The sequence below is a fragment of the Babylonia areolata genome, chromosome 9, assembly GCF_041734735.1.
Source record: "Babylonia areolata isolate BAREFJ2019XMU chromosome 9, ASM4173473v1, whole genome shotgun sequence".
NCBI classification, from domain to species: domain Eukaryota; kingdom Metazoa; phylum Mollusca; class Gastropoda; order Neogastropoda; family Buccinidae; genus Babylonia; species Babylonia areolata.
The window spans coordinates 31878505-31950593 of record NC_134884.1 but is presented as its reverse complement, the minus strand read 5'-3'; the positions used below and the strand labels follow the sequence as shown (position 1 = coordinate 31950593).

Here is a 72089-nt window from a genome sequence, read left to right as displayed (position 1 = left end):
GTCTGGGTTTCCTTTAATCCCGAAGGCTTAGGAGGTGGAACTGAGAAGCACAAGAAAACCGAGGAGAAAGCTGGGTGGAGAATTGGGACAGAAACACTGAAAAGCCAAACAGATGCTGCTTCTTTCTTTCTTTTTTTTTTCTTTTCTTTACCCATGAAGGGAAAGAAATGTCTACCTAGGAAATCCAGATGTATCTAAACTTCTTAGAGAATTTTATTTGTGCCAGATGCCATCTGTTATGTGAGCTTTCTTTTTTCATTGAATACACCCTTTCAAGGTCTGTTTTCTTGTTTTTCTGATGTACTTTTCTCAAAACTTTTCAAATGAATTTTCTACCATCCCCTTCCCCTACCCCTTACACTTCCTCAATCTGCCCCCCACCCCCACCCCTAACCAAAAATAATGACCAAATCAAAACAAATGAATAAAAAATTACAAGTCAATAAATAGTAATCAGTCAGATGAAAGAAAAAAAAGAAAGAGAAGATCAGAAATTTTCTTTTTTTTTCTTTTTAAATCAATATTAAAAATAAAAATAAAGAAAAACAGAAAAGAAAAATAAAGCTATATGAACACTTTGCCGTCTCCGTAAGTTCTCCAAGCACTCTTTGATCCCAGAAAATAGGAGCACAGCTGCCTAAAAAAAAGCAAGGGGGTAAAAACGAGCATGCACGTAAAAGCAGCCACACGTACATGTACGTGAGTAAACATGGAAACTGCAGCTCACAAACGCATAAGACGATGAGGAAGAAGAAATACGCTCTTCTCAGGTTGATCACTGTCAGCCTGAAAACAACCATGTCCACCCCTGCTAAAGTTCATGCCATGAGGACAAATTCTCTCTGACCAATCACTGTAGTGGACAATCTGGCCAGTGGCTAGAGCTGTTTGGCACTTTACCATTTTGGGGATATACCAGACAGGGCCATCTCCAAGAACTGCTAAAGATTATCTGCCACATTGTGAATGTCCTACCACAGACGCAAATACACGTCTATGAACAGTGACACATCCGTCTGATTTCAGTAACACTACCTTACAACAACAAAAGTTTAATATATAACAAAGAAATAAAATAACGAAGTACAACTAATAATAATGATAACAAAGAATGCCAAAGAGAGATAACAAAGAGACAAATGTGTTTCTGTGGGAATGTTCACTAAATGAGTTCAGTTAAATCAGGATTAACTTTATCATGCTGGTGAACTTTCTCTAACAATGACCAGAAAAAAAAGGGAAGGAAATATAACTGAACAGAAGCATTTTTCCTACATCCAATGACCTATTCCGTTAGCACACAAACAGTTTCGTCACACTTCAATCTATTACGGGATAAATGTGACTACACAATCAAGATATATAATTCATGTCTAATTATCTCCAACTATCAACCTGATCATATGGATATTCGTGCACAACTAAACAGTTTGATACACACATTATTAGTGACATTCCCCTAGTACAAGTGGGAACCCAATAGCATCTTCAAGGTTATCAGTTTTAAAATGCATTTAATCAAGATAAAATTTATGGTTTACTTGTTTTACATGATTCTCTTATTGAAGATGTATGCCAAGACAGTCTTGCACCGCAAGGTCCTTAAAAAAAAAAAGAAGAAAAAAAAAAGAGAAAGAGCCTCTCCAGAAATGAGTGTGTATTCCAAAGGAGACTAGGAAAAAATATGTTCATAGATACACAAAGTACATAACGAAGGATAATTAGCATGCAAAAAAGAAAAACAAAACAAAACAAACAGGGTGTGAGGAGACTGGGGGAAAGGTCAACAAAGAAAGAATGGATGGGACAAATGATTTGCTTGTGTGATACTTGCTTCAAATAAATATAATCATCTTGAATGTTGCAACAGTTATTGATCTGTGGCATTACTGTGACAGTACAGTAAACAGAATTGATTTATGTTGAAACGAAAAAGAAAAAAAAAACCCAACACAACCGAACAGATATATATAACAAACAATAAATCTACACAGATGGACGACAACAAGTATACATACATATATACAAGTACAGGGTGCTGCGATACTGCCACTAACTTTTCACAGTCACTTATACCTTCCTCAGGCCACAGTTAAGCCAAGGCATACGTAAAACTGGTTTGTGGGCAGAAACAGGAACACAAAACTGAGATTAAAAAAAAAAGTTAAAAAAAAAAGAGAAAAGATTAATCAATCCTTCAAATCTAAACCACGGAAAGGTGGCTTCTATACCACATTAAACTACATTTCTGTCAAAGAAGACCACCACCAAACCAACAGTCCATTTGCCATATACAGACTGATTATTGTTTTTGATCTCCCTTTCTCAACAATGGAAATGAAACAAAAGATTAAAAATTTTTTTTTTAAAGGTGTGATATCTGTATGCTTGTGTGTGAGAGCACATGTTTCCACTTCAGCTGTTCTTTTAATTTGGCACTGATATCAATGGTAACTACCAACCTGAACAGGCAAATTTTCAATCTATTTTCAAAAACCACAGCCTCAAATTTCTAGTCAACGTAGATTCGGGTTTTATGTGCAATAAAAGATACATACTAAAAACTCAGTTCAGTTGGTTCCTTGGAAGAAAAAAACAAAACAGTGGGAGGGGGCGTGCTGCAAATACAGTCAGGAGAAAGTACATTTGTTCTGAGTATTTTCCTTTCTCTCTCTCTCTCTATTTAAATTATTTTTTTTTTTTTTTAATTCCAAATTGATGTATTTTTCATGTTACCATTTTTGTTACCATTTTTATAAATATCATGGTTAAGATTTTCCTGACACCAACAAGCATTCTGGATCGATTTTTAAGATGTCACTTTAATGATTTTTTAGTTTGAAATTCTGTTGATGAAATAATCTACGACTTTACGCATCATTTGCATATCTAGTCATAGACCATCTTCTATCAATGTGTACAAGTATGTCCACTTAGTGCTGTGAAATGATGCAAAAACAAAACAACAAAAAACCCCAAAAAACAACAAAATGGCACATCAATTCAGAAGCCCGCAATAAACAAAAAGGTCAAGCAACAAAATGCGGTCGAATATCTCCACGATCTGCTATGCCGCTCACTGGACGACAACAGACACTGCTGAAATCATTTAAAATTATTCTGGTCATGTGGGTTTTTTTTTTTTATATCACTGTAATATGATCTTTATCATCACAAATATATGTGTTTAGGGAGCGTTCAGTTTCAATGAATCTGCAATCAAATAACTCACTATCTGTGGAAAGAACATTCTGGAATCTTAAATTTGTGTGTGTGTGTGTGTGTGTGTACGTGTATGTGTGTGTGTATGCGTATGTGAGTGTACTTCATTGTTGCTGCTTTTTTTTTTTTTTTAAACCATTCCCAAACTGATAAGTGCAAAGTTTTGTTTATTTTTCTTTTGTACTGAGTATAGTTCAAGCAATGTTACAAAATACAGATTCAAGTAAAATAAAAAAATAAAAAATTCTAAAGTACAATAATGTAACTTCTGTACAGAAACACATCAAAAAGTATCTGACAATGAAACCTGATTAAATCAAAACCATGGCATGAGCAAGCATTGGTGGTGCAAACACACAGCAATGACTAACGTCAAGACAGTTTCACACACTGTGCTATATAATAATTATACAGAAAGCACTTTTTTTTTTTAAGAGATAAGCTGCCTCCACCACCACACTACATCTCTCAAAACTGTACAACTTCAAACATACAACTAAGTGCCTATGACTTTTTTTTCTTTTTTTTTTGGTTGGCGAGTGCTATATTTATTTCTTCTTCTTTTTTTTCTTTTTGTACACAATAATGACAGGACTGTGTTGCAAAGAACCCGTAAAACACAACCAGATCATGCATGGTCCTACAGCAAGGATAAGCAGGATCATGGCCAGAGGAGGGAGGAGGAGGAGGAGAAGGAAGACGACAACTGTACAAGACATGACACACGCTTATGGCTTAACTCAATATGCAAAACATGAGACAGAGTACTACTGCTGATCTTTTTCTTTGCTCCCCCCTCCCCTCCTCATTTTACGCATGGTTCGAACTTAACGGAAAAATTATTCCTGGCAAGATTTCACTTTGCCAACATGATAGGCAAGATGTATCATCAATTAGTAAGTAATAAAATGATGGGGAAAGATGCTGAATCTTAATTAATAGCACCTAAAAAAATATATATCTAAATTAATATGCATGACAGGGCGATTAAAAAAAAAAGAAAAAAAAAAAGTGGAAAATATGAAAAGACCAACCAAAGTGTTATGCCGTGTTTCAACACAAGCACATCATCATCACATGCCAACAACCATCATCTGTGAACAAAGGCAACTTTTCTCTGTGCCTACTTCCTGTTGTAAATGTAAAGCTGACATCACCTGTGAATCTGTTCTTTGCACATCATGTGGAGAATCTTTTTTTTTTTTCCAGATCACTAGATTTTATGTTCTAAGCTTTATTTGTTAACCTTTCGTGTGTGTGTATTTTCCAGAACATAGCAATAATCCCTTTGTTTTGACCCAGGGCCAAGTTGATGTTGTGTCACCATAAGAAAGTGGAAAGATCTCATGTTTCTTTTTTCTTTTTTTTTCCTTTTTTTTTTTTTTGCAGTCATATATCCAAATTTTCTTCTCAGCCCATTATCTTTCTTCAATGCTGATATCTCTTGTTGTTGTTTTTAAGAATTTTCTTCCCCTCAATTAAAAATCCATGCAATGTACTCTGACTCCGCCTCTCTCTTTGGAGAGAGATAATTACTGAGCTCCTCGATTGTTGTCTTTTTTCTCAGTAGGCTTTATAGATCCCACGGTGTAAGGAACACATTTCCAATTAAGATTATCATAGATACTTACAACATCAAATCTTGAAGATGAAAGAACAAAACATGTTACAGATATCAATGAAACAACATATTACAAAGAAAGGGAAGAAGTACACATACAACAAAGAAAAAAACAGACAAACAAGACGTGGGAACACACATGTGAATAAAGAAAAGGCACAAAAGATGTCAAGAGGACACATATGTATACAAAAGGCTGAAGAGCATATCGACTATGGTCAGTGGTGACTCATCACCGATTCCAACAAGTGTCAGAGAATGATTGTGAATATGTGTCAACAGGTGTGTTTATCACCTGAATTTGTGACAACAGGTGTGCTTACCGGTAAACATGTTTGTCACAGACAAAAAAAAAAAAAAAAGAAAAAAAAAGGAGGGCACCCAAAATTGACAAACATATATTGCCATCTGCAGCCTCATCTCTCAGATCTACTTTTCAGTGTGTTCAAATAGTCTTTTTCATGAATGTTGTTCTTGTTCTTGTTGCTTTTCCATGGATCACTCTGAATAATCTGGACAAGGAGTCAATTAATCATCGTACTAAAAGTCTTGAACAATGTGTCCAGAAAGAATTCCAGTGATTCTCCGAGTTATTTCACCTGGATTTTAAACATCACCATACCAGTGCTGACTTCAAATGTCAAGCTGGTCAAGTGAGTTATGCAAGCATTTTCTTTCCCCCAACTATGTTTTACAGTCATGATTTCCAAACTCACTAACATCCCATGTGTACTAATTTCCATGTCCCTTATCCAGATTTTTTTTTTTCTATTTTGTACACATCTTTTGAAATGTTTAAAAAAAAAAATTATACACAAACAGCTGGAATAAAAGCTATGCCAGATGTATTAAATTAAAATCTGGCTTCTGAATTAAAACTTGGCTTCCTATAAAATAACGCGGCATCTGGACTGCGTTAGTTCATCTCTCCATGGTGTGACTAAAGTCATAAATCCATACTGTAAGCAACATAAATAACAATGAAAATGGTTACAGTGGATCTGGTATGTGTTGTAATTACTGCTGAAAATGAAGAAGGGAATATGCAATAAATCTCGGGGTATTCAAACACAGTAGATATAGAAATGGAAAATTAGCATGTAGACAGAACAAAATATCTGGACATTATGACCATTGCCCAAAACTGTAGTGAGAGTCTCCAAGATTAAAACATTTTTTTTAACAGAATTTACAAGGAGTTTGTACTTTGAAAATTAGTGATTACTGATTGAAAACACATAGATCCAATTACATCAAGCTTAAGCAACTTTTGCATAATAATTATTTTGTGAACTGTGGTTATTTCCTGTAAAAAAAACAATGTCCAATATGTGTGTTTGTAAATGCATTTGTAGATGCCTTTAATTCATTTTATTCCTTCAAACAAGCAGCATGTCTGCAAAATTTTCATGTGAATTCATGCACATACACATGCAGTATAATGTATGCATGTGTGTCTGTGTGCTTTTGAATACAAGCAAATTCATGTATGCATCTCAGTTCTCTCACATTATCAATATTGGATGGACAAGTGTGAATCTTTGCCGTTTGGGCACACTAATGTATCGTGTTCATGTGATCATTCCTGCGCACCCACGTGAAGTCATTGTATTTCTATGTGCAAACACAATGCTCCACCTTTTTACAATTACATAGCAGCTATATACATAAATGAGCAGACTGTTCGCGACCAAACCAAGATGAGTAATTCTCATTATCTGCAAAAAAACCCAAACAAACATGAAAAATGAAAAAACAAAAGAAATGAAAAAAAGTCACCAGTTACATGGAATAGATTCATGAAAACAAGGAATATATATCTGAACACATACACACTGAAAAACAAGAGTTATGCCCCCCTGTGACATACCACAAAAACGCAAGTCTGAACCATCTGTTTCAATGCAAACCAGGTTTCAATAAAGCGTTTCATTATGTACATGGTACCAGCAAAGCATGAGGAGCAACACCAGACAAGAGTTTTGCAGATTCCAAGTGTAGCTAAAAGGAAGGAAGGAAGAGACCCAGGAGGCACCTTGTAGAATCTATTAAGACTACGCACACTCAAAACTAGGCTCCAACGCCTGTATACAACTGAAGGAAACCAAAGCGTTGGAATGGGCCAAGAGATAATTTCAGTCAGTACAGGCAGGTATAACTGTTTCAATTTTCTTGGTTGCACTCTGCCACACTTTGGATTAAAAAAAAAAAAAAGAATATATTCATATCAACTTTTTATTTCCCAATGCTGATACATCCATATGCGTCTGTTTAAAAAATAAATTTTTGTCTGAAGAAAAACATAAAAAGGGAGTTAAAAAAAGGGCTAAAAATAAAATATTGAACAGTCACAAATTTGACACTTCTGTTTATTTCCAATATGTACACTGCAGACACACACACATTACGTAGAAGAAATGATGTATTAAGGTCTACATCATCTTCCCTGTCTTCTCTTATTGCTAAGGCTTACATAAAGTATTTTGAACAGAAAAAGATTATGACTATCTAATACATTTTTTCCCTTTCATAATCATATATATATATATATATGTATATATATCAATGACTATTTTGTATTTAATCAAGTAAAAAGTAAAAAATGTATATACATCTCACCTTCATAGTAACAGCATTATCTTCAAATGCCTTTTTCTCTTTTAAATAGGATATTTGCCCTCTGTGGTTTTTCCTTTCCCCCCTCATCTCACAAGTTCCGATTCAAATAAATTTTAAAACATATGATAATGTATACAACTGTGGATACATCCCACATCTTCCCCTATAATACAAAACAATGTTAGAAAAATATCAAACTAAAAAACCTTCTGAAACACTTCTGTCTGAAAAAGATTATGATCAAAGGTGTTCCAGCACGCGATTACATAAACAATTTAAAATCCTTTCGCACTTTCAGTCTGGTCACAATCTGGAAAATAGACACAGTTACAATGACACGATTTTTACAATGATGATGGAAAAATGACTCGGTGTTCAGGAAATGACTCGAAACATTTTCTTTTTTTTTGTAAGTGGGTCACGCTTGATTAATTGCATGAGCCACACTTCATCAAATCACATGCTCTGCACATTAGGAATTCATCAATATTTTGGAGTTTGAAAAGGGATGGGACAATCTTAAAAGGTTTAGAACTCACAAGCAGGTAAGAAAAGTCAATTAGCATGGTCTGATGATCTGAATCTTTTTTTTTTTTTTTCCCTATTATGTTCTTTTTCTTCTAAAAAAGCAATGTAAAAACACAAGGCATTTCTGTATGGAACAAAGCAACTGAAGTAGTCTATGCACCGTTTACTAAAAACAATCATAAAATCTTTCCTCGTCAATGAGTAAGTCATCACATACGGAATTACAGAAAAAGAAAAAAAGAAAAATTTAGAGAGCAATTAGACACTGGAGAGGTAAGGGGTAAAGGGACAGGGGGGAAGTTGGGGGGTGGGAGGGATGGTGGGCAGGGAGGAAGCAAAAAAAAAAAAAAAAAAAAAAAAAAAAAAAAAAAAAAAATCAGCGTCTTCCTTCTGTTTAATCAACCATTGGCGATCCCAATCAGCGGGTCTAACTGGTGACATGGAAGAGGATCACTCTCAGGTTGATGGTCTTCATGGCCAGAATCTTGTTGCACTCGGTGGAGTCGATGAGTGGCAGCTCCTTGAACCCTGAGTCGGGCTCCTTGCCGCTGAACTCGTGCTCGTAGATGATGGGATTGATGCGCATCTCCCCGTACGGGCCCTTCAGGATGAGGAAGTGCAGGCGGATGGGGTTGGCCGGTGCGTTGCTCTTCAGGCTCAGCTGGTACTGCATGGACCGGCGGATCGAGTGGGAGGGGTTCTTGCTCTCGCCTGAGTTGAGCGTCGCCCGAACGGACCATTGGTAGCCGAAGGTGGTGAAACGGGAGGACTCGTAGAACAGCTGAGTGATGAAGTCGTCTGTGCGGTACGGCTTTAGTTGGAGATCTGTGATGGGGAGGGAGGAGAAATTGATTGATATGTTGTTTTTTATATATATTTTGAGACTGCAGTTTTTAAGACATTACAGTGGGTTAATAATTGTCTGGCAAAATCTGCTGAGTTTTAACTAAGTGGGTTGTGAACAGCTGCGGATGTGAATTGGCATTATTGTGAAATTCATATTGATGATTTGATCAGTTTTTTGTTTGCTAGTTTTATTCTGTGACTTTTCCTTTCTTATTTGACAGGAGGGATGTATTCTGCACATTTTGACAACTATATGCATGCTCTGATTTGAACATCCATTGTTACAGTAAGCAATGACTTACTTCAGAAATTAATTACAGCTTTGGCCCGTAAATTAGATAAATCAGACCCTGTCTGATGATGAATCACCTACCATTGAACGTGATTTTCTCAAAGGAGAGGAGCGAGAAGATTGTCTTGTATAGTTTCTGTTCCTCCGCTTGCCTCATGTCTAAGGCTTCCAGGGCATCCATAATTTCAACGCCATTTTTGCTGGGAAGTATGCAGGAGGACTCGTGCTCTGCCAGAGCCTGGTGAGGGCCTTTCCATCGACAGCCAATGCGAGCATATCGACAAGCCATCGGTCTGCAAAACAGCCGGCAGTTTCTGCTTAAAAAGCCATCTACCTGTGCTTTCTCTGTCGTTTCTTTTCTGGGTTGTTCCTTTTGTGTTTGGATGTGGGTGGATGCAGATGCTGGTGTTGTCTTTTTTTTTTCTTTTTTTTTTGCGGTGGTACCATACTTACAAGACCCCAAGTCAGGTGCTGTCGGTAGGGTACAATCCACGCTGCTTAACAACTTTATTTGCTTTTACATGGGGGGGCATCTGCAAAAGAAGCTGATTAATACTGTGACACAGGTGAAGTGAAAGCAAAGCATGGGTCAGTGGTTTGATTTGTTTAAATGGCAATACCAATCCGTTCTCACTGTGTAGAAGTTCAAAATATTACTTGGAATAAGTTAACTTTCAAAACAAAGCATTCTTCTTAAAGTCTTATGCATCATTCTTAACTCTGCCTCTAAAATAAACATTTCATACACAGGATTATTCAATAAAACTCAATACCGTAAAGATATATTCAATTATAAACAACAGCATCGTAATGTTGATTTTAGTGACCATATACCATATTTTCGTCATTTCCAATTTTCTAAATAATAAACCATTTTTTTTCTTTATCGGTGAGGACTATAATTGTGTTTGTTTTGTTTTGTTTTTGTTTTTGTTCGCAGCCTAGACTCTGGTGGAAGCTTAAATATACCGCTACAAGGAAAAAAACAGAACCATTTTGAACCTGCATGTCATCTTCACAAACTTCACTGCAAGTGCAAGACATCAAAACATTCAGTCTGCATCATGAAAATACATTTTTACAACACATATTTGTTCACACCTGGGTACCCCATAATGCATCAAAAAATCAATAATGACTCATGTGCAGCTTGCGTTTGCAAAAGATGAAACATACAGATAGAAAATAAGTTCCATATCAGTGAGCCCCAAAATGCTCTTTTTGTACAAATTCTCAAATCACAGTTGATTTCATCAACATTTCATTATCCTGTTTTAAAAATAATAATATCCAGAGTCTTGTTCATGATAGCATTATGCTTTTACCCTATGCTGACTGGTGCTGTTTAATTTTTTCTCCCTTCATAATGACATGACAAAACAAAGTTATCTTTTGAAAGTCTGCAGACAAGGCAGTTTAGCAATGACCAAGCTCTGAATGATAGATCTATACAGGGGAGCCACCCCATCCTTACTTAAAAAGGATCTGATACCTTTTATTTCACAAAGAAAGAAAGAAAAAATACTTAAATTTATAAAATCAGCAATTCACTGATATTACTTCAAAAAGATTCCATAAATAAAGGGATTTTTTTTTTTTTTTCAAGATTGTGGCTCACCTGTATAGTTCACAGCTTTATGACGCCTTTAAATGGGAATATATCTGGTCTGAGTTATTCAAAGCAAACAGCAGATTAACAGCCAGAAACATCTGAGAGAAGGAACTGATCATAAACTTGAGTAATACTTAAAAACAAATTTTAAAAAAGGACAATCAGTAACTTAAGACACCACAAAGTATTGAACAATCACAGACATAAGACACCACAGAAAAGACATCTGACATTGACACACATATATAAGTGCACAAATAAACAATGTACAAAGGACAAGAAACACAATCCAAACATGACTTTACAACTGACAAAAAGAGCAAAAGTTTAAAGCACAGACAGACAGGACGTTTATCTGCATGTATGCTTGCTTGCTTGATCAAGTTCTATTCTTCTTTTTTCTTTTCTTTTTCTTTTCTTTGAGCTGTCAATGCAAAGAACAAAATGCAACGAAATGCAGAGCATCAAAGACAGAAGATACTTGCCCACTTACACAACTATTCTTTGAGTGTCGCTTCTTAGTTATCGCTGGTCTGTAGAATTTCTTCTCCTGCCACCTTAGGATTTCACCATCGCTGGATCAGCCGCTTTGCCTGTCAACAAGACCAGTGGCTCTCCTGTCCGATGACAGAGAGAAAACATAAAGAAAGTGCAATATTGTTACGGGAAGGTTAAAAGAAGTGGGTGGGGGGTGTGGAAAAACAGTTAATCGGAGAGAAAAGGTCTCGTTGACAAGGGGCGACGTGGAGTGCGCGAGAAAGGACAGTCCTGTCCTGCCCTGTCCAGTCCTGGCAGCCGTCTTTTCCTTTCCCGCCTCTTCTCTCTTCCGGTACCTGTGTGTGTTTATTGCCTGGCAGAGCGAGCGCCCTGTGGGGTGGCCATGCTGTCACAGAGAAGCCAACAAGATGCAGGCACCCACATGACACCACTGGGGCATTGCCCTACCACCTTACCTACCACATGAACTAAAAAAAACCAATGCCCAATGGGAATGCGGGCACGTGCATGAATGCTGAACTCCCCTGTGAGCAGCAAGCCTCCACCACTTCGTTTTGTCCCACTCCGTTGCAGCAGGAACTGGTTAGCTTTTTGTGGAGGCCGTGTGGAGATGACCACACACACACACACGCCACTGGCCAATGCACATTTTTTTTCACAACACCTGAAAAAGATCAGGTGGGTTACTGAGGGGAAAAAATGCAACAACGTGACAGACAGCGTTGACCGGTGAAAAAGACCCCTGGAGTGGGGTGTACCAAGTCAGCGCTGCTCTTACCTCTCTGGGCACAAGTGCCTCTGGTGATTGCTCATCTGGTGGCGTGGCAGGCGAAGACTGCACAGGTGACAGTCGACAGGCATCTCAGTGGCGGCTTTCTCCACTGCCAAGTTGCGTACACAGTTGTTCTTGTTGATTTCACAGCGGCAGTTGGGGCAAGTGGCCGTTTCATCTCGGATGCGAGCATCAGCCAGCAAGTGGTTGAAGCAGGATGCACACATGAGATGTCCATTGGTGCACTGAAACAAACGCATCTATCAAAGAAAAAATGTCATTATATATATATAATAAACATACATATTTCATGACGAGTATTGGTAAATGATTCGATGTATGAAGCTATTTGATTCATGAAACTCAATCTCAGAATGATTTCTTGGTATATATCACAAAGATAAGTGGATCAAACCAGACAATTACATCAATGTGAAAGTGTTCAATGAAGAAGTGTGCAATTATTGTTCTGCTTTTACTTCAAAGTTTTCTATGGAATAATAACAAAAATGACAATGTCTACCCAGACTCAAAATCCCAATTTAGAAGAAGGCAAAAGAAAAAGTCTGACCAGAAGAACTGCCTATGTATACCATATTACTGAGTGGTCATGACAATACAACCTGCTGATACATTCACACTGGACGAACACATGACTGTGAGACACTGACAGGTCACAACCATAAAGCAGTGAAAAGATCATGTAACACAGAATACAGACAATACCAAAAATGTACTGTATGAAAAATCAATATTCATGTTAGTTCTTTTGGCAAAGCAATAGCACACGACTCTTGTTTTCTGATGATCACATGATTCTCTATATGACTATGAGAAAAAAGAACACTGAAAACTTTTTTTTTTTAATCTCTATTTTACTTTTACCAGCCTACAATCTTTTGTCTCAAACTGTTACATTACCAACTCCATTCTTTTATTTCATGTCAGGGATATATATCCTTATGTTTAATCATTTTAATGTGTGACCCTCTATCTTGTTGTTGGAAGATCAAGGGCATTTCTATACAGACTGATTTGCATGTGATTGCTCTTACTCCATCATGTACATCACGTACATGAGAGCTGCCTCTCCTTTTGAAACCAAATTGGACAGTTTGGACAGACACAACAGCCAAGTGGCTTGAATACTGGACTTCAGCCTCTGGGTCTGTGTAAAACTGTAATCCTTGGTGTGAATCTCAACATGGCCAATCCAATGGGGTGATGGTGGTGACTTTTTTTTAACCCCTCAGCACTGACAGATGAGACTGGAGAGGAAATTTTTATATATGCTGGAGATCAGAATACCTGTAGGTGGTTGTACATGAAATTACTGTGCTCATGCAGAACATCAAATATGCCATGTTATTGTTAACATCCCACAACCCATGTCTGATATAGCAACCGAAACAGGTTCAAACACGGGATAAAAACAATACACATTATTATGATTGTAAAGTTACACAAACATGGAATCCAGCACCTTCATAACACAACCTTTAAAAAAAAACATGTATACATATATGTATCTAAACAACTAAAACTTAAGTCTGTTGTTCTAGAGTATGGCTCCAAACACCTCTACATTAATAAAGTAGTCCTGAGAGAACAAGTCATGATGGCTTTTATTAGTTAAGTAAAGCAGAGTGGGGGTAGAGTGGAGGTGCATTGAATTCACATTGTCTGGAGGCTACTTTTATTAGTACAAGCGGAATATTATAGATCCCCATGGTGTCTGGACCTTTGAAGCCCCCAACCAGTAAAGTGACACTTATGCAGCAGAGCTCCATACAGGTCTTGCTCTTGCTTTGTATGTGAATGCATGCCACTCCTTTGTCTGCTGACTTCACTCCCCACCTCCGCCACCACCACCCTTGTGACCTCAGCTGTAACTGCTGTTGCCATTCCGTGATGCATTGAGTGATTGGTGCTTCCAAAGCACTTAAACACGAAGGCACTGCCAAGGGTATTCGTGATGAATTATTTATTCAGCTTTCATTAGATGATTAGCCCTCTCGTTGGTTTGTTAATGGTCTTTGTACATGAATGCACACACACACATACTGTCAGAGCTAGGTTGGGAAAATGGAAGACCCCCTTAAAAAGACCTGCGAAGCCCGTTCACGTTTCAGACTGTTTAACGTTTTGCTTTCTTTTTTCCTTGATCGTGCACTGGAATCATCTTATTTTGCATGAGAAACACAATCCTCAATAATAGTGAACACTGTTTTAAAACGACTGCAAGCCAAAGTACATACAACCGCGTGGACACATGACAAAAAAACACTGTAATCTGCGGAACCCAAGCAAAGGTCAAACTGGACTGCGAACCGCCATCATACCTGATAGCACGTCTGTGGGAGATCTAAACACACTGCACAGCAGAGAATCCCGTTCAGGCGATCTTCCAGTCTGTTTGCGTAGTCGCAGGATAGATCGGACAACTTCGCCTTTTTCTGACACGGCTCATAGCTGCCCAAATTTTCTTTGTCAGCACAGGATACTCGTAGAACTTGCGAGGACTCCCCTTCTGTTTCTGCCATCTTGTTTGTTTGTAAATTTCTGTTTGACGTAGCACACCGTCAGGACCACTGCTGACATCACCATCGACCAATCGTATTTTTGTTGTGACGAACTCGGCTGTTATCGGCGAGACCGAAGACAAATTCGGTTTCCCAATTCACTGTCCGGAGATTACCGAAATCGCCGAGAGGGGCGTTTCCGAAGTGGCTGAGAATTGTTCAGCTGACAAAATCGCTGCAAGTGATGCAACAGTTGTACCTCAATTTGGCTAGCATTGATGACAATCGCCGTTCATATTGTTTATTAGAATTGACTTACTTAATCATTGCTTAACTTGCTACTCTGTACTTTTTAGTCAGCCAGTAAAAATCGAAAAATTCCCGAAGCAGACCAATGAATACTTGACCTAATTTCTGATTGACCTCAGGCAGAGCTTCGGAAGGTCGCTGAAACACACAAATGGCTTCGAAATATGAACGGAATGTGTTCGCATATTTAGCTAAGCATTTGGGTGCTGTCGACAAAAAGGAACTGGCGCATTAATAAAATTTAAAGAATCCTTATCATTATCTATTATCAAGAAGCATACGAATTTAGCCAGTTGTATTTGCTTTCTTTTGGAGAAGACATAAGTGAGAATTAATGCCGTTGATGAGAACATGATAATTATTGACATGCATGTGTGCTGACCGATTTTTTCCACAGCTTAAACTGGGTCAGACGTATCTGTTCTCTTCCTTTTGGGACCATCTTTAGTTGTGACCTTCCCCGGTGGAAGATAACATCAATTCGCTACTTAAAAAAATAAAATAAAATAAAAACTTAAAAAGCCAACAAGTAAACTGTGCCTTTGTTCCATTTCGACACCATAGTGAAAGCACACACACACACACACACACACACACACACACACACTGTCCCATTTGTTTCAACTCACTGCATGATTTTGATGCGTCAGTAAATGTACATGAAGCTAATTGTTTATTGTGGCTTTTTGCGTTAGACGATCACCTTAATTTTCATGACCCGATGAGGGATGTGGGTGGATGGAGTGATCGGTGTCGGTCAGTGTCAGGGGTAACGTTGTGATAAGCAAGAGTATACATTGCAGATAATCTCTCTCTCTCTCTCTCTCTCTCTCTCTCTCTCTATATATATATATATATATATATATATATTCTTTTTGCTCTGACATGATACTTAAGGGGGGGGGGGGGGTTAAAACAGGAAAGGGGATGATATAGATGTTGTTTAGAGAGAGGTATGTTGTATCGGTCCATAGACACTAATATCTCGGAATTCTGGTGTCTATGATCAGTTGAAATCATGATTAGAAAATATATGGTGCTTTGTTTTATGTTTCTTTTGTTTACATATAGGCTATAGCTTTCTTTCGTTTCAGTTTTAGTCCTTCTTCAAGTTTGGGCGAAGTCTGGGTGTTGAAAAGTGTTTTGGCCTTCTTGCTAATCACATAACCTCCGTTGATAAACTGAAGAATTTGTGTTTGTCTTTTTGTCTCTCTCTCTCACAGAGGTGGGGGAGGGAGGGAGATAGGTTTTTCAGCTCAAGGAAGATCACCCATAGGCCTAGAATATGTCTGTTCCACCAACGCACGCAATGGTCACGTGGAGGAACAGTGTTTATTCTGTAAAACAACTCATGACTAATACATAAGCAATTTGTTCCTTACACGAGTTTAAAGGTAACGGTAGGGAAATCAAAAGATATCAGATAACTAAACATGCTTCTTGTTTTTCTCTTCTTTTTCTTGCCTCAGTTGCATGCAAGTCCACGGATCACATATGCATCATTATCATTCTTTCTCTTTTTTTCTTTCCCCTTTTTAAGTTCTCTGCATTTTTCACTGGCCGAAAAAAAAATCTACCAAAAGAAAGAAACACCACATTCATTTAACTTTTTATCTGTGTGCTTTTCTAGTGATGGACAATCACCATGGCTGTGAACTTTTAATGTAAGTCCCCGGAGCACATCATTATCATTCCTACACAGGTCTGGGTTTTTATTTGCACCGATATATGTATGTTGTATATTGCATTGTATGTCCCATCCACACACTCCTGCTCCATTAAGTCGCCCACTGTATGTGCGTATGTTCACGCACACGACTGCGTGTATGTGTGTGCGTGCGTGCGTGCGTGCGTGTGTGTGTGTGTGTGTGTGTGTGTGTGTGTGTGTAAAATTTGATAGTGGGTACACATTGACATAACGATGTTGATAGTTTGGTTGGGTTTCGATCCCGTAAACAAGGATGAAGGACACAAACAATCAAGGTCGAGTGGTGGCACAGCGGTGGATGAGCGCCTGACCAGAAAGCGGCGATTGAGTGTCCTGGGTTCGGAGCTAAGCAAGAACCGCGATTTTTACACTCCCTGGAGTAGACCTTGTGTGGGGGTGATCTGGGCACTATTCAGTTTTCTTCCGTCGGATAAGACGATTTACCGAGGTGTCTTGTATGTGCAGTATGCACTGATCACGTTAAAAAACCAACAGCCATAGGAGATCGAGTTGTTTCTGGCAGAATTATGCAGAGAAAACACACATTGATGAATGGAACGAATATGCTGGCTGTGTGCGTGCTGAGAGAAAAGAAAGACAGAAAGAAAGAAAGAAGAAAAAAAAGGAGAAAAGGTTTCATCTGATTATGGCGACGCTTTCCATATGGAAAATCAATCCGAATTTCACGCAGAAAAAAATCTCATGTTGTGACAATACAATATAATACAACACAACACGATACAACACAACAGAATGCAATACAATACAATGCAGTGCAATACAATACAATATAATGCAGTGCAACACAATACAACACAATACAATACAATACAGGAAACTGGTTTTGCAAGTTGAACGAAGTGTATTGCTGGGAAGGAGTCTATGGTACGTACATACTCGTATGTCAGTGAAAATGTTCACCGAGTGACATTGATTTGTCAGAAGGCCTCCTGAATGTGGTCTGTACAGGGTGTACAATGTCACTCACCACAACCGACTGCCTGATGAGGTCGTCTGGAGTTGCTTTTCTTCAACCTATTGGAGTTTAACGACCTATTGGAGTTGCTTTTCTTCAGCCATGTGCGGGAAATGAGCGAGCTGACAGACTTGCTGGTAACGCAACACCAACGAACGTGCGGGTGTGTATTGTATATATGTGTGTGGGGTTGGGGGTGGGGGATATGGGCGTATGTGTGTGTGCTTGTACAAGTAAGTGTTCATCTGTGTGTGTGTGTGTGTGTGTGTGTGTGTGCCGTGGAAGCTGCGATACGTAGCCTAGAAATGAGTGTGTGGAGGAGGGGGGTAGTGGAGGTGCAGGGTACTGTGTGTGTGTGTGTGTGTGTGTGTGTGTGTTGGGGCTCATGTACGTTTATGTTTATTTGACTGTGCTTTCATATCTGTGAAACTGCATGTTTGGTGCATATCTGTTATACATGTGTGGGTGTATGTCTGAATGTGTGTCTTCATGTTTTACATTTATTTGCTTATTTATCATCATTGTTGTCTTATTTATTTATTATTATTATTAATATTATTATTATTACTACTACCTTTTAAAATTATAATTTATTTATTTATTTACTTATTTATGTACGCTTATTGTTGACTTCATCAAGTTTTTGCGCCTTATACATATTATTAGTAGTGGTAGTAGTTTTTTTTATGTATTCATCTATTATTTATTCACCTTTTCTCAAGAACTGACTAAGCGCGTTGGGTTACGCTGCTGGTCAGGCATCTGCTTGGCAGATATGATGTTGCGTATATGGATTTGTCCGAACACAGTGACGCCTCCTTGAGCTACTGAAACTGAAACTGATTGGTTGGGTGGCACTGTGGTGGGAAAATGTTGCCAAAATTTAGCTGCCCCTGAGTGAGAAGAAGGGAGAGAAGCCATTCTGACATCATTTCGAGGAGCCATTCTCCCACACAGATGTGCGTGTCCCTGGGGGTTGAGTTCTCTGCCGGGACCAGCGTAGCCAAAGTGCGTACTTAAGAAGAGGGCGCGTGCGAACCTGGCCCAGGGGGATAATGGGTTCCAGTGATTGTATCATGCCCAAGAAGGAAGATAGGGAGCTCACTGTTGGCCGGAAGGAACGGCGCAAGATGTGCCAACCAGTGCAAGCAAACTTGTGTCAGCTAGACTGTCATAGACCGTGTGTCAAGTGTCATCCCTAAGAAGTCAGAAGACTGATTTGGGGATATATTGCATTTCTCCTTGTTTTGGGCACACGGATCCAGAATTCTGCATTTGTGATTTGGACATCAGGCCTGCGACTGGGCCAAGATTAATCAGTCATGCAGGTACATATAGAGAGGAAATGACTCCAATCTGACCCATGGATACGAATTCCGGCCCCACCTTGAAGAAGGGGAAAGGGGCAGGGGAAAGATGAAAGGGGAGGGCAGAGAACTGGAACACCCTGTCCCTCCACACGGACAACAGGCTCGGGAGGGGTGCAGGATGAATGAAGATCTGGAAACACACATCCTTCAGGTCGATAGCGGTAGCCCAATACGCCCTGTTGAATGGTCTCTCGAGTGTGTGCCTGTGTGTCCCTCTTGAATTCGACCCTGGGACAGGAACTGTTGAGGAAAACAAATCCAGGTTTGGTTGCCACCCTCCAGAGACCTCTTGAAACATAAACAGGCAGCCATAAAACCTGGGTTCAAGAGTTGTGATATTGCACCATTGAGAAGCAGTTGTTATATCTCCATCTCCAATATGCTCTCCTGCTCCTGTGAGTGGAGTACATAAGGAGAAGGAGTGGTTCGATCGTCCGCCCAAAGGAACATGCTGCAGGGTGGTGGGGGGTGGGGGTGGGTGGTGGGGGCTCGGGGGTGGGGGGGGGGGGGGGGGGGGGGTTGACCCCAAGGGCCAACAAGGACTCCATACTCTGAGGGAGGATAGAAGTACACCTGACCATGCAGGAAGGCTTATTCAGCCACTCCTGCACTGTCTCTCAAGGAGAAAATGGACTCACCTGTCACCAAGATAGAGGGGTGGAATCACCAACTGTATTCTCATCCTCTTCAGCAGTTCGAAATTATCCTCCCAGTCCATCCTGGGCAGGGTCCCTTCACAAGGGGACACACCCAGGGAGTCTCCTGATTTTTTAGCGTGACCCAGTGGGCAGATGAATGGGTCAATACAATTGCTGGTAATGTGCCGGCTGATTATTACCCCTCACACCTGCTGTGGGTCTAGAACATCTGGACTGTAGGTCCAGCCACACCTTGGAATGTGGGTGCCAGACCTTCTCACTTTGCACTTCCTGAGATGAGAAAGCGACCCATGTTTACTTCGGGAGCAAGAACACTCATTAATCTCCCAGCAAAACTAACAGATGAGAGGGGAAAACTGTTGGCTTTCCTGACCTGGGTGGGGTGACAAAGAGGATGGTACTAGTGACCATGGACACCGCATATAGGGATCCAAAGGGAAATGGTCCTGAAAGGGAGGTGTGGGTGACTGTGGAGGTCACCCGGACTGTTAATTGGTTGATCACACCCACCCTATTGATACACACCGCCCAGTAAGAGGTGCCTGGCAGAGTCCAGGAGGACGAAGATGAGGGTTTCAGGCCCAGGCCTCCTGGCAGCCCAGTATGCAGCATGGGTGCATCCCAGTACAGGTGGAAAAGGGGGAATCCACCCATGGGTGCAGTCAGCCTGTGAGGCCATCCCCAAGAGTCCCTGGCAGTTAATCCTCCAGCAAGGGAGAAGATAGACAAGTCAGTGTGGGGGTTCAGTCCGACTTGGGTGTCAGGATTGCCAACAAACCGACGAGCCAACAGGCCAGAGCCACCTAACTCGCATGGGTGCTGTCACATTACACACAGGTGAAGATCATGTGTGCAGTATCCACTCCCATGAAGATACAGGGGACTGTAAGAGAGGTGCTTGCAGCAGCGGAGGTTGTCCTGACTAACAAGTGCTTGGTCCCTCCACCCTTGGCAGCACCAGTCCCAGGAGGGATTCTAAATACTAGGGTCAAAGCCATGCTGGGCTGAGAGCAGGCGTGGAGGGCTGGGGAGGGGGGGTGGGGGTGAGGGGGGAATGGGGGAGCTGGTCCCCCACTAGGCCCAGTGTGTCCCAGGGCCAAAGCACTATGTCATCACCCAAAGAGCAGCAGAAACTTCTGGCTTCCATGCATTGATAGTGGCCTTGGAGGTGCCAAGGATGAAATATTCAAATGATGTTCTCCCAGACACAACTAGAAAAGTAGAATGCACCTTTGGGGCAGTACCATTGGAATGGAAAGATTTTTATTTCACCTTTTTTATCTTTAAATTTTAACTTTTTTCATACTCCTAGAGTGGGTTGCATGAGCAATGTTAGCAGCAGTAAGTTTGCTTAACATTGAATTTTCCTGAGTGTACACTGATTCCTTCTTCAGCCTTGGGAAAAGCAAACTTACTGCTGCTAAGATCGTTCATGCAAACCATCCCAGCATATTAATCATTCATGCCACATGCCTTGTTATAAATGCTTAGAGCTGCAGCATAAGACTATCAATTTGTATAAATGTACTGTATCATTATCATTATTGTATGTTCTATCATTGTGCAATATGTGATGCCTGTTTTCATGCTTTGTTGAATATTACTGGTACTGGTAGTCTGAATATGATGCATATGAACATTTTAAGAGTGTACCATTCAATAAGACATGAATTTTGAAGTCCTAAAACTTGAATGGCTGTGTGTGTGTGTTTCTTCCTTAATCTTTTCTTAAATCTTTAAAAATTTTTTTACCGTATTGAGGTACACATGCTATTGTACAGTGTGAGCATTCATATAATATGCACTAATTTGGAAGCAACTTCCTTTGAATAGTCTACATGTATTTAGTAAATCAAAGAATCTCAAACATGTTGCAAGATTTAATGCTGTGTTTAAAAATATCTTTTTGTAAATACTTGTGTCAAAATTGTGCACTTGTGCAACTCTCTCTTTTCCTTTCTCACAACTCAGGAAAATATAATCACACAGACCAACATTTGCATCTCGCCTTCATTCAAAAACACAGCCAAACTCTGTTCTTTTGCTCAGTTTGTCTTTAGTGATTTTTTAAAAATTTTATACTTGTCACAATGTCAGAAGACTGCCAGTTTCACACATCACTGCAAGAATTGATACAACAATAAGACAAATTATGTGGGTGGGGGAATAACACTGACTTAAAACAAGAAAAACTAAAATGTGAACAGGGAATAATTTGTGTCCTCCCTGCAAATTTACTTGAAGTTGAACACGTCTTAGTTATTCCTCATACATGTGGGTCCACAAACACATTGAGAACATGCAAATAAGTACTAATTTCTGTAAAAATCACATACACAAACTGTACACGAACACACACACACACATATGCACACACACACACACTTACACACAAGCAAACACTTTTTTCTTCTGCCAATAAAATGAAACAGAAAATCAAAATGTCACAAATCCATCTGAGTACAAATACGAACACCCATGGATGTATGCAAGTAAAATGATTCATATCAGTATGAATTAAAATAATATACAGAAAATAGCAACAAGAAAAAACAACAACAAATCTCCAAAACTAGACAAATGGCAACACTGTGTATACATCAAAATGAGACATGAAAATAAGAAATTTAACTGAACACAAAAATGGTCAACAGCCTACCATTTCACAATAGAAAAGCAGCAGAATCTGCAATATCTCTCTCCATAATTTACAAGGCATATATTCAATACCTGAACAAAACAGGGGAATGAAATTTAATACCTCACAAAACAAAAAGGAAACCTTATTCATTGGTCTCTAGCTGATCAGCTTAATTTTCTTTTGTTTCCATTCTTCTGCTGAACAGCCTTAGAAAGAAGTTCAATATGCTGAGGCCAAAAATTAAGTATCTTGCAAAGTTGTTTTTGTTTTATTTGAAGTTATAAAGAAATAAAGAAAAAAGGAGAGTATTTATATTACAAATCATAAGGACACAACCTTGTATTGTAATATCTTTATAAATGTCTGAAAATGATGGACTGGATCCTATGTGGAGAAAATTTGAGGATGGAACTACCAAACCAAACAAGCTCTTTTTCTTCCCAACACCATCACTAACAGTTTGAGCAGACCAAACAGTCACCCACAAGAAACCTCCACGCAAAATGATAAGCATTTACAGAGTAATTGTTTACTTGTATCTTCAAACAGAAAAATAAACCTAATTAATGAATGGTTTCAGTTTACTTTACACTCCAGACACACACATGAAATCAAACCAAATCGCCAGCAATAAATTAAGACTCTTTCACACTTCCTCTTGAACAAGAGTTAAAAAATCCCAAACCTATTTGAACGATTGAACAGAACTGAAAACTGAAATATTGAACTGAAGTAAACAAGACTGTGAACATAAGATTTTTAATTTTTTGTTTCTTTTTTATTTGCTGACTTACTGTATGCTGACAACTACTTGAAATAAAAGAATAATTGAGAGGTGTGAAAGGAAGTTCTACAGTCACACTTAATAAAACATGAGAATAACTGCTACAAACAACCAAGTTTGTCAAGAGGATTTCACATCTGTGGGAGACAAGCCTCTCAAAAATAAATTTGTAAATTTTCATCATCCATGCAATGGACATACATAGATGTCACACTTGATGACAAGATTTCTCAATAAATTGATGGATCTCTGACTGCGTCTGATTGTTCTAGAAGTTAAAAGAAAAATGGTGTATTGTGTCACACTCTGGGATGGAGAGGGGCAAGGGAGAAACAAGGACATAACCTTCTGAAAGGGGATGGATATGATGAGCTGCCGATTCCTGATTTTTTCCCCCCAAACAGACTTTCTTTCACTACTGTGGATTTGTTGCCCTTCTTTGTCTTTTTCAAAAACTTCAGCACAACTGGTGCAAATGGGTCATAATGAATGCAGACACATGTCTGCATACATGTAAGTGTGTTAGTGTAGGTAAACATTTGTGATTGTGTCACACTGTATGTGTGTGTGTGCGCGCTTATGTTTGTGTGATTGCGTGTGCATGAGAGAGAGAGAGAACTTTGTGATCCTGTTGCCTCTGACTGAGGGTGGCAATGACAATGTACGAAGTTTCTGCCTGTAAACCGTGCGTTGGAATAATGATGAATCACAAAGTACGCAGACTCCGTCAGTCCATGCTTGAGAATCCTGAAGCCAGTGAAAGCATCCGACCGAGGACTGTGCGTGTGCTTCTAGCAGCTTGGTGGGGAGAGACAGTGGCAGTGATCACTGTAATCCAGTCACACACACACTAACCTGCAACATCCACAGTGGAGGCATTTTAGATAATCATCCCCTCACTGAACTGGCATTTAAATTTCAGAACATAAGCTCAGTTGCTCATTCACACTTGGCTCACATACACACACATGCATGTAAACAAGTAAGTATGTGCACAATGTGCTTGTGTGTGTATGCACAGATGCCAATACACGAACACACAAACCTCCACCCTCCGAAAAAAAATCAACTGAGTAAAATATGATTTTAATATCTCAGGCTGTTTGTATCAGTGAGTGAGTGCATGTACTATTTGTATTTGTGTGTTTGTATACATATGTGTATGCTTGCTTGTGTGTGTGTTTTGTGTGTGTTTGTGTGTGTTTGTGTGTGTGTGTGTGTGTGTGTGTGTGTGTGTGTGTGTGTGTGTGTGTGTGTGAGAGTACATCATAGAGTTAATCTGACAAATATATTGTGATTGTACTGTGTCTGTATGTGTGTGGGGCAAGCAACATTAGATTGTCATGGCAAAGTTCTGTGAGTGTATTCCATCAGAATGTGTCACGCTCATGGGAAATAATTCAGTTCAGTCAGGAAGTGAAATGAAATGTGTCTGTGTGAGTCTGTGTGTGTGTGTGTGTGTGTGTGTGTGTGTGTGTGTGTGTGTGTGTGTGTGTGAGAGAGAGAGAGAGAGAGCGAGAGACAAACAGAGAAGAGCACGCGCACGCGAGAGAGAGACAGACAGACAGACAAACAGACAGAGACAGAAAGACAAAGACAGACTGTGTGCATGCAAACAACTGAATGAATGTGTTTATATCACTGATAAAAAACGTTAACACAAAAGAATAATATGCTTGCATGCACAGATGATTTATTTTCTGCATATGTGTTTGCATGAATTTTCACACAAGTGTGCACATGCACATACATGCATCTGTTTAACAGAGTGTGAATGCTTGAAAATTTCCCTGTTAACATGTACTTCAGACTGCCTGATACTCATCTGCAAAAATCGCAAGCAGTTTACCAGCATCAACAATGAACACACCCACAAAAAGTACAATGTCATGATTACAATGTCACCTCAAGTGTTCTCATCTCAATTGATATGAAAAAAACAACCACCAAATGTGGCATACCGATCACCACCAGATAATCAGTCAGTCAGTTGGTAACTGTTACAACAATTGTTCTCATCATATTTGACAAAAAAAAAAAAAAAAAAAAAAAAAAAAAAAAAAAATCATGAATGACTGGATACCCATCCTAGTCAAATAATAATTCATTCAGTCAGTAACTGTTATATCAGCTGTTCTCATCCAAAAAATAATAATAAATAAATAAAAAGGATGATAAAAATATGCTGGATGCCTGTCACAAGCAGACAATCAGTTAGTTGTCATGACCAGACAACCAGTCAGTCGGTTTGGTAAGACAAATCCTCCAACTACAAAATGATGATCCATAAGTCAGTCAATGAAATGAAGCTGTCACTACAACCAGCTGCTCCAAGACTCACCCTGTCACTTGATGGGCTGCAGGATGACCATGCTCTGTCCAAACAGCATCCCATTCATGTCCTCCAGAGCCATCTCAGCATCCTCCATGGAGAAGAAGGCCACCACAGCATTGCCCGTGGACGTGCCATCGTCAGCGTACAACTGGCGGATGGATTCTGGGATGGGGTTGTAGTCGTGGAAGAAGTCCACAATGTCTGGGACGGCCACGCCTGGAGGGAAGTTCTGGCAGGAGATGTAGAACCAGCGGGGGTTTAGCAGGTGGGGTGGTATGGCCATGAAGGGGCCTGGGCCTTCAGGGGGTCTCCTGGGAGGGAAAGGCGGCCCAGAAGGGTCGTGAGGAGGGCCGATGCTGGACAGCCGGGCATTGCGTAAACGCTCAATCATGTCGCCTTTGGCAATTGATTTCACAGCCACGATTTGACTACCCAGAGACGTTTTGTCCTTCTTCAGGGCTTTGTCCTTGTCTTCTTGCGAGACAAATTCCACAAAACCTTCTCCAGTGGGTTTGCCATTACCGTCGTGAGCGATCTGGACCCCCCTGCGCTCAGCAATGTTCAGCCCGCTGAAAAACGCACGGATGTCATCATAAGTGGCCAGCATAGGCAGACCCTGAATCTGAACACAAAAACCTGGTCCATGAATCACCGGGGGCCTGCGCATTGGCGGCGGCAGTCTGGGAAGATGAGGGTCAGTGGCTGGGCCATTTCTTGGAGTATCAGGGCCCATGTTCATAAGAGGTTTCTGGGCATAAAGTGGGGGCCGTCTAGGTGGAGCCACCCCCATAAGAGGAGGTCGTGCACCCATGACACCTGGACCAGCGGGTGGCTTTTCCTCCTGTGGAACAGTTGGCTGTTCAGCAATACTCTTGATGTCCTCCTGCTTTGCAATGCAAGCATCCATCTCAATTTCTTGGCCAGCTGATAGCTGCAGTGCTTTGGAGCCCAGAATGTGCCCGTCATAGCTCATGGCTGAATCAAAGTCTTTCTGAGAGGCAGCCATGATGTATGCAGTGCCTGTTGCCTGTTTTTTGTCGTCATATTCTATGACAAGAGATTTCCCACCACTGGCAAGCTTAACAGATGAGAAAAAGTTTACAAGATCCTCTCGCTTGATGTTTGGCGGAAGCCCATTTATCTTTACAATTTGTGTGCCTTTGGTATCATTTTGTTGTGAAGAATTTGAAGATTTATCTTTTTCTTTGGCTGTATTTGTCTTTTCATCAAACTCTTGTTTTGTAGTGAAGGCCAGGGATATTGGGGTGCCAAAAATCGTCTCTCCATTCTTTGCAATGGCTTTCTTGGCTTGATCTTCAGTTGGAAATTCCAAGTAGGCTTCTCCAGTGTTTTGGCCATGAGCATTTTTGACAACATTTATGCCAGTAAACAATAAGTCGCAGCCAAAGAAAAACCTTTGTATTTCCATTGTAGTATAGGCAGCCGGAAAACCTTTTGCATGAATGAATTTGCTGTTGGGCATTTCTTTCCTTGGCTCATCTGACTTTTTGTCACCCCTACCAGATCTCTCTGCTCCTCTGTTTCCTGGGTCTTTAGAGTCTCTGTTTGATGAGCGATCCCTGTGTTCACTTCGGTCTCGATCTCTGTCACTTCTACGTTGCTCTCTGCCTGGGCTTCGGTCACGGGCTTGACGATGGTCTGACCGCCTGCTTGGCCGGTCCTCTCTTCCTGCATCCCTGTCCTCTCTCCAATGCTGGTGCCTGTCTTGGTCTCTCTGGAAGTCATCGTGCAGGTGCTCTGGGACATCTGGCCTTGTGACAGGTGGCGTTGGGAGAAGACCACCTGGAGCGTCGCCCAGAAGACCTTTTCCTCGAGGTTCATCAGGAACTGGTTCTCTTCGCCTGTTTCTGTCCATAGCTTCTCTGCCTCGTCCCATCTGCCTTCTGTCCATGGGCATCTCTGGACTGCCATCTGGTCTGCCTCTCATTGGTCTGCCTGGATGCCTGGGTCCGCCCTCTCCCCAACCAAACTGCGGCCCATGCTCCATGTCCCCAGGATGTGGAAATGGGCCTCCTCGGTGCATTTCTTCCATGGCCACATCTTCAAAATGGCCCTCTTCATACCTGTCTGGATACTGACCAAACGACTCTGGTTCATCAAATGGACGACGACCCCGACCACGTCCACGATGACCGTCCCTGTTAAATCCTCTCCCCCCTCTGGGTCCTTCATTCCTCCGGTCATGACCTCTCCCACCATGGTCTCTCCTGTCCCGACCCTGGTCATCAAAGTCTCTGCCTCCCCGGAATCCTCTCCCTGGGCGACCACTCATCCCTGGATCACCAAGGCCTTCAGGATCAAACTCCATGTCAGCATGAGCAAATCTGTCCCCAGGAGGTCCATCAAATCTGCCAGGAGGTCCTTCAAATTGCCTTCCAGGTTCAGATCTGCCTTTGTCAAAATGTTCTCCGTGTTCCCCGCCTGGATGTCCCTCTGGACCTCCAAGGGGTGGCCTTCTGTCAGGAGCTCTACCAAGTAGCCCTCCTTCCTTTGGCCTTCCATCCGGGCCTCTTTTGAAAGGTCTTCTCTGTGGGTCTCTTCCCAGGGAATCTCTGTTTTCATTTCTGTCAAATACTATTCCAGGGTGATCTCTATCTGCTGGGGGGCCTCCAGGACCTCTCTCCAGGGGCCTTTTTTCTGAGGCTCTGTCAAACGGTCTGCCATCTGATTCCCCTCCAAATGACCTACCCTGGTTTCTCCTGTCTGAGCCTGACCAGTCATCACGCTCTCTTTCATGGGACTGACCATCATGCCCTCGTCGAGGTCTTCTATCAGAACCTCTCTCTGAAGCAGGCTCTCTTTCTGACCTTCTGTCTGGACGTCTGTCCATCGATCGGTCATTACGGTGGTCGTCCCCAGGTCTACCACCAAAACCTCTTTCCTGCGGCCTCCCATCTGGACCTGTCTCCATGGGTTTTTCGTCCACCTGGTCAAATCGGCTTCTTCTGGGTCGATCACGAGGCCTTTTGCTGTCTGGACCATCAAAAGATCTTCCTCTTCCCATGGAAGCATCTCTGCCATCTGGCTCTCTTCTAGGAGGGAACTGTCCGCGACCTCTTCCTGGCTCATACCCTTGTCGTTCTTCCTCACCACGGTTTGCCCAATGTCCTTGCTCCACCGTTTCTGGGCTATAAAAACTGTCATTGTTGTAGTCTTTTGGCTGGTCAGGATTGGCCATGTCTGGAGTGGGAAGTATACCAGATTTCGCATCTGGAAACATCGCCTGTCGGGGTCCTCTGGCTGGACCTCCTTCTCTTCTGTTGGGTGGGAACCTCTGTTCCTCCGCTGTGTAGCTTTCACCAGGTTGTCCTCCAGCTCTTCCCTGGCCTTTCTTCATGTCAGCCACGTGCTCCATGTCAGGTCTTCCCGGGACAGAGAAACGCATATGGTCTTCAGGTCCCGGCATGAATTCGGCATTAGGCACTCCAGTTGGTTCACTGCCTTGGCCTCCTGGATGCGGCAGAATGCCACCTCTCTGTGGGCCAGGTTGTTCACCCATTCTTGGGAAAGAATCCCTGTTGCCAGTGCCATAGTCCTCCTGCCAGAAACTTTCAGGGTTGTACGGCTGGTCTCTCCTCTGCTGCTGGGGGAACTGGGCATCCTGCTCTGCAGCGCTGGAATTGTACTGCTCAGGGGCATGGTCTCTTCGAAAGCCTGGGCCGTGCCCTTGAGGAGGCTTATCACCACCCCCAAAGCCTGGGCCCTGTCCCTGGGGTGGCTGATTACCACCATAATAAGGCTGCTTGGCTCCAAAGTCCGGGCCTTGATGGTACCACTGGTTCCCACCCTCCTGACCTTCAAAACTGCTGTTGTCAAAGCCTCCAGTGTTCCACTGGCCCTGCTGACTGCCCTTGCCAGCATTTCTGTCAGGGGGATATCCCTGGTAGCCTTGGGCCCAGGGGTCTTGGCCTTCATTGTCCATTCTCTGCTTGCCTGCCGGAACATTCTGCTGCTGCTGCCATAGGTCTTGGTGTCGTCCCTCTTGGAAACCAAACTGGTTCCCCCTGTCTGGTCCTTGCTGTCCATGCTGCATTGGGTTCTGCATCTGATTATGGTGACCTTGGGCCATGCTTGGCATCCCGGGGAACTGTCCCTGACTGGGGTCAGGTTTGGGATAGCCGGGTTGGTGTGGGGTGCGCTGGTTGGTCATGTCTTGAGAGACAGGGTAAAGCTGGTTCTGGTAGTCCTGTCCTGTCCCTGTACACACAAACACACACACAACATTTGTTACAACGTCTGGACAACATTAACTTGCACAGTTATTGTAGTGAATGGCACCTGTCCATGATGGAAACATTGCTTAATGAGTAAATGAATAGTGTGCAGTGAGTGAGTGAGTGAGTGAGTGTGTGTGTGTGTGTGTGTGTGTGTGTGTGTGTGTGTAAGAGAGAGAGAGCAACTCTATTTATCAATGATAACAACTCAAACTTGGATGCGAGAATGCGCAGGCTCTTTGTACTGCAGCCTTGGGGTCTAATTGGCCTTTGGGGACCATCCCAACACTGACTGTCCTAAAACCCTCTTCACCGAGAGAGTGGGGATGTAACTTAGGCAAGACACTCTCCACTATAATCAAATTCTAGCCCAGACAGTCAGGACAGCAGTTGATTCCTGTGCTGTTCTAATGGTCATATAGTTGGAAACAACTGACAATCATACATCAATCTGGCAAGATACTCCTGCTCCTGTCTGTCTTGGGCTCAAACTGACAAATGTTTTTTTCTTCTTTAAACCATACTTGTTTTGATTTTTTTTTTTTTTTTTTTTAATAATTTTTTTTAAGGACATCTTTTCCATTTGTCACAACATACATCATTTCTGTTAAAAAAAAAATCAAAAAAATCTAAGTAATATTGAAAATTAAGACTGCTGAGAGCCTTCATGGCCTTTACCCCATGTCTTTCATCCCACTCATTTGGTTCCTGCAGTAGTTGAGACAATGAAAAAGATTACAATCAATTTGATTACAGCTTGGTATGCACACACATGCACAGTGTGATTAAACAATAACAGTACATTGATTTATATAGTATTTTAAACATCTCAAAACACTTTACAATAAATATGATAATGCAAAGATGCAGACAGACTCTGCAGACACACATGTTAACAAACTGTGTGACTGTGTTCATGTCAGCATCTGACAAAACTTGTGTAGTATTGTTTGATAACAGATGTTTTGGGACAAATATCTCTCTGGTATATATTATTGGACAAATCTCTCTCTCTGGTACACATTATGGGACAAATATCTCTCTCTGTACACATTATGAGAGAAATCTCTCTGTGGTACATGGTATGGGACAAATCTCTCTGTGGTACACGGTATGGGACAAATTTCTCTCTCTGGTACACAATATGGAGAAACCTCTCTCTGGTACACATTATGGGACAAATCTCTCTCTCTCTCTGATACTAGTTATGGGACACACCTCTCTCTGGTACACATTATGGGACACACCTCTCTCTAGTACTCATTATGGGGGAAATCTGGTATAGGTTATGAGACAAATATCTCTGGAACACGTTATGGGACAAATATCTCTCTCTGCACATGTTATAAGCGAAGTCTCTCTGTGGTACATGGTATGGGGTAAATCTCTCTCTGGCAAATGTTTCAGGACAAATTTCTCTCTGGTACACAATATGGAGAAACCTCTCTCTGTGGTGCATGTCATGGGATAAACTTCTCTCTCCTGTACTTGTTATGGGACACACCTCTCTCTGGTACATGCTACACACCTCTCTCTGGTACATGATATGGGACTCACCTCTTTCTGATACACATCATGGGACAAATCTCTCTCTTTGGTACACATTATGTGACAAACCTCTCTCCTGGTACACATTATGGGACAAATCTCTCTCTCTCTCTGTGGTACACATTATCATGCTCATGGGACAAACCTCTCTCTGAGGTACACATTATGGGACAAATCTCTCTCTGGTACATGTTATGGGACAAAACTCTCTCTCTCTGTGGCACACATTGTGGGACAAATCTCTCTCTCTGGTACATGTTATGGGACAAAACTCTGGTACATATTATGGGACAAACCTCTCTGTCTCTGATACACATTAAGGGACAAACCTCTCTCTCTGGTACACGTTTTAGAAAAATATCTCTGGCAAAAGTTATGAGACAAATCCCTCTCTCTGGTACACACTATGGGACAAACCTCCCCTTCTGGCACACATAATGGGACTTCCTCTTCGTTTGTGGGCTGCAACTCCCACGTTCACTTGTATGTACAAGAGTGGGCTTTCACGTGTATGACTGTTTTCACCCCGCCGTGTAGGCAGCCATACTCCATTTTCAGGGGTGTGCATGCTGGGTATGTTCTTGTTTCCATAACCCACCGAACGCTGACATGGATTACAGGATCTTTAACGTGCGTATTTGATCTTCTGCTTGCGTACACACACAAAGGAAGTTCAGGCAGAAGCAGGTCTGCACATATGTTGATCTGGGAGATCAGAAAAATCTCCACCCTTTACCCACCAGATGCCGTTATCGTGATTCAAACCTGGGACCCTCAGACTGAAAGTCCAACACTTTAACCACTCGGTTATTGAGCCCGTTGTAATGGGACAAGTCTCTCTCAGTCTACGTTATGGGACAAATCCCTCTCTCTTTGGTACTCGTTACGGGACAAACCTCTCTCTGATGCATATTATAGGACCAACCTCTCTCTATGGTACACATGACGGGGACAAATCTCTCTCTCTCTCTCATTTTCCAACCCGGACTCACCACTGTTCGGCACAGGAGGAGGCACTGCCGCCGCCATTCGCGCCGGCACCACTGCCACACTGGACACGTCCCGGTTCCTGGCCTCATCAATCACGCACTGCATCTCCGACTTGCTGCTCAGGAACAGCTGGACAGAGATGCCATTGAGGGGGGCGTTGTTCCTCATCATGGCCTGCCGGGCATCCTCGTCGGAGCTGAAGGCGATGAAGGCGTCGCCCTTCTCCCCGCCGATGATGTGCACCCCACCCTGGGGGATGATCAGGCCCCGGAAAAAGTTGCGGATGTCCAGGGCACTGGCTGACCAGGGCAGGCCCTGGAGCCGGATGATAACCGACATCTTCTTCTTCGCTCACTTCGGCTCTGCAAGAAGATTGTGTTGTATTGTATTGTGTTGTGTTGAACTGTGCTGTGTTGTACTGTATTTTATTTTGTTGTGTTGTATTGTATTTTGTTTTGTTGTGTTGTATTGCAAAGTAATGAAATGTAATGTGTTGTACTGTATTGTATTGTATTAATTGTACTGCACTGCATTTATTGTATTTCTCACTCTCAAACCACATTTCTCAGAGTGAAAGTTGGCCTGCTCTCCTCATAGTCAGCTTGTATTGCATTGCATTTATTGTATTTCTCTATCGTCAAAACAGATCTTTCTGACTGAAATTTGGCCTGCTCTCCTTAGGGACAGTGGTCACTACAGTGCAGCACCACCCTTTCTTCTTCTTCTTTTTTCTGTCTGCAAGTAAGGGTGAGACTGTGCTGCAGTTGATCACCAGTGTGCTGTGTGTCTGTTAAGAATGGGAGAAAGAGATGTCTGGTTCAGAGGAATATTTATTAAGTTAGGCGTTCTGCCGTTCCCGCATATTTTGTTTTATAATATTTGAAAAATAATGCAATTTGAAATGGACTAACACCAAGTTCTCACATACCTATATATACTGTCTACAGTTATATAACGTCTGAAAAAATAATGTAATTTGAAATAAAGACTGATACCACATAAATATTGATTACCTTCATCAATGTTTGATTTATGCAACTTGTTTTGTGGTGGTAAGGAAACAAAACTTATGTAAATTCATTATACTTGAGAAGGCAGTGTAACCTGTCCTTTCATCAGGAATGTTAATACGATAAAGTTTCCATAGGAAAAATGTTCATCTGTTTGTTGTTGCTTTTATGCATTTGTTTCATGTTGCTGGACTAATTTTGATTCACCATGATACAAATTACTGTTGTATTCTCCACCTCCCAAAAGGCCCCCCCCACCCCCACCCCCCCTTTCAAAAAACAACAACAAAAACCCCAACAACTCTGAATCTAATATGTTTGCTTGAATTTCAAACTGGTGATGCATTTCTTCTTTTTGGTTTCTGCATGTAGTTAAGAAATAATGTCTGGTTTCATGTTCATCTTCAACAGCTACTTAATTGTCACCAACATTATTTCGTTCATTACTCGATCTTTACTGCACAGCAAAACACATGTTGGTGTGGTTTGGGAAGGAATACAACCAAATTCAGTCTTTATTCATTATTGAATTCAGTCTTTATTCATTATTGCCCCCCCCCCCCCTCCAAAACCCCATCTCCCCCCTTCCCACCACTTCCCCTAAGCCCCCTTGACTCCCAAAAGATCCTTTCTTTTCTTTTTCCCCTATTTTCAAATCCTGCATTGCATTTTTACCTCATTGTCATACAATGTGTGGAGTAGCATACACACAACACAGGCTAATCCCTATGCCATGGTATCTTTTAAAAACTGGAAGAAGAAAAAAACAAACAAACCCCACCTGATATTGCCTCATAATTTCATTAGACGACAGCTGCCTTTAAACCCACCTGATATTGCCTCATAATTTCATTAGACGACAGCTGCCTTTAAACCCACCTGATATTGCCTCATAATTTCATTAGACGACAGCTGCCTTTAAAATGTTAATTGAATTTCTAGAATGTAAACTGACACATTGTAATTTTTATTTAAAAAAAAGAAAAAAAAGAAGAAAAATAATCTCAATCACTGTTATTTTGTCAATATAGCCTGGAATGATTGTGCTGCTGGGGGAATGCCATTGAACCAATAACACGAAAGAGAGAGAGAGAGAGAGAAGTAATGCCTTTAAGACTCAAATCCATTTTACCCATCACAAGAACTTCAAATATCTTTTTAATGACACAGTGAAGCAGATTATCTTGCTGTAGAACATTGAAAATGTCACATTATTGTGATATTGACCTTTGACCCCTGACTTCTAATGAAGTTTTTGCTCTGTTCTGACCATTACTGAACCAACTTTTAGGTTGATAAGGATTGCATGCAACTTTATTTTTCCTGTACCTCAAGCTTTTCCTATTAACATGCCAGGTTGTGACAATGACCTTTAATCTCTGACCCCAAATTTCAAAAGAGATTGTGTTATCAACATGGCCATCCAGTCACTTTGCGGAAGTTTATGAAAACTGAATAGGGTGAGTGTATAAGCTCTGTCAAAATTTCTTCTTCTTCTGAAATTTTTGTTTTCAAATAGATTACATAAAACTTTGAATCCTTACTTTTTATCATGTCATCATTATGATGATGCATGGAAAGATCATCAGTTAATCAGTATGTTAGTTATGCATTGTTATTTTTTGAGCGCATTGGGTTACGCTGCTGGTCAAGCATCTGCTTAGCAAATGTGGTATTGCGTACATGGGTTTTTCCTAATGCAGTTACGCCTCCTTGAGTTACTGATATGCATACTATGAGCACACACACACAACCGAAACAGGGTTATTATTATGTAAGACGTTCACCGGCAACCACAAAGACTAAAAAAAACATCACTTACTCTCATCTGAAACTGACTTTGCAAGCAATGAATTGTGTTTTCTGGAGAGGGTTATGGACTTCGAGAATGGCACAGGCTCGGTCTCATATTTTAGGTACTGCACGACTTGCTAAATTTGTGACCGTCGGTGTTAAAACACGGAACTCAATGTATACCGTGCCTGTCGTCAGGGAGAGGCTGACAAGTAGGGCACAGAGAGTGTTAATTGACAGGCCAAGGACCCTTCCACAGAGCTCTCTCTCCAGCGTTATTATGAGTATTGTCTAGGCTACTGTGTCGTGTTTCGACAACATTTATGGGGTATTTTTTGTTGTTGTTTTTTTCCCCCCATAGCTCTGTGTGTGTGTGTGTGTGTGTGTGTGTGCGCGCGCGCTGGCACATCAACTTCGGACGTTTTCTTGAACGAAGCCAACTTTGGGTTTACGCCAGTTAGTTGAAACTAAGAAAAAACATTTTAAATGACATGTTTTCAGCAAGATCAATTCTGAGTCAGAAAACCAAACAGACAAGATGGACCCGTTCGTATTATTTGCCCAGAAAAGCGGGGTACAATAACAAGGCGTGATCATGACAATACTGCTGAGCTCGGCGATAAATGACGGTAAGCCAAGACTGCGACAATATAACAAGACAACTCTCTCTCTTTTTCTCTCTCTCTGTGCGCGCGCGCGCGCTCGGGTGTGCCCGTGTGTGTGTGTGTGCCGGCGGCGCCGGCGCGTGCGTGTGTGTGCCGTGTGTGTGCGTGCGGCGCGCGCTGGAAGCTTAATTGCCGGAATGTCTACATCAGTTCTTCAAGCATCGGTCCACCTAACTGCTAGGATAAGCGAGCCCATGAAACTCAACTGGTTTTCTAACTGCCAGCATAAGTGAGCCTATTATACTAAATTGCCGCGGCGGCTTCAGTTGCCATACGATCCGTCAGAATCATCCCCCCCCCACCCCCCCGCCCTGAATTCTTTCTCTCGTTCTCTTTCAGCTAATAGTTTTGCAGGAATCTTTTCGTGAAAGCAGTCGATCAGTGGCTGCACGAATCACATAATGCTTCATCCGTCTCAACCAAAGTATACCCAAACTTCCATTAAAAGCAAAAACAAAACAACAAAAAACCGCCAAAAGCAACCCAACCGTCCAGTGATTGGAGAATGTGCAATAGAATTCGCAGAAGAGCCAGTGATACATCTGTATTCCTTTAAAAAAAAAAAGAAAAAAGTCTAGTCTCTTACATTGTTCAGGTCATTTGCAATCTTCCAAAAATCCTGTGTTGAAACAGACTGATCTAATTTACGACTGATGGATTAAGGCCAGACACTCGACTGCTCCAGAACGATCTCCGGCTCGGTGCCCCAACTGGACGAAGTCAAGTTTATCCGCAGCACGTGAAAAAGACTTATTTATATGCTGAACCTAAGACTTGCCCCAGTTTGAAACTGTAAATATACTCATCAAAAGAAGTATGCGGTCGGTAACATCCCCCTCCCCCTTGTGATAGATCTACATGGACAAACCCAGTAAACTGGCAGAACGTGACAAACTGATGATGCTGCGGAAGGTACGGTAAAGGTTTTAATTCACCACAAAACTAGAAATGTGGTCGAGAAAAACAAGAAAAAAGGTGGGTTCTGTTTTAAAATCGACAAGAAAATATTAATTTGACATAAACAATTATTAAAAGGAAAAAAGAAAAGAAAAGAAACTGAGATAAAAAGCAGCTTTCTCCTAGGAATCACGTTAGCATTTCTCTTGCGTTAAACTTCAAATCTACACGTAGATTCTGCGTCAGTGAACGATGCCTGCAGCGTTCAACCCCACAAGAAACAGACAAGACCGTTTTCAGTTATTCATTCATTGTGCGTGTCACTGAGACGTGTGTGTGTGTGTGTGTGTTCGAATGGCTTTCGTTTTGCAACAAAGAATGGCTAGGCCGAGAGAAACAGGTCGTTGGCGTGTGACATCGAGAACAATAGACAGTGCGACATGGGGTAACTGGTCAATGACATCTTTGGAAGGGAGGAGTTGCGATGTGTGGGGGGCGGGAAGCGGACTGTGGAAAGACAGGGGTGGGATCAATCTGCGAGATGAGCACCGGGTCCAGACTAAATGTTTGTTTCCTGAAAAAGGATGGTGTGGCAGCTGATATTTACTCCACAACTGACCGCGGAGGTCGAAGATAAGTTTATCCACAAGATAAATAACGATTCAGAAAGCATTCAATGTTACAGGATGTGGACTCGAAGTACTAATAGGTCAGTTTTAATTTGTAAACGGTTCCTTTTTTTGTTAATGGGTTGTGTAGCGGACTGTTAGGAAGCTGCAAAGAGTATCACCGTATTGCACAGCGGCAAAACTTGTGGCAATAATTTATGTCTGAGTAAAGTTCAGGATCGTGGTTCAGAACTGTGAGATGACTTGATCCGCAGTGTGATCGCACAGCAATCTTAAAGACTGAAGGTAGAGGCACTGCGGCATCGTTCGGCTCAGTGGTTCATGCCGTTCTGTTTTGTTTTCCCGCAGAGACCCTGTCGTTTCCACAGGATGTCAGCATGCGCGGTTTCGGAGCGGTCGATGTTACTGTTGTCAGTGTTCATATGGTCACATCAAGTGTCAGGGCCTTTAGGCCTTTTGCCCGATCAATTAGGGCTTAACTAAAAAAACAACAAACAAAAAACAAAACACACACCTTATATAAGAGTGCGCAATTACTAATGTTATGGCTAGCTTCCTATGGAGAAATTAACTTGGAATCCATAATACTTCCAGTGCTCATGGGCGTTCGGTGTTTTAAGCTTATGGCAACACACTAGACTACTTGGTAACCTAAATTAAGTTGCCGGTTGAGGCTTTGTGCTTCTGTTTTCAGTTTCGTCTGTTTACAAACGGTCCTGATTTAGCTGAGGCCTGCATGGTGTCCTGTTGAATGCATGGTGCGAAGCATCAGTGCGGGGCCCGTGTTCACCATCAAAACATTTACCTAACTCCTGTTTGCGTGGCAGGTCTAGGTCTAATAGTACTGCCTATCAAGATGGCAAACTAGGTTGTATTTTGGTGATAAATCTGTTGGCCCAGTGGGCATCGAGTCTGGACTTAAAACAAGTCACAGTGTTATGTCAGAGCGGTAATTTGAAGTTATGAAAGGCAGTGTTATGCTCAGGTTTAAAATGTTTTGGTCGTGTAAAAAGTCGAGAGTTCACGCAGAAGTCGGCGAAGATATTTGCGCGTGTTCTGATTCTTGAAGATTGTTGTTGCAATGTCATAAATAGCGAGAACTGAACGGCGCCGACAGTTTACAGTGATTGTTCCCCATAGCTAAACTGAAAAGTTTGTAACGTTTCCAAGATTCCATTGTGTGGTTCTCCTTTCGGATCAAAATGATGTAACGGTGAGTACTGTCGAAGTGTGCAAGTGCACTTACGCCTCTCTGTGAATCGCTGTTTGAAATGGCAGTTTTACACGGCTTGCTAGTTTCCATAACTATTCAGTCCAGCAGCTGCATTAGTATACCTTTTCGTGCTTGCTTTTGTTGATCAGTTAATGAAGTTGTTGGCTTTAAAAAAAAATATTTTAAAAATAATTATTGACAAATCATTATTTCAGAATGAAACTGACTACGAGACAATATTCCACAACACGGACATCTGCACATTTAGTAATTTAACAGTTTGTTCAACACACACACACTTCATTGACTGTCTTAAGGTGGGGGCTCAAAGAGAGGTAAAGTTGGTTATATACCGACATGAATGAAACAGCTCATTACTGATAGGTTCTCGAGCCTCCTGTTATCCCTTATTTTCTTGTTTATCCTTACATACACACTTCTCACGAAATGAGTTTTTCTTAAGTCTTCTATATTATGCTCAGTGGTAATAAGACCACAAACTTCGTCACACCTATGCACACCCACGTTGCCCAGCTTATGACATAACACTTAACAGTGACATAAACACCATGTTTTTCCCCATCCCAGTCACCTACAAAACAGTCATCGCCACTAATTAAAGAAAACAAACAAAAACCAAACACAAAACACAGTGCTTATCTTGCCAGGACCAATGCATTGGTACAGAAATTATTCACCAAGACCACATCTTCTGCAACCAACTTATTCCGTTTCTCTGATGGGGTATCTAGATCTGCTTTATGATCACTTCCTTGACATTTCTCCAACCCTAAGCAATGTTTGTTATTTAGAAGAAAAAAAAAAGGACAAGGCATCTGAGAAGTTTGGAACCTTGTTCTGGGTAAAAAAACAACAAAAAAACAAATAATATGGCATGTAAGCAATGTCAGTTTGTTGTGAATTAAAATATTACATAAAAAACCAACAACAAAAACAACCTAGTTCTGATCATGCTACATATAGTTTTATGCATAGCCTCATGCCTTCACAATACTGGGTGCAAAAACTGAATGATTTGCTTAAAGTTTTATTTTGTGCTTACACCCCCCGAAACGGAGTATGGCTGTCTACATGACTGGGTAAAAACGGTCATACACATAAATGCCCACTCGTGTACATGGGTGCTGCAGTCCACGAACAAAGAATAATAATTTTGTGCTTACAATTTAACAAAGTTATTTGATCTTCTTTGACAAGTTACACCATTTTTCATGTCATAACAGAAAGTGTCTGCACTTATGTTTTCCAGTATAAGCCGAGAAAAACTCAGCATCCTGTTAAGTCTTTTTTCACACACACACACACACACACCATGACTCACACACATACACTACACTCTACAGTCATACACATAATGGACATACTGTACAGACAAAAGAGGTACTAAGTGATTCAGATCATTTGGTTAACCTGAGTGATTCAGATCATTTGGTTACTTATTAACTATCAGTTTATATTTTGGAGAGAAACAAAATGTGTTTGCAATTACTTGTCAAGTGTTCATGAACTATTCAACTGACTGTGAATTTAGACAAAAGAAAAAGAACACTTTGTCAGATATCAGAATTAACTTCCTGCTTGTATTGACTGATGAATTAAAAGTAGTGTTTGCCGACACTGGTCACAGCAGTGAAATGTAACTGCTGAAATAATAATTTGTTTCACTGACAGTTGACAAATAATTGCTCTCAGCAATCCATGTTTACGATCAAGCCAACTGCAATGGACTCTCTGGGTCAATAATGTTTTTTGTTTTGTTTTACGGGGTAGTGGCATGGGGCAAGGAAGGACTGATTTTCTTTTGTCTTATTTCCAATTTCTTTCAGTTGGAAGTGTACCTGTAATGTTGTGGCCAGATAACGCATCCCGATATTATAATTATGTTGACCTTGGTGAAAATAGTGTTGGTGAATGAGTTTTAACCACTGGCCATAAATGTTTGCAGCATTTATCTATGTCGTTGTATGTAGTTTTGTGTCTTAAAAAAAAAGAAGAAAGTTTTTTACAACTATGAAAATAAGAGTTGATTGCTTGGCTCTTTAAAAACATGTTTGTGAAATTCACAACTGTTCGGCATGTAGGGAGGGCCTAAAAGGTGGTCAAATCTCTCTCTCTCTCTCTAAGTAGTAGCACCTTTTCTATTCAATACAAATATTAACAGTAAGGGCTGTCATGAACAACAATTTTGTGTCCTAAATAATCTACCAATTTAAGATTACCTGGCTGACTTAGTCAATGGTCTCTGTGAGATCACCTTCATTAGAAATTAATTTTTATCTTCCTACCAGGATGGATCTTCTTAAACAGAAAAGAAACATCACAATTAGCTTGGATGTGATTAAAAATGACACATAAAATACTTAATGTTCTTGGAATTGCTGGTACTGCAAAGCTGTTCTTTTTTGGTCATATTCCATATTTCCATCTTTTGGGTCACATTAGTTCTGTAGTGTGAATCAGATTACTCCATCGTCAAAAATATGTGAATACCCTTTTCTCTATTTTTTTTTCTGGAGGGAGGGTGAGCGCGCAGGTTACAGTTCTGATAGTTCTTCATGACAGATTCTGTAGATTATTAAAAATTTATTTTTTATGTATAATGTTGTCTACTTCCTTCCATTTTTGCAGCCACAATCAAAAATCATTTCTTTGGTTTTTCTGAATCTTTAGCATTCTCATTCTGGCAGGTATGAGCATATTTGTAACTTAATTTATTCCGTTTTAAGCACATCAGTATCCATGTTAACTATGTATTTGCAACTTTGTTTTGTGCTTTTGTTATGTCATGTTCAAATGACATTCAGATCTTTCCACAGATGTTCACTCATATGTCATTCTTCTTTAAAAGTTATTATGTCCAGTCATCAGAACTGTACATTCATGCTGGAAGAGGCTATGAGAAGTGTGTGGGAGGGGTATTGCTGACACTGATCTTGGGAAATGGAGTGGAGAAATAAATATTTCACTCACTATAGGTCAATGTAAAGCTAGCAAACCAACAGTCTTCATTTCAAAATGGTTTACATCAAAATTTTCCCTTGCACTTCACCCATGTTGAATCACTGAGAACACACAAAAATTGACATGGTCAAACAATGACAGGTTTCAGTACACAGATTAATCACAAGTTTTTACATTGCATTTAACATACAAAAGGGTATTGTTCAAATGTCCATAGTTCAGTAAATGCCAAAAAAGGAAAGGCACAATCTGGAAATCAGTTTGGATGTTTAATTCAATGCTGGTTGTTTGTGTGTGCTTTACTATTGTGTTTATATACATTTTAAATTACTTTTAATTATTGTGTCTGCATGAATTACAACAGAAATCATTATCAAAATACTTTTTCACAATTCTTCCGTGTCTCTGAGTAAGGCAAAGCAAGCCTTCAGTTTAGTATTTTCCACAATTTTCCTAATTTCAGTAGATGGTTAACACTGAAAATGTAAAATTTGAAAATGTATATTAGTAGTAGTACAGAAACGTGTTTTGACAAGTTTAACATTTTTGTGGCCTGTTTCAGTGACAGTCATCCTACCACTGATGCCTTCTTTCCAAGTTACTGCATCACTTAAAAAGAAAACAAAACTGAAAAAAAAAAAAAAAAAAAAACTGAGGTGGAGGATGGATGTAGATGAAAATGTGGGTGTTTACATTTGTCTGCATAGTGTGTGCATGTGAGTGTATGCTGGCCCTAGCAGGTGTACATTTTGCATGTGTCAGAACATTAACCTATGTAGAAAACATTTACAAATGTTTTACACTTTTATCAGCAAACTGGAGTCCCATCTCCTCTGATAATTCAGGCTCCAATTAAAATACATCATGGACTCTTTAGTTCTGAACATGCTTGTACTTGGTAATAAAATCATAAACATTAGACATAAAAAAATAATGATAATCTAACAGACGAGACTGAGAATGGATTTTCAATCCAGCAACTAATGAACATGATTTAATTTCCTGTGGTGAACAAGGATAGCACCCTCCTCCAGCTTTTGAATGGATCGTGACATGTCAGTTAGTAGTCTGTATGATCTGAAGCACGCAAATTAGAGTTAACTGAAGAGATGATGGAAGCAAGTGTTTTCTTCAAAAGAAATAATCTGTCAGAGAAAGAGGTGTAAAATACTTCTGTTCTTCAGTCACAAATTTGTACTCATCATGAATACATATGTTCTTTATTCACATTGTATTTGTTAACTTGAATAAAAACTTTGCTCAGACGTAAGCCCTCACAAACATGGTCTCATGGTGAGGCAGTTAAAATGTATAAAACAAACAAGAACCTGAAGAATAGCTCTTTGTTGTTCTGAATGCAACTGTCCAGGAATGGTGCAGTCACCTTGTCACAGATCAGATCTACCACTATCGTGGTTAAGACTAAGAGTAAATATAATTTCTGTTCACAGCCATAGTAGAAATGGTTATGTGATCCTCCATGTCCATATCAGAAGTTAAAGATGTGGAGATTGTAACAAGAGTAAGTGATTATGACAGGTTCAGAAATAGCTCTTTATGATAGTATACTGTCAGAAGATCATTCTCAGTGTTTGCATTTCAGTGGTGGTAGATGTGATGGCAGTGTTTGGTAGCGAAGGTGGAGTTCCACTTTCAGTGTACACTGCCTTATCGCTGTTGGAGATGGTGATGGTAGCTGTTGCTTCTTGGTTTCAGGACAAATATTCTACAGTGCTGGCTTCCAAAATCACAGCCTTTGAGGACCACAGGAATGCTATCCCCTTTAACACATTGCAGTTGGTGGCAAAAATGTAAAAGTGAAAGACTGCTTCACTTTGCAGTGGTAATAAGTTGCGCACCTTTCTTGTCCCTTGCATGGCAAGATGGAAACATGGTCCAGAAAAAGATGGAATGAAATGCAAGACTGTTTTCAGTGATAATTTCGGTGTCATTTGGACAAAGAATGTGAACTGAAAGGATAAATAAATCATCCATATCTGATAGTGGTATTTGTAACCGACTCTTATATTCTGCAGATTTAATTTGGCAGATGAAGTGAGCACAGCTTCCATCATTTCAGATACTAAGACAGTGTGGACAATGCAGCAACATTTCCATGTCATAAATGAGACACTTAGCTTTTAACTAAGTCATGTTATGGGTGTGAAAGTTAATTCCAATAGCTTAATTAAAAAACAACAACAACAAAAACCCAACCCCAAACATACTAGTGCCCCACCCATCCTATGTTAATCCACCCCTTTATTTTTCCATGACCCCAATAAATCTTTTTCGAGTACTAGTAGCAAAGTAGTAGTAGAGTGTGCGAGTGGTTTTATCATTTTGAAATGGGCAGCCGTCTTTTGCCTAAAAATATGATCACCTTCACTCCCCCAAAACAAGAAAGTTATTAAAGCTTTGACTTTAATCTTAAAGCAGTATGGCAAAACCAAGAAGTGAATTACTATATTCATATGGTGAACATTATATTACCCTGTCTACAGACTATTTGGCAGTCTTGAAATACACCTCAGCGCAAAGATCCTGACACTTCTGACTGACATGAACAGTGTGGTTGGGATACAAACAGGCTGTATAACTAAGTACTGGTGTGAAGAACCATCTTTTTATTATATATATATATATATATATATATTAAAAACAACAACCCCAAATTCATTTCACTTTACCCTTCCCAAATATGTAATAAACTGAAGAACCAAGTACTTCACCCAGTCATTTATATCTGGAAAAAAAAAAAAAAAAAAAAAAAAAGTATTTCAAATTCAATAATTCAGTTAGTCTATTTCAGAACAGTAGGTCACCAGATGACAATGTGTACCCTGTGTGTGTGTGTGTGTGTGTGTGTGTGTGTGTGTGCGTGTGTGCTAGAAATTGTTAAGTCTTGGACTTGCATCCTGCTGCTCACTGAAGGTCTATCAATCTATGGTTCAAATCCTGGCAATGCCTGGTGGTTAAAAGGTGTGTAGAATTTCCCGCTTAAGTCAACAAATGAACACAGCTGGTGCCTAAATCCTCTGCATTTGTGTATTATAGTATATATCATAATATGCATGCATATTACATACACACATTAAAGATGACATGAGCAATTATCTTTGGAGGTTTATGGAAACACAAATGTACTCAGCATGTACCCATAGCTGAAAATGGAGAATGGTTGCCTACGAGTTAAAAACTGTCATGCAGAGAAAAAAACCCTTCTTGTGAATGTGGATGTTTCTGTCCAACAACGAATGCAGACAGGAAATTCTTCAAATCGGATGATTTCATAAATTCAGGCAATGGGATTGAACAGAGATTAAATAAACACACCAAAAAACGTCAAATCAGTGAATCGATAAGATATTTGTACTGATTTTATTGTATGGTAGTTACGAAATATGAAACTTCAAAATGCTAACAAAGAAGTATTTGGAATCTGGAATCACAGTAGAAAATATATATTCAAATGGAATTGTCTTATGAATATGATTATATTTACTGATCCAAAATAGTACTTGCTTTCAGGCAGGGTGACACTGTTTTATATTATACACACATTACCTGGTCATAATACTTTGTTCCAAAGGATCAATTTTTATTGAACCATTTTTAAATGAAATAAGATATAGCATGATTGTGTTGCAGACTCACACTCAAATGAGAAGGATCAATTTTACTGAAAGATTTTTAACAGAAATCAGCTCAAATGAGGAGGATCAATTTTACTGAAAGATTTTTAACTGAAATCAGATGTATTGTATGATTGTGTTGCAGACATGCGCTTAAATGAGTGAATTATCCTTCACGGGCTTTGAAAAGTCAAAGCTGCTAAATAATTAAGCAGAGGCATCCCTCATGGACGACATATCTGCAAAGAATGCAGATGTCGCATGATCAGGGGTACAATTAATTTTCACTTTCAATCTTTGTTCCTCTACTTGAGCTGGCAAAATAGTCTGGGATGGAATCAGCATGCTGCCCGGTGATGTACAATTAATGGAGACAGCAGATATATGTTTTCATGTTGGAGTTTGGCATAGCCAGGAAAAAGTCTGATTATTTTTGCTTAAAAAAAAAAAGAAGAAAAGTTTTATAAAAAATAAAATCTGCACTGATAAAGTATTAAACTCCAGTATCAGTTTCTCATTCCTGCAATTTGTTTCATAATTTCATGGTACACTAATGGCTGTATAACTATTCAAATAAAAATATGTGTATCACATCATGTTTAAATTAATATCCATTTGCAGATTTTCAGAAGTTTGGGCATGTTGTTCATGCTTTATTTTTTTAATGCTGAAATTCTTTAAGCCCTAGCAGAAGTTTAAGGATAATAATTACATTTTTTAATTAAATTGTAAGACGAGTCTGTCACTCTGTATGTGTATGTTTCCTTATTTTTATTTTTTATTATTATTATTATTATTATTATTTTTTTTTTTTGAGAGAGAGAGAGAGAGAGAGAGAGAGAGAGGAGGTACAATAGGTTGGGAATTATGCAAACTGAAACTGGATATGTTTTTTTCTCTCCAAATCACAGATATTCGGTTCATCGCCATTTAAGGTTTTTAAATTTAAAAAAAAATTTATATTATATTCCTTGCTATAACTTAAAGTATATAATTATGTACTGATTTTCAACTTTAAAAGTTGGACAAAGACAAACTGTTTAACCATATCAACCGATAGGCCTAGTTTGCATCAGTTTGACATGGTACAGTATATGACACCAAACATATCATCCATAATCAGATGGATGGCAAGTTAAAAATTTGATGTGAAACTTGTGTCATTCTGAAGATTTGTCATAAAAGGAATTTTTTATGAAGTTGAATGACATTTACTGATTAAGTTAACAAAACAAAACAAAACGCCAAAAAACTTTTCTTTCGGTTTCTTTCTCTGACATACTGAACAATGCTATGATGCAGTATTTCAGAACTGAAGACCGAAAAGATTTTAAAAAAAATTACAATGTTTGACATTATTATATCCAACACATTCACTCACACTCCCAATAAACAAACTAAACGGCACAAGTACAGACACCCACATGCTGATGGATTGAGGACATGTGTTAACAAGAACATGGCTTTTGGAGGTGACAGCTTGTGGAGACGGATTAAGAGAGAGAGGGTGACATGTATTGGTTCAATTCTAGTTTGAGATTTTCTGGAAAGTCCACAGCAATGCTGGCAGAATTCTGTATTTTGTAAGTACCCAGTTTTCAACTAGGAATCATCCTAACCTTCTGTATGCTTTAATCATGTTGTGTTGTCAAGAACAGTTTTAAATCTGGTATCAGTCAGGATGATATTACCATTTGTTATCAGGAAGTTGGGCCTGTAAAGTATAATGAATAAAGTATACATTTCACACTGGCATACACAGTTGACTAAAAGGTGAAGCCAACAAACTGATTCAAGTGTATGAACAGGTGCACTGAACAGCAGTATGGTAGCATGGAAAGAGGCAGGTGAAATATTTCAGGAAGTGCAGAGGCAGTTAGTGTGTGGGGGCTTTTTTCTTTTGTTATGAAGTGTTGTTGAGATGCAACACTTTTAATTTACGTCAGTACTTTGGCGAGTTCAGGCATGCGCGATTTTGTGGTTGTATTGAGTGACAGCTTGAGCTGTCACAAGCAATTCCTAAACTGGCAAAGACCTGGTTTACAGTGTCTTTGAAGACATTGTGCTGAAACTTGATTCAACTGCAGTTATGTGTATTTAACCCGGAGAGCGTGATGAGCCACAATCGTGGCTTTCCCTGTTGTGTGCGATGGGCCAGGATCGAGGCTCTGTTTACATAAGGTCCGAAATCGTTCGGCTATGCTCGGCAGCCTTCGTAAAACTGCCTCATTCTGGTGTTACTGTCTCCCTGCTTGTGCTTGCACAAACTTTGACGAGTTTACAAGTCCAGATCTTCGTATTTTTTGTAAACAATGAGTGACACTGAAGTTGACAAAGCTCAGGAAATGAGTGATCTTGTTACCAGTGATGATTCGTTTGCTGACAGGGATTCTGGTGAAAACGGCTTTGTTATTTTGACACTTGGGCATGCTGGCTTGCTTGTTGTTCATTCAGTTTTGTGTCTCCAGCTACAAAAGCTGGGGGGTGGGTTATGGGGGTAGGGAGGGGTGGTAAAATGGGTTAGGCATGGGTCTATTGCGATTTCTTGACCAAATCAAGCTAGAAAACTGGAAATTATTTTGATTTAAAGCATTCTTGCTGCTTTTGACAGCAACATGAGCTAAAATAAACATTTACTTCTGTTTTTGCCTGCGATTGCATAAAGTATTGTAGATGTGCGTGTGCGTGGCGTCGGTGGGCGTGTCTCAAACAAATAATACAATGCTTATAATTTCACTGTTTCAGTTATATTCATATCATGATTCTGCAGCCAGAGCATTTTTTGTACAGTTTAATGCCAATTCTGACTCTGTAAAAGATGTGAAAATACCTATAAACATTGTGGTTGACGTTTTTGGAAAACAAGTGTGCAAAATTTGTTGATTATATCCTGTGAAATATCTCCAACTACATACAAGGTACAGCCTTTTTCTTACTTTTATCTGGATTTTTCATTCACTCTACCTTCCAAAAATGTATAGGTTTACCTATTTATTCTTACTGATAAGCATACAAATGCTCCAAATCAGGCACAGGTAGTGGAGGCAAACTATCAGTTTGTTTTAAGCATGATTTCTGTATGTATGTTTTATTATATCCAGCACTTTGAGGGTTAAATAGCTTATTTAGTTACTTCAGGAGCTATTTCTTTCTTTCCCTTTGTTTTATTTTTAAAGCATAATAAACCATTATTCGTGATATATGGTTATAGCAAATAGAATGCCAGAAAGTTGTGAAAGTTCCAATGTCACGTCACCCATCTGCTGCAGAAAATAGAGTATGTAGAACTCAAGAAGGATGCGATAGTTTAAGTGACAATATCCACGATTCAAAGATGTGTGGCACGTATGTGTCAATCCACTCGTGTGCAATGGGGTTTTTTTCCTTAAAAAAAAAAAAAAAAAAAAAATCATAATCTGGTGGTGGCAAATTAAAAGAAGAAAATGCCAGTTGTCACAGAAGCTGGTGGTTTTGTAAATAATGTACAAACTTACCTAGAATATGGTCTTGGGAGTGGAACAAAGAAATAATATTTGTGGATATGGTCAGCTGGTCATTTAGTCTGTCAGGAGCAGATGAAAATATTTGTACAGACAAAAGGATATCATGCAGAACAAATCAGTATTTGAACCTGGAAACTTAAAATGTGAATTAATATTTCTTTATTATTTTGGTATGTGTAATGCAGATGCATTTAGAAATAAAAACACATTGCAGTCAAAGTACTTCCTGGTTAATGACACAAGAAATACAGAACAGTTCCAGTTTTATCATTTATTTCTTTTTTCTTTTTCAAAGAAACATTTTAAACACTAAAATGTGGCATTAAATTGTTTTAATCATTATTTCATTAATCAATAAGAAAATGAGAGGGAGAGAGGTGATAAATCATAAAAGAAATCAAAACTAAAGGTGTAGCTACATTTGTAACCTTTTTAAGTTCCCCCCCCCACCCCCACAAATAATTCAAGCAAGGTATAGTGTAGCGTATGGATCAGTTAGCACGCCAACTAAAATAGTGATCCCAAAGCACATGAACGGACACTATTACAAGGGCAAAAGGCTTCTAGCCTATGTGATTCTGTGATTGATAGTATAAATGATACTGAAAATGTCACACTTGTGTACAGGTTTACACGACGGCATAAGACCCATTTTTCATAAAGAGCCAGGCGAGAATGGAGAGACTCTAGGGATCTTCCACGCGTCTATGAAACTCGCCTGAACTATACACACGACATCGACCAAAACACACGTGTGGAAGCCGGAAGTTAACAAGTTGGAACTGCGAAATTGAGACTTTCTTTGAGTTGCCTCTATGCCAATTAAATAATACGAAAAACGCGTACTAACTAAAAAAAAAAAAAATGTGGCTGGATCGAAATGGCTGTAAATGGAGCAAAAATGTGAAGAAACGTGACAAACATTCCCAGGTGGAAAGAAGAAGAAGAAATATGGCGGTGACGACCTTCCAGTCATTCCATCCATTTCATCTTTCAAACATGCAAATCAAACATGTGTTTTCAACATCCGATAACACTCAATATTACGTTAGAAAAAAAAGCTCTATAAAGTATACCTGCGGATCTCCTCAAACACTTTGTGGGAAAAGGAACGCCCAAACTGGAATTTTGCAAATTAATTATTGCAAAGCGGCGTCTTACTTCTGTGCAGTGAAACCCACGGAATTATGGGATCGTCGTTTTACCACAATGACATCAAATTGAGCAGCAAAGAACCAAAAATCAATGTGAACAGACTGGAGAAAAGACGTACACGTTGTCTCAAGACTCAAGACTGGTTTCATGTCTTTACCCAGGTATAGAAATTAAATGTTCGACATGCGCAAACATACGAATGAAATATGAATAATTCAAACTAAACAAAAGCTGAGTAAGTCAAGAAGGTATGTACATTAGATTTTTTTTTTTTAATCAGCAATTTATTGCTGCTCAAGTAAGATGAAAAATTAATATCAATCCAGTATAATGGGGTGTCGGTGTAGTATTGATGATTTATAGGCGGAGTTTACTTACTGTAATTCATTCTATTACACCAACGTATGTTATATATTTTCAGTGGGTGGATCTCAATCATTTATCTATAAGATACGATTTTAGTTGTGTCCAGTCAGTCTTTGAATTAAAAGGTCTGATGGATAGCCGGTATAATGTTTACACATCTACCAGAAGTTCGTTCAGAAAAGCGTATGTTATGGCTATCGCTCCTTAAACGTAATTTCTTTGGAAGCATTATTCTTTATTCTTCCCAATATGACAAGCGTACATCCGATTGGCAGTTGTCAAAACAAATTACGAACAAACAAAATACCCGATAAAATGCTTCTGCAACCGAGACCGCCGCCAATATTAGACAGCTGAGGTGTGCCATATATATGAATTAATAATGTTGTCAGAAAAAAAGTGCAGGGAAATTAGTTTTAGCGAATGATTTAGTCGATAAGTAATATTCGTGAAAGATTTCAAATGTTTTAATTGTGCCAGTATGTTCCACTGAGTTTTCTGCTAGTATTTTATTTGCGTGTGTGAGATCAACTTATTTATGAAGACAATAAAATATGGGCATGCCTCGAACAATCCCATGTATACATGTATGCATATATATGTATATCTATCTATGTATCCATCTCTCTCTCTCTCTCTCTCTCTCTCTCTCTCTCTCTCTCTCTCTCTCTCGATATATATATATATCTCTATCTGTGTGAGTGCCAGTGTGTGTCAGTGCCAGCGGTGTGCCGTGTGTGTGTGTGTGTGTGTGTGTGTGTGTGTGTGTGTGTGTGAACTGAATGTGTACACGTGTGTTCGTCACTTCTTTAGTTCAACGTCTGTTCACCGGTTGTAAGTGATATTAGACGAGGATAGGAAAAAAATTTGGTGGGGTTGGAGGAGGGAAGGGGGTGTGCGTGGGGGCTGGGGGAGGGGGGGGGGAGAAATTACTGTGTACGCATGTGAATAAGTGAAAGTGTGTGTGTGTGCGCGCGCGTGTGTGTCGGTTACATATAGAAAATGATTGATTTAAGTTGTTTTTTAAATATTTTTTTTAAGCATAAAACTATAACATCTTTCTAATGAAAAACTAACTACTATAACAGCAAACCAACTGGACTATTTAACAAGGAGTTGAAAAATTCATACATTAGTAATGGACTGCTGAAGATTGTCAACACTGAAGATAATTTCAGTTCAGGGATGTGAGACTTATTGCAAGTTAGTATATGATCGGCTGTTATCAGTGTGAGCACCATAGATGCAAGAAACATTACTGACATATTTGGTCTTAAAACAATTCATTTTCCATCTGCAGATTACAGAAATGATATGCCTCTTATGTGTGTGTGTGTGTGTGCCAGTGTGTGTGTGTGTGTGTGTGTGTGTGTGTGTGTGTGTGTGTGTGTGTGTGTGCGCGCGCACGCACTCGCACATGATGTGTGAGTGTGCCAGTATGTGTGTGTGTGTGTGTGTGTGTGTGTGTGTGTGTGTGTGTGCCAGCGTCAACTGAACAAGTCACGTTGACAGGCAGTAGTGTTGTCCCTTCTTTCATTAATATAGAACAATGAAACAAATAAACAAATAGTTAACACGCAAACGTCATACAGCCCCGATCCCCATTTTCTTCTCTTTTTTTGTGTTAGGTCGGTAAAACGTTTGTTTTCCACATATTCAAAATGCCGATGTAACGGAGTTTGGATCCGATTTACATGACTCGTGTCTGTTTTCAGTGAAAAGATAGATTCGTGATTAGCGTTATCAGCTCGGCAGAGATGGGAATAACATTGACAAAATATAAATGAAATATATATTAAAAATCAGTAAATGAATAATTAATGAAAATGACTGATTAATTCATGTAATTAGTCAGTTCTCTTTGTGGAATTTTCTGAACACACTCCGCACTTTAAACTGTTTACGGCAACCAAGATGGCGGTGCGCGGGTTGTTGCTCGTGTGCTTTTCTTTGTCACTGGTATTTGGACAACAAGTGCTACCACAGGACAACTATGTTCTTTATATTACCAAAGATTCATGTGGCATTCCACAGGACGGAGTTGCCCGGTACTTTGATTCAGTGACAATGGCGTGTAAAAAGTGTGATCAGAACATCACTTTTCAGAAGACAAGTACAGACGGTAAACAGAAGATATGGGGTGTACATGTTCACACTTGTAGCGCTTTTAACTTATTGTACAGTCTGGTGTCATTTTTTGTAGTGAGCTTTTAAAATTTATTTCTTAAAATGATATGTATGTTTCTTTCATTAGATTACTCATACTTTCACCTGTGTTGTGTTTTGTTATTAATTAATCTTTATTTCCCCCCCAATTTTTGTATGATGATTGATGTCTGCATAGCGGTAAGGGAAGTGTGTACGGGTTATTTGCTTATTTTAATTTCATTTGTGTCTTAAAATGTTATGAGTATCTTACTGAATATTTTTCTTTCATATGACTGAAATGTTTCACCATCTTAAAATGCCAGAATATGACATATGGAGAAAGATTTAAAGTATTTGAATTTGCACTCTCTGAACTGAAGGTACGAAGGATTAGGGGAGATCTGATTTTTTTTACTCTTCGCCAAGTAAGCATAACATGAAATTCTGAAGGAAAAATATTTGTTCAATCATTTTGCACAATCAAAAGGAAATATAACTTTTCTATTCATGTTGTTAGCTTGTGTAACTCACTACCACCTTCAGTTAAATCTGCAAAAGATATTTACAGTTTTAAGAACTTTCTGGACTGCGATCCATATTTTGGCAACATGTTTTAGGAATTTGATGATTAATTGCTTTGATATTTCTTAAATGAAGCATGCAATGCAGACCAACAAAGATGATACAAAGAGGGAATGTTTATAGGGCACGAGGCCTAAAGGCAAAAATGCCAGTCCATTCTACTGCTACTACTACTGCTACGACAATTTTTACATGATGATTTATGTGTGTGTTGTGATCAAGGTAGCATGCGCCAGTTGCTCATTTGTTTTTCGATTTGATTTGCTCATGAACTTTTGTCTCCTAAAATGTTATAATTATCTTACTGAATATTTTCCTTTTTATTATGATTGAAACGTACATACAGGCGCATGCACATGCGCACACACCTACTTGCACCTAAGCAGGCACACACGCACACACATGTGCACACACACACATTGACACATGCTCTCACACACACACACACAGACACACACGCGCGCGCGCGCGCGCACACACACACACACACACACACAAAGTGTTTCACTCTATCTTAGAATGTAATATTATCTTACCCAAATGTTTTTCCTTTCATATGATAACTGAAGTGTGTGTGTTGATCAGGGAAGGATGTGTCAGTTATTTGTTTTTCTCTTTGATATCTGCTGATGGGCATTCTCAAGGCCTGACTAAGCGCATTGGGTTACACTGCTGGTCAGGCATCTGCTTGGCAGATGTGGTGTAGTGTATATGGATTTGTCCGAACGCAGTGACGCCTCCTTGAGCTACTGAAACTGAAACTGATGGGCATTTTAAGTGAGCTGAAAGAGATTTTTCTGTTTTGGTTAAAACAGACAATAAAGTATTTTGAACTGAATTGAATTGAATTATTATGTGATATTGTGATTTTCAGTCATATAGCTTGTGTTTGTGTCGGACGTTTATTGTTTTCTTTGGAGATCGTCATTAATTGGCTGGGCTGAAAAATATAGGACTATGGGGTTTACTATTGTCGTATTGATTGCATAAATGCGACAAATTGCAGGTTAAGGGGTGATATGATCGTGACATATACAATTTTAGTTTTTTTACATGGACATTATGATAAGAGCCACAACACAAAATTGTTTACCCAAAAGGACAGTACTCAGCAGGGGACACCCACTAAAACTGATGAAAACATTCACAAAATCAAACCTTTTTTTCACACTTTAAATTTTTTTTTTATAGTAATACTAATAGGGTTGTTAACTAATGGAATAATCTGCCCAGTTTTATTGTCACTGCTGGAACACTTAGCAAATTAAAAAAAGAAAAAAGAAAGAAAGAAGATAATCACTGGAAGGGTTATGGCCAAATAAATTTCTGTATTTGAAGCTAGCCATAAGTAATTGCGCACTCTTATGAACATTATAAAAAAAAAAAAAAAAAAAAAAATCCAAATGATCAGGTGAAAGCCTGATATACATCATAAAGCCTAAAACCAGTCAAAATATCAAATGACCCATGATGTCCTGAAACAAACCTAAACTCTACATTGGATACATCACACACACACACACACACACACACACACACACACACACACACACACACACACAGAATATCTCATTATCTGTTGCATTATTTAGAAAATAATAATCTGTAACTTAACATTTAAACTGACAGTAGCGGTGCTTTCAAGATTGCTTTTTCATAACCCTCTTTTATTCACTCTTTTCATTTGTATCCACTTTCCATTATTTGTTTTTATCCTTGCCTCTTTCTTTCCATTCTCAATTCTTCCTGATTTTTTGTTTTTATATTTCCCGTTTTCTGTCAGTTTTTTTTCCCTTACATTTCTTGCTTCCTTCCACCCTTTTTTTCCTTCCTTTGCCCTCCCCCGCCCCCCTTCTTTCCTTCCACGCTCCTAATCTTACAAGCAATGACATTGAATGTTACAGGGTTGAGCTGTGTTTGTCAACCACGCTACAGATACACCAGAAACTTTGGTGGTGATAAGGTCACTTGTGCACCGTGTCCTGCCAATCAGGTCTGTGTCCTCTGAAGATGTGCATGGAATTCATGTGTGGATTTGTATTTAGATGTTTGATTATTCATTGCCAGTGTTTATGGCATTTACTGTCCTACTAGTTATGGAAGTCAAAGTATACTTCTGGGGGAAAAAAAGAATGCCTTCACATGTGATTATATGCGCTTTTAAATGCGTACACAAGCATACCAACAGACATACACACACATATAATCACACACACAGACATAGAGACCATGACAGTTAGACACGCGCACGCGCGCATGCGCACAAACACACACACACACACACACACACACACACACACACATGCATATCAGTCTGTACACTTTCTTTCTCAGCAATTGAAAATTTTCATCTGTATCCATGTACAGATATGATTGAATATTTATTATTGACCTCTGTAAGGAGGAAGATGGCAGAATGGTTAAGATGCTCATCTGCCAATTCTGTGTCCACTAGGGTCTGGGTTCAAATCCCAGTTTGCCCTTTCTCCCAAGAATGACTGGAAAATCAAACTGTTTGTCTAGTCTTTCAGATGAGATGATAAACCGAGTTCCCATGTGCAGCACGCACTGAAAAAGAACCCATGGCAACATAAGTGTGGTCCTCTGGAAAAATTCTATTGAAGAAGTCCACTCTGATAGGTACATAAATTATATAGGCATGCACTCAAGGCCTGACTAGCAAGATGGGTAATGCTGCTGTAAGACATCTGCCTAGCACAGTAGCAGATGTGATGTAGCATTATATATATATAAATATTACATATATGTATATATGTATTGATCTGTCTAAACGTAGTGATGCATCCTTGAGAAACTTAAACTGAAACTTATTAAATGAATTAAACAAAACCCAACATTGATGAGAATAACTTAATGAGATATTTTCTGTGTTTATTTGGTTGATCTGGCCTGTTACAATACTTGATGTATACTTTTCATGGCTTTTGTCCTGTATTTTCTTTCCCCATCTGATATGTTTCCTGCCTTTCTTTTTTTTTTTTCTTCCTTTCTTTTCTAAACCTTTCTTCCTTTTCAACACAGTTTGTATCAACTGATGGATGGGAGTGCAAGAGATGTGCTGCTGGCAGCACTGAAACTGCAGATACCTGCACCTGTGAGGCTGACAGGACCATTACAGGTGAGATTTCTTTGTTGCCATTATTCTCAAGGCGGCTTGTTAAGATAAGTCTGCCACTGTCACTCAGGGTTAGTTGTACGCCCACATGCACATCAGTAGTACAAATGTCCAGACAAACCCAGAAATAACTGGACATTTGTCCTCTTCACACTAAGATGATCGGGTAATAGGACATTTCTCCTCTTCACACTGAGATGATCGGGGCATTGAAACCAGTCAGTCAAGACATTTTCTGCAGGTCAGTCTTGTGTTGTTAAATCAGCCAGGATAAAATTATTACTCAATGTCAGTATGTTACAACACAAAACCCTCCTTTCAAGAAACTTCACTGGATGTAAATTATGAGAATCAGGTTTTATTTTGAATGAAGAATATGAAAATGAAGTCTGGAAGTGTTTGAGATTGCATGCGCGATGATGCTTGCCTTGTTCAGATTGAACTGGTAATTTGGGGAGGACCAACTTGTGAATGAAGTTTATGATACACAATGTGTGAGCGAACAAAGGATAATATCAGACAATGACTTCGCCAGTGAAAGAGTAAAGGGACAGTTGTCCTCATCTGCAGTGTGATGATTGGACGTTCTCAACCCTTTGTTAGTTTGTGTGTGATGTCGGATGCAATTCTACGTTCCCTGGTCATATATATATATATTACCCAAGTGCACGAATTTATAACTTCACTGCCTGAAGACTTAATTGTTGTTGAAGAAGAGTATGTTTGGATGTTATTTGAAATTATCTTAATTTTAAAAAAAACCCTAACAATACTAGTAATTATTCATTTCTTCACATGTATTCCTGTCTCTCACACCTCTCTTGCAAAAATGAATTAATCTAATATAACCAGCTATTTATCCATTGTTCATAGGTAATTGATTAATTACTTTTAGGTGTTTATTTATCGTATTGTATATATATGACTGTCCACTCTCAGCTGGCATATATTTCACTTCCATGAACAGACATAACCGGTATGTCACTGGTTATGCTGGTTGTCTCTGTTTATCCCCCTTATTTGCAAGTACATGTACCCATTTCAACAGAGAAAACCTTGTTCAGATAAGAGGAACGAATTTCAGAATCAGTAACAAACAGTTGGGTGAGCACATCACCCCTTGACAAACAACTGTGAGAAAAGGTGGTGTACGGATCTAGATTGTTTTCGAAGAGAGTCACTGACTTTTGAAACCGTTTGGATTGTTTTGTTCAAACAAACAAAAACAGCAACAGAATTAACTATGACGTTTTGCCAGCCGCAGTGGTGAAGTGGTTAGCATTGCGGACTGACGGCTGGGAGGATGTGGGTTTGAATCCCAGCGGAGGTGGGTTTTTCGGCCCATGGCCGGCTCCTGCACAAAGTTGAGTGTTCTGTGGGCTTAAATGGGGAGACTGGGACCACACAGTCAAGTGTCTTCCACTTCAAGGGTGTGTTGCTCTAATTACCTTACCAACACTGCAAGTGTCTGTATCTCTCAGGCCTGGTTAACGCCAGGATATCATTATGACAGGAAGCGTAAAGTACAGCCTTGTCACGCAGTCCCAAACCAAAATGGACCTCTATAGCAAGATTGTCATTGTCATCGTCATCCTCCTCCTCCTTCATCATCATCATTGTGCTTGGGGTGAGTCCTATCAATGTCTTCAGTGTTGGTGGAGGAGGAATTTTGTTTAATGTCCCGTCACACATATCAGTGATTGAAGACATTTTGTTAAAGTATTTATGAATACATTTGAGTATTATCGGTTAGAAGGGGTGGGAGATGTGAATGAATGGAGGGTTGGGGGAAACTGGGCAAATGAGGGTGAAATGAGGGTGAAATTTGAAAAAAAAAATCTAAATACAATTACAGGAAATTACTTAAAGGACTTCGTAAAAGAGAAGTTGTTAAACTGACAAGCGAAACAACTGATAATGAATGCAAAAAGTCAAAAACATCAACGTTCTCAGTCACTTATGAAGACACACTTTTGTGTACATAAAGCTTCATCAAGCTGCAGTCAAAAATTATATGCTTAATTGTCAGGTTACTAGAGCATATGCACTTGATATTAGAACAATACTTGGTCTGTAATGAATTGATAATAGTCTGAGAGCTAAACTCAGAATTGGTCTGCGAATCGGACCAGAGTCTGAGAGAGTCAACTGACGAGGTTTTAGACTTGAATTCAAGCACCTATGAAAGTCTCTTTCTAGTATATTGCTTATTTCATTGTATGACAATGGGCAATATACTTTTATGCTATCTGTATGATTCTTTGCTCCCCTTTTTGCTGCCCTGTCTGCTTGGTTGTTATAAAGGAATCCAGTATGGGATGGTATCCAACAAAAATCAACATTTGTACCCTTCACAAATAGGGAGTGCAATAAATACCTAATTTCAAACAATAAATCTTCTCTTTGATTATTCTCAGAAAGGAGCAAACTTTTTAAAACAGATTGAGAATCAACACAAAATAATTCTCAAAAAGGAGCAAACGTTTTAAAACATTGAGAATCAACACAAAATAGGATATTATTTACTATCATTGGTATATGAACAAGATGATTTAAAGCCATAATGATGGCCACCAATTCAGCTGTAAAAATTGAATGTCCCTTACCTAAATAATATGATTTTTCTGTTTTTAGGCCAGGAATAACAAAAGCAGACCCTGCACTGCTATCATCCAGGACCGAGCCATCAGTGTAAAACTTTTAAATGATAATCAAAATTTTCTTCTAATTCAATTCTGACAGATGCTGCTATTATCCTTTTGTTGTGTCAGAAGCACATATGTTGACGTTTGCTTTTGTTAACTCCCAGGGAGGGACAGGTGGCACCAGAACACGAGGTGCCATATCATGTAAATCAATGTCTGAAGAATTTAAAATATCTGACACATATGTGCGAATGGTTTGTAGATTTGAATTATTTTGTGCATTTTTTGGAAATTCAATATCAGACCTAATATTTAATTCCTCAAAATCATCCACTGCTGTACATCTCACAATGTATTTAGCAGAACTTAATTTTCTGATTTCATCTAGTGGTAGTATAACCGCAAGCTTATAGGCTTCTTCAGTGTTGGCAGATTCATGGGGGGCTGTTGTTTGAGAGACGTGGTGGCGGTCTCCTCTCTGGGAAGGATGCTCACTCAGTCTGGCTCCGCGACAAAGCCATTATTGTTGTTGTTAGTAGGGGGCTTAGTAGGTGGTGTCCTGAGTACGTTGAATCAGAACAGGCACCACTGAACACCACCAAAGTGACTCAGCAGCAGTGCAAGGTTTCCTCTAGTGTGTGGCCTTTAGTGACCTAACATCGATGGTTCCCTGCGGACTGCCGACGCTGGAACTGTGACGGACGAACCCGGGTGTGGCCATGTATGGGGGAATCTTAGTGAGCAGCATGGGAGTAATGCCACTGAAATGGTGCAGATAATGGGGCAGCAAAAAAACAACAACAACAAAAAAAACAACAACCCAAAAACCAAAACAAACAAACAAACAAAACTATGACGTTTTGTTGTTACCTAACATCCCCGCTTCCTCTACCCTTCTTCTGTAACCCCCCTTCCCCTTTTACTTGCTGTCCTTTTCTTCTTTCACTTCCACCCACCCCACCCGCCACACCCTTATTTTTGTTCATGTATTGATCTAATGATAAATAATTGTCTGCAGCGGAAAGGCAGCTGAATGGGCTCTGGATTAACCAGTCACCTCAGAGAGATTCCTGTGTGCTATGCGAAGGCAACACTGTACCCAACAGCCAAGGAGACAGGTGCGGGCTTGTTAGAGAGTTACCTGCCGTTGCGCAAACTGGCTGCACTCTGTTGGTCTCTGTGTTTTTGTGTCTGTTTCTGTGTTTATCCTGTTCTGATTTTGACATTTTTTTATATGTGTGTGTGTTGTATTTCAAGGACTCTGAAGGTCGGAACAGTCTTTATTGTTTTGTTTACTTTTGTAACAGTTTGACATTTTATAATCTTCATGTTTGTATTTTTATTTACAAACTGACAAATGAATGCTACTCACCTGACCCTAATCGTGTAAGCGACCATCTTCACCCTGCCTACGAAACTCTCCGCCGTTTGGCACATTTTTCACGTGCCCAGCCCTCTCGTACAGTCTGGCCTCTGCCCTCGTTGTGCCACTGTCACCATGCTGAACGTCAATAACATTGTGGCATTGCTGTCAACAATGTCATGGGTGAAGCAGCACCCACTTTGCAATGACACGACTCAGCGCATCATCAGTCTGGGCATCGTCAGACTAAAAACGAAGAGAGGAACCAGAGCGGGCAGACTTCACCGTTTGTGGGGCCTTGTTCCCTGTGCTGATTGTCCTGTCTCCGATGTCTGCCCTGCTGTTGCTGTGACTGTCACTGACAACCTCAACATTCATGTTCAAGATGACTCCTCTGCTTCCCGTGGCACTGTCCTCTCTGACACTTTTCCAAACTGTGGTGTATCCCCCGTGATTGGCTCTGCTCTGCTTCCTACTCCTCCTGCACCTGTCTCAATTCCTGGACCTTTCTCTTCCTTCCCACTGTCCTCTGCTGCTCAGTCACCACCGTCTCCTTCTGTTGCCTGTCTGTCTGACTCACCTGATTCACCATCAAATTCCTCTCAGCCTGCTTCTGATCTCTTTCATGCCTGTCTGTTCAATGCTCAGTCTGTCTGCCCTGATCAAAAGACTGACTATATTTCTGATTACATTTTTGAAAATAACTTTGATATCATATTTCTTACTGAAACCTGGCTAGAATCACAAGGTCATGAACCCAAACTGAAATAACTGACCCCCCCGGATACAAAACCAAGTCACTTCCTTGACTATCTCATGAAGGTGGCATCGCCATCATCTACAGAGACATCTTGGAGTCTTCCCTTTCCTTCTTCCATAACCACGCCTTTCCACATGATACTTTTGAAATGCTTGAAGTCACTCTCAGTGTCCCCAGTCACTAAGTCATCTTCTGTTGTCTCTATCCTCCTCCTCCTAGCAAAAACAACCTAACGTCTTCTCTGTTTCACGATGAGTTCCGAACACTACTTGATCACTACAACCTTTGTTCTGGCAAACTTAATTATTATCCTCGGAGATTTCAACTTTCATTTTCATAACCAATCCTCCACTGATGTCAAATGCCTATGTCAATCTCTGTCCAATCATTCTCTATCTTAGCTTGTCACAGAACCAACACACAGATCTGGCCATACATTGGACTGGCTCATCACACGAGACTCTGATGCCATGATTGCGTCAGTGACTGTAACTGATGAACTTTCTTCTGACCATTCTGCTGTTGTATTCTCGCTTAATATTTCAAAACCTACCAGAACCAAAAAATCCATTGCTCGTCGCAACCTAAAATCTGTCAACATCAACACTTTTTCTTCTCAAGCTGCTGAACGTCTTTCCAAAATTTCTTCCTGTACCGACGTCTCCACACATTACAACACTGTTCTCTCTGAACTGCTGGATGAACATGCAGCCCCCACTACCCACATGCTGCCTGATAGGCCTTCCGCCCCATGGTACACACAAGACATTTGACTTGCAAAATGCAAACGTCGCCAGTTGGAAAGGCGATGGCGAGCAACAAAACTGAGTCCACAATCAGTTCTTCCGAAAACAATAAATAAAGTCAAACATATGATCTCATCAGTGAAGACAAACTTCTTTTCTTCCTAAGTTCTCAATGCCACATCCACCAAATCTCTTTATTCTATCATGTCAAATCTTCTTGGTACTCCAAAAAAGACTCCTCTTCCTTCTGCCTACACTTTATCTGAACTCCCCAATGTCTTCTCCTCTTTCTTTTTTGACAAAGTCCAAAATATTCATACAAGCTTAGACCAGATGCCTTTCCAACCTGCTTATCCTGATCCTCAATTCAACGGCACTCCTCTTCATTCCTTCAATCCATTGACTGAAACAGAAGTGAATGAAATCTTGAAAGAAATGACAATAAAATCCTGTGAACTTGATCCTATACCAGCCTCTGTCTTTTCCCAGTGTGTCTCACAGCTTCTCCCCACAATCACCAATATTGTCAACTCATCCCTTACTGGAACGTTTCCATCCACTTTCAAAACTGCAATCGTCTGGCTTCTTCTGAAGAAACCCAACCGTGATGTAAATATTTTGAAAAATTATCGACCAGTTTCTAACCTTCCTTTCCTGTCCAGACTCCTTGAAAAATCTGTCCTGAAGCAGCTCAACAACCACCTTTGTTTCAACAATCTCCTTCACCCTTTTCAGTCTGCATATCGTGCTGACCACAGCACCGAAACCACTCTCCTTCACATCCTGAACAATCTACTGCTGGCGTCCGACTCAGGAAAAATTTCCCTTCTGTCACTGGTTAAAGAGCTTTTTTAATAACTGTCATTCTTTTTGTGTTTATCTATATTTCTCATGCTATGCTTGCTGGCTTATGTGTGTGTGTGTGTGTGTGTGTGTGTGTGCATGCGCGCACGTGCGCATGTGATCAATACCATAAAATGAATGGCTTCGCAAGAATTTATTGTGGATTTGTATCTGTTTTAAAGTTTAATGATATAAGATAAAAAAAACAAAAAACAACAGCAACAACACATGATTGCCTTTCAGATTACAGTAATCAGAAAAAAAAATTACTTGCTGGCATTACAACATATTCTTCGATGAAAATTTGCTTCCGAACAGATATGAGCCATCAGTGTAAAACTTTTAGCATTATATATATATGTATATATATATTTATCCTTACCACCCTGTTATTTTCCTATTTTCCTGTGGGATTTTACAGGTGTGTGCGTTGCTCTGACGACCTGAAAGTAGGGCTGGGAGCTACTACTTGCCCGGCTGATTGCAAACAGCAGGTAAGGTGGCCCTGACGAGCCTTGTAACTCCATCTTACTCCTGTAGCTTGTAACTCAGTCCTACTACTGCTGACGTGAAATAGTTTTGCTGTGAATGTGACACATTGGCATTAAGAACGGCAACAAGAATCACAAAGAAAACTGGCAGTAAGACAAAGCCAAGTCTTGAACAGTTACAAACAAACAAACATGCAAAGTTGAAGAAGTTTTGAAAAGAGAACCAAACCATTTTCACCAAAAATTATTCAACACAGGTGCAACAGTGTAGACTAGATTCTGCAAGTAAGTCTGCTGAAGTAACTTGCCTGATTCAGAAGCTTGAATTATTGGCCGAACTCCTGCCAGTGTGTTACTGTGTTTATTATTCACATGTGTACTATGTACATGTGTATAGTAACTATACATGTATACATAAACATTGTATGGAAATGCACCCACCCATGTGTGTGTGCTTGAGCACATGCACATGCACACACACACACACACACACACACACACACACACACACACACATGCATGCATGAATGCTCACACTCATTCACTCACTGACTCACTCAATCACACACTCACTCACTCTCAATCACTCACACTCACTCACTCACTCACTCTCACTCCCACGTGACACCCCTCCTCAGAAACAAGCACCGATTCTGAACAGCCAGTCGTTTGTTTTATTCATTTATTTATCTATTTTTTCTCTCTCCTCAGACTGGAGGTTACTGCTTCCCAGACCAGGTCGAGTTGCTGCAGTCCACAGCTATTCTGTTTGAAATTCCGAGAGTTGTAAGTGCGGGTTATAGTGATGGTGATAGGGGTGTGTGGGAGGGGGAGGGGGACAATTCAAAGGTGTGGTGGAGGGGGCAGGGGTGTGGTGGTGAAGGGGTATAGCTCTTTGACATTTCTGTGTTATTGGGGAGGATTTTTTTTCGTGTTCGGTCTCTTACTATTTTGTTTCAAACAGTTTTTTTCCCCACTCTTAATTGATTTTGTTGTTGTTGCTGTTTTGTTATATATTTGCTTACCTTTTCACTTGCCCGACCAAACCTTTAGTGACGTGAATGGTTTCTTTTGAAATATACTTAAAAATTTTTTTTTTTTTATTACTTTTGATTGACTAATGACTGAAACACAGAGAGAGGGAGAGAGAGAGGGACAGACAGATGGTCAGAGAGAGAGAGAGAGAGAGAGAGAAGAGTTCTGTCCACAGTAGTGACCTGAAATAAGGCAAAAGAGAGAGCAGGGTTTGAATTTAGTGGGTGCCCGGGTGCAATTGCTTCAAAAAGTTGGCTCTGGCATGCAAATTTTCTGTCAAAAATTGATAGAGAGGAAAGAAAATCAATTAAAAGACACACCAAGAAAGCAAGCTCAAACGTGGTTGATCGAAATTTAAAGTGTCGTCTGCTGCGGCTCGTTTCCGGAGCAGTATCTTTGTGTGTGCGTGATCGGATATTGACGTTCATAGCGCATTAGCGACGAATGATGTTTTCTATCTTCAATGTTAAAAGAAAGGCTCCAGAAACAGAGACGAAAGCTCAGGATGACAATAAGAATAAACAGCAGGAGTACGAATCAAAGCGCCAGCGTGTGTACAATGAAGCCCGGTGGAAAAACTTTCCTTGGCACACCGTTGAAACAGAAGGAAGATGGCACCCAACTGCTTGTGTGTGTACCGTGTCAGGAAGCAGACCGAACAGAGGGGAAGTGGGATTGGAAAAGCAAAAAATGAACTTGTTGATGGATCAAAAGGGATCGAAAGATTCACACTCGTGAAGCACTCCCAGTCTCAAGTGCACACGTTGTCCGTGGAAAGACGAGATGCAAGAAAAAAAAAGGTTGTGTCAGAGGCAGCAGCAGGGAGAGCTCTGCTGTTTTAACCCTTGTTATCAGCAGGTCCGTGGGGTTCAGATGTGTGGACATTTGAATGCGGGTTTTCCAGCCATCAACACAAATGCAGATTATAACTCAATCAAAGATTTTATTTCATTTTATTATGCTGGCACCCAAAACCACAATTGGGCACTCAAATGTTCTGTCCAGAGTGCCCAACTGGCCCTCAAAAAAAAAAAAAAAAAAAAGTTAAATTCGAACCTTGGAGAGTGTATATGTATATGATTGTGTGTGTGTGTGTGTGTGTGTGTGTGTGTGTGTGTTAATCAAGGAATGTGCTGTTTCTCTGCTATAGGATGGCACTGACAACACCATTTCCCAGTACTTTGAAAGGCATCTCAGGGCTGCGTATGCTTTGTGCAATGTAAGTCTTTAGAATGTGTGAGCTTGTGTACATTAGTGTGCATTGTGCTTGCTCGTATGTGCATGGAAGGGAATGTGGACTCATGTGTGCGTACATGTGAGTGTGTGTGTGTGTGTGTGTGTGTGTGTGTTTTATGATTTAATGCTTTGTCATGTCATACTAATTGGCTGTAGTAGAAAATGAAATCCCCAAAAAAAAAAAAAAGAAGAAAAGAAAAAGGTTGTAACAAAACAGATATGAAAAGATAAAACTGTTGCTTAATGTGTACAACTTCCAAGAATGAGATAACAGAAATAAATAAATTTTCCATGCTGCACATGGGATCCAGGTGGGGAAGATGGGATGATGTAACGAAACTCCAAAGCTTCCAGAAATGTGTCTTTAGATAGACGTGGTCAAATATCAAGGTGCTACTCCCTTATCTTCATTTGTGTGTGTGTGTGTGTGTGTGTGTGTGTGTGTGTGTGTGTGTTTGTTGTTGCTGTTCTTGTTGACTCACTTGTGTAAACAAAGTGAGTCTATGTTTTAACCTGGTGTTCGGTTGTCTGTGTGTGTGTGTGTGTGTGTTTCTGTGTGTCTGTGTGTCCGTGGTAAACTTTAACATTGCCATTTTCTCTGCAAATACTTTGTCAGTTGACACCAAATTTGGCATAAAAATAAGAAAAATTCAGTTCTTTCCAGTCATCTTGTTTAAAACAATAATTATTGCACCTCTGGTTTTTTGTTTTTGTCATGAACGTGCATTGGCAGCTGTTTTACGTTTCAGAACGACAACTATCAGAACGCAACAGCTTGCCAGCTGGTGGCCAACCTGTGCGTCCTCACCCTGTACAATGAGCGACAGGGCCGCATCTGCAGCTTCATCCGCCAAGAGGATCTGTCAGTACTTTGCCTTTTCTGATAATAATGATTATAGTAATAATGGTAATAATGGTAATAATGATAATAATGATAATAATGATTATGATGATAGTAATTGTATACTTACATATTTTTTTATTTTTTTATAACTTAATAGTGGTAATAATGATAGTATACTTATACAGTGTTTTTAAACCTAATGATAATGATGATGATAATATTAAGAGTAATAATGATAATGATAATAATGATAATGATGATAACAATCATAATAATAATAGTACACTTATTGAGCGTTTTCAAACCTCAGGAAGTGCGTTTACAATAACGAGTCAGTCAGACACCAAGCACACACACACAGACACACACACACACACCACACACACACATCACACATGCACACGCACACACACACACACACACACACACACACACAAACACACACACACACACACACACACACACACACACACACACACCAATTATTGAGGAATAACTCCAAACAACTCATTTAGTAATCTTTTTTGTCAAATAATAAACAATTGTATAACAAACTATCTTGAAGACAATCATTTACTATCAAAAGAACAAGCAGGCTTTCAAAAATCACACAAGACCTCGGACCACATATTCATGTTAAAAAGATAATTGATGATACTTTAAAAAAAAGAATGAATTGCCTTTATTGCGGTTTTGTTGATTTTCAGAAAGCATTTGACACAGTCTGGCATCATGCTCTAATGCTAAAAATGTATCAAATTGCTATAAATGGAAACTGCTTTAGAGCTATTCAAAGCATGTATGAAAATGCCACAGTTTGCACAAGAACTGATACGGGATTTTTTTCTGAAATACCCATATTGAAGGGGGTACTGCAAGGAAACATACTCAGTCCCACTTTATTTGATATCTTTATCAGTGATCTCCCGATATGTTTGGGCGTTACTGACTCACCATCCATAGACCTTGACAAAAATGATATTGTTTTGTGTTTACTATATGTTGATGACCTAGTAATTTTGTCCACGACAAAGATAGGATTACGAAGGAAACTGGCTAAACTCAATCTGTATTGTGAAAACTGGGACCTAAAAATTAACATAGACAAAACTAAAGTAATAGTTTTCACACACACCGATCCCAAAGTGCCTGTTATTTTCACAATAGGCAATGATATAATCCAGACAACTGATCAGTACAAGTACTTGGGTATATTATTTCACAAAACTGGAACATTCTCATATGCCCAAGAGCACCTAGCCAAACATGCATCAAAAGCAGCATATTCCCTCCGACGAATCATTAAAAAGCAAGATAATCGTTTGGATATTGTACTGCAGCTTTTTGATTCGCTTGTTTTACCTATATTATCATATGGATCTGACATTTGGTTCCCATGGGCTGAAACTAAAACTACCAATTCTTTCAAAACAGGAATGACAGATTTCTTCAGAAATTGTATTTCTTCAAAACATTCACATGAACAAATGCATGTAAAATTTTGCAAACTGCTTCTAGGGGTACGTTCTAAAACAATGAATCTGCCAGCTCTAGCAGAACTGGGGGGCAGATTTCCAATTGGAATTCATATTGCGTGCTGAGTTCTTGACCACTGTACTCATATTCAGGATGCACATGATGATAGCCATATCAAAAAGGTCTGTATGTCGGTGATGAACCAACCAGACACAATTGAAAACCCCTGGATACTATTTGTAAAGAATATTCTTCACAATGCAGGATCAGGTCATGTTTGGAATAATCAGTCGACATTTAGTAACAGCAGACATAAATTCACATTACGTCAACAACTAAGAAATAGATGAATACAATTCTGGAAACAGAGAAAAACTGAATACAACAGATTAGACTTCTACAACAAAATGGAAAGAAATGATTATCAGATTAAACAAGCTCTTTGTCAACTCAGAATAAGCGCACATTATTTAAATATCGAACGAGGAAGATATGCAGATATTCCCAGAGAAGAGAGGTTATGTGATATATGTGAAGTTGTTGAAGCTGAATTGCATTTCTTAGATATGTGTATCTTATTTCATAATTTGCGAAACCACTTACAACTGTACAGCAGTATGATCATCAGTCAAATGTGATCACTAGAAAAATGCAAAACAATATCCTAAAACCAAGTAATGTATTCAACTGCGATGACTGTCAAAAACTACTCGCCAACTATGTATTTCATTGCATGTGTATTAGATGACCGTTTATTTCTTTGTTCTTTTGTTCTTTGTTGTGTCTGTTAATCCTTCGGGATTTTATGACAATAAATGAAGTAAAGTCAAGTCAAGTCAAGTCAAGTCAAGTCTAAGTCACACACACACACACACACACACACACACACACACACACACACACACACACACACACACACACACACACACACACACACACAGAGAGAGAGAGAGAGAGAGAGACAAGACAAGACAAGACAAGACAAGACAAAATCTTTATTAACGAGGGTAATAGATAAGCAAGTAACATGCTTTTTTACATCCAGCCCTCGCCCTAAAGAGGGAATAAAGCTAAAAAAGCGAAAATGAGCACAAAATCAAAACACAATCAAAATATACCATTATTTCACAATTCAAAGCCATTCAAAAAAAAAAAAAAAAAAAAAAAAAAAAAAAAAAAAAAAAGAGAGAGAGAGAGAGACATATATACACAAAAGCAGGCGCTTGCACACACGTATGCACATGCACATACGCACATGTACACGCAACACAAACAAGCGTAGAAGAAATAGATGTGGAGCCACAGAACACAGATATAGAATAGAATAGAACAGAGCAGAACAGAACAGAACAGAACAGAATAGAATATGTCTTTTGTCATTATTACCAACTGTACTGGGGTCACAAGGAATATTGGGGGAGGGGGGGAGGGGCAGGGGGGGGGGGGGGGGGAGAATAGTACATAAAAAGGTACAAACATAAACAGAAAATCATACACAAACACAGATATAGTAGAATATTGGACACAATACATGTGCATATCAATATAAGAACTTGTGCGTATAGAACTGAGAAGCTCTTGATATCCTTTTGTTTGTTCTTTAAAAAAAAAAGAAAGTTTTTTGTTAGTTTTGTTTTGTTTTGTTTGTTGTCATCTTTTCACAGATGTTTCATTTCATTTTTATTCATCTTTTGTCTGCTTCCGGGCAGATCTTTGCCTTACCAGATCCTGTATTTTTAGGGATGACCCTGGGGACATCATCACCATTTCATTTCATTTTTTAATTTTTTCAGTCAGCTTCCCGGGAGATCTGTGCCTTACCAGATCCTGTATTTTTGGGATCGCCCTGAGGACGTCATCACTTCCACCGACATTCCAGACAGCTACACCCTGACCCCGCCCATGGCCATCCCCTTTCGGGCGATGGTTTACTCCCTGGAGGGAGAGTTCCTGCGTAGTGCACCACTGACCGATGGCCTCCTGCAGCTGTGTGACTCCACGGAAACCACTGCCAATGCTGCCTACATCTTTGGCACTTACTACAAGTACAGTGTAAGGGAGTGAAGCTTGTTTTGTTTGTAGATTTTAGGGGGCATGGGGGGTGGGGGTCTGGGGGGGGGCTGGGATTACTACTATTCTGTGGGTTGAATAGACAGTGAGTATGAAAAGATGAATGTTTGATTCTCTGTCCCTCCAAAGTAAAGAAGAGTCTGATGCAGGTGCCTAATGTATTAAAAAAAAAGAAAAAAAAGAAGCAAATTTGCCATACATGTTTATCACAGTTGAAGATACATTCATATTTTTTAATGCTCTCCGAAACCCATCTAAAGTCACTAAAAGTGGAAAGTCATAAAATTAAAGAAATACAGAAAGAAAGAAAGACGGAGTGACACCTAGCTACTCCTCTTCAAAAAGCAATAGTTGTTTCAAAGATTTTGTGGATGGTTGGCCTGTGGTTTACGTAGGATTCAGTGAAAATCTTGTCTCTTATCATGTAGTCTCCAAAATGTGGGGGCAGCACAGGTGGCCTGCAGCCAGCTCTCACCATCTCTTCCTGTTCTGCAACTCTCTCACTCTTTCTTTTATTGTATTATTTTATTTTTATTTATTTATTTATTTATTTATTTATTTATTATTATTGTTATTTTTTTATTTATTAAATTAAAATTTTTTTTTATTTGTTATAATTTGTTATTATTTTTTTATTTAAAAAAAAAAAAAAATTTTTTCTCAAGGCCTGACTAAGCGCGTTGGGTTACGCTGCTGGTCAGGCAGATATCTGCTTGGCAGATGTGGTGTAGCGTATGTGGATTTGACCAAACGCAGTGACGCCTCCTTGAGCTACTGATACTGATACTGATAGTTTCAAGGGTGTCACTTTATCTTTATTCTTGGGTATCAGTTTGTCTCAAAATGTTGAATGTTTTAGAGGGGATCGCAGGCATTCAGAGGGGAGAGTACTTTGAGCTGTTTTTTTTCCATTCATGGATTGAGAGCTCATCACAGCCTGAGACCTTAATATTGGTGAATGTACATTCAGTTTAGGAACAGTTGACATCCATTGCCACAAACACTGCAGTCTGTTTAGCTGAGCTTTTTGCACCATCCCTCATTCTCTCTCTCCATTTCCTCCATCTCTGTGTGTTTGAAAATAGAGTTTTAGCTTAAAATTTTTTTTTTTTTTTATAGTTAGACCACTCTCATTGGACTTAACTCACTCAGTACGGCCAGTCCTCTCTTCTCCTCTACACAGACCCTCGGATGTCCAGTGGGTGTCTGAATGACCCAACCTTTAGCTTCCGTCGTCAGAATTGTGGTATTGTTTGTCAACATTCACCTCTTCAGTATAAGAGCCTTCCGCTTGCAATATTTTGATGATGGTAAGTGGGGTGAAACGCTGTTAACGTCATCTCCTTCGCCGTTCGTATGGAAAGAGTTAAGCAGGCTGGATTTGAACATAGCTGTGATGCAGAGATCTTAACTAGATTAATTGTCTGAGTTAAAAAAAAAAAGTCTAGCAAACCATGGGTTCAAGATCTGAATATTCCCATTGGCTCATATGCAAGCACACACACACACACACACACACAGGCACACTGTACACATGCATAAACGAGCATAGAAGAAATAAGATGTGGATCCATATAATACAGACATGGAATGGAGTGTCTTGATTATGTAAACACTGCTTGAACAGGAATGTTTTAAAGGATGTGAAGGAACTTGATGGACTGAAAAAAGCAACGAATTTTATCAAAATATTTCAGGTTTGAAGTATACAGTATTGCTTCAGAAGAAATGATTTCTTTATTCATGCTTGTAAATCTAGCTGCATTGAAATATCATGCATTATATTTCTTGTTGATTTTCAATGTTACAGAATAAATGATTCATGTTTTTTTTTTTATGATTGCAAATCCAGCTGCATTGAATTCTTATGCAGTATATTTTTTTGTTATATTTCAGTGCAGAATAAAGGCCCTGAGACTCTGGGATTCTGTCAAGTACCCACTGGAATTTTTTGACATTTGTATCCTTTTTTGATTCTTTTTCCCAATTTCCCTTTTTCTGTTTCTTTTTCAATATGTAAAATTGTCTAAAAATGTGTATTTTTGTCGGACATGTGAGTGTATTCATCACTTTCATTTCTTTGGACAAAAGTGATGTTAAGATATGTGTGTTTTGTGTGTGTGGATGTGTGTCGGTTGTCCAGTGTGTGTATGTGAAGTGAATCCATTATACATGGTCCTTATGCACACGAGTAGTAGTTTTTGAGAGAGAGAGAGAGAGAGAGAGAGAGAGAGAGAGAATGTGTGTTTGCACATCTGCATATGTGTGTGTGTGTGTGTGTGTGTGTGTGTCCTTTTGGTAATTTCCTGTCCTGGAACACTTGCATGGATTGGTTGGAAAAGAATTTCCCACCAGTTCCATTGTTAGCGACTGGCAGCACCTTAACGCATGGAAGATTTGAACTACACGGATGCTGGTCAGCAACGACTGTTCAAGATACCTCTGGTCTTTTCTGATTTGCGGGACAACTCAGACAATACAATCAACACTGGTAGGTAGAGTTATGATTCTGTGTGTGTATATTTGTGAGGGGGTGAATGAGTGTGTGAGAGTGCTTATGTGTGTGTGTGTGTGTTAATGTGTGTGTGTGTGTGTGTGTGTGTTTGTGGTCCTTGGAACAAGTCAGTGTGTAGTAAAAGGAATCCGGATAGGTCTGTGGCTTCATTCCTTTTGTTTCTTTGTGTGTATGCATGTGTGTGTGTGTGTGTGTGTGTGTGCGTGTGTGCGTGTGTGTGTGTGTTTGTGCGCGCGCGCGCATGTGTGTGTGCAGAGATGCCA

The 72089-nt window shown here is 39.8% G+C and overlaps 3 protein-coding genes across 3 annotated transcripts in view; 1 reads left to right on the top strand and 2 right to left on the bottom strand.

Annotated features, from left to right (window-relative positions):
* Positions 1–391: 391 nt before the first annotated feature.
* On the bottom strand, positions 392–14553 carry LOC143285394 (zinc finger TRAF-type-containing protein 1-B-like). The gene is made up of 4 exons (XM_076592639.1): positions 14353–14553; positions 12017–12255; positions 9210–9421; positions 392–8815 (listed from the first exon to the last, which is right to left on the bottom strand). The coding sequence occupies exons 1-4, from the start codon at positions 14551–14553 to the stop codon at positions 8418–8420; spliced, it is 1050 nt and encodes a 349-aa protein (XP_076448754.1). The 3' UTR covers positions 392–8417.
* Positions 14554–21599: 7046 nt separating this feature from the next.
* On the bottom strand, positions 21600–49592 carry LOC143285393 (uncharacterized). The gene is made up of 4 exons (XM_076592638.1): positions 49492–49592; positions 32090–32449; positions 25321–29532; positions 21600–23834 (listed from the first exon to the last, which is right to left on the bottom strand). Exons 2-3 carry the CDS (start codon positions 32424–32426, stop codon positions 25325–25327), a joined length of 4545 nt encoding a protein of 1514 aa, XP_076448753.1. The 5' UTR covers positions 32427–32449; positions 49492–49592; the 3' UTR covers positions 21600–23834; positions 25321–25324.
* Positions 49593–51840: 2248 nt separating this feature from the next.
* LOC143285392 (meckelin-like) overlaps positions 51841–72089 on the top strand; it is a 41003-nt gene continuing 20754 nt past the window's right edge. The window contains exons 1-11 of the mRNA XM_076592637.1: positions 51841–52058; positions 54571–54659; positions 55709–55805; positions 59466–59565; positions 62581–62653; positions 63362–63436; positions 64836–64904; positions 65671–65783; positions 69035–69293; positions 71208–71271; positions 71707–71802. Coding sequence (XP_076448752.1) covers positions 51851–52058; positions 54571–54659; positions 55709–55805; positions 59466–59565; positions 62581–62653; positions 63362–63436; positions 64836–64904; positions 65671–65783; positions 69035–69293; positions 71208–71271; positions 71707–71802 — 1243 coding nt within the window. The 5' untranslated portion in view covers positions 51841–51850. The remainder of the gene's footprint in view (positions 52059–54570; positions 54660–55708; positions 55806–59465; positions 59566–62580; positions 62654–63361; positions 63437–64835; positions 64905–65670; positions 65784–69034; positions 69294–71207; positions 71272–71706; positions 71803–72089) is intronic.

What these genes read in the sequence shown, in the direction of transcription:
- LOC143285393 (XM_076592638.1), bottom strand. Translation starts at nt 32,426, where the DNA reads ATGTCGGTTATCATCCGGCTCCAGGGCCTGCCCTGGTCAGCCAGTGCC. An exon ending in TCCTCCTGTGCCGAACAGTG is followed by an intron (nt 29,533 to 32,089) that starts GTGAGTCCGGGT and finishes TTGTGTGTACAG; the next exon opens with GGACAGGACAGGACTACCAG.
- LOC143285394 (XM_076592639.1), bottom strand. Translation starts at nt 14,553, where the DNA reads ATGGCAGAAACAGAAGGGGAGTCCTCGCAAGTTCTACGAGTATCCTGT. An exon ending in TCCCACAGACGTGCTATCAG is followed by an intron (nt 12,256 to 14,352) that starts GTATGATGGCGG and finishes CGTTTGTTTCAG; the next exon opens with TGCACCAATGGACATCTCAT. An exon ending in TGAGAAAATCACGTTCAATG is followed by an intron (nt 8,816 to 9,209) that starts GTAGGTGATTCA and finishes TCCCCATCACAG; the next exon opens with ATCTCCAACTAAAGCCGTAC.